The sequence below is a fragment of the Corvus cornix genome, chromosome 2, assembly GCF_000738735.6.
Source record: "Corvus cornix cornix isolate S_Up_H32 chromosome 2, ASM73873v5, whole genome shotgun sequence".
Taxonomy (NCBI): Eukaryota; Metazoa; Chordata; class Aves; order Passeriformes; family Corvidae; genus Corvus; species Corvus cornix.
Genome location: NC_046333.1, coordinates 140,198,470 through 140,270,558, shown reverse-complemented (window position 1 = coordinate 140,270,558; position 72,089 = coordinate 140,198,470). Strand labels below are relative to the sequence as shown.

The 72,089-nt window shown below is 40.7% G+C and overlaps 1 protein-coding gene across 1 annotated transcript; it reads right to left on the bottom strand.

The window, feature by feature from the left end:
- Window positions 1-35,311: 35,311 nt before the first annotated feature.
- On the bottom strand, window positions 35,312-54,998 carry SLC30A8 (solute carrier family 30 member 8). The gene is made up of 8 exons (XM_039549939.1): window positions 54,919-54,998; window positions 47,760-47,968; window positions 43,759-43,905; window positions 39,972-40,125; window positions 39,267-39,456; window positions 38,764-38,869; window positions 36,474-36,608; window positions 35,312-35,457 (listed from the first exon to the last, which is right to left on the bottom strand). Exons 1-8 carry the CDS (start codon window positions 54,996-54,998, stop codon window positions 35,312-35,314), a joined length of 1,167 nt encoding a protein of 388 aa, XP_039405873.1.
- Between the last annotated feature and the right edge of the window lie 17,091 nt (window positions 54,999-72,089).

Sequence of the window (72,089 nt, the reverse complement as noted above, 5' to 3'; positions counted from 1 at the left end):
GTTGTGTACTGAATACTGGGTGAAGGCAGAGAGTATAAAACTTTAGACTATCAACAGGATTCATCCAGCTAAAATACATGCCTTGCCTACAACCATATAAAAATAGCACTGTAAAAAGCATCAACAGTGGTGACATAGCTAGAGCAGTGACAGAAAAACTGAAACTCTCTGCTTTAACATTTGGTGTCAGAAAAAATTACAGGCTGTTTATTCGTTCTTCATCTGGGGCTGAAATCCACTGAAGATGGGTTTAAATATTTTGACTGGAAGGAAGAACAACCACGAACCACACATCTGAACTGTCATTGTGTCTTTGTCCTGCATAGGACAGATCTGCTGGCGTGGCTGGGCCACCATTGGCAAAAGAGCAAGAGTGGCAAGAGTATGAGCCCCTGGCAGGGTCTGAGGTTCCTGGCTGGAATGGAGGAACTGGCAGGTGGCTTGGCTCTCTGGTGTCATCTTGATGCAGGAGGTGTAATTTCAAATTGTCAACGGGTATTACCAGTTTTAGGCTTGCCTGAGATTTCAGAATGTTTACACCTTTAGTCCTTTTTCCTTTTGAGAAGAGAGCTGAAAACTCTCAAGGGAACACTTTTGAGCTTTGGCATCCAAAATGCGAGTTTAAGGTTTACCTTCAGCCCCCATCCCTCATGCATGTGATGACTTTGCTCCATTCTTGATGCAGATGAAGTCTCATACTCAAGGCTGGCTCAGATCCTAGGTTTTGGGTTGCTCTCTGGTTTTGCTCCCAGACCAAGCAGAAATGTCAAGTGTTCTATTTCAGAGCTTTGCTCTAACATCAGTAGGATAAAACCCAAAACCCCAACAGTAACACCTATTGTTCTCTCTGTTGATTTAAAGAGAGTAAGTAATACTATTTGTGAACAGACCTGGCAAAGTATTTAGTGGTCAGCTGGGAACAAGAAGGGTCTCAGATTTAGTGAGGACAACTGATCCCTATCTACTGCTCCTTAGAAGCCACTGTTTCACACTAGATGATATGGTTAATGTCTTTCTGATTCTTGAATGCCTGCCCAGTTTCTCTGTGTGATCCTATCACTAACATTGATAAATAGGTCTGCCTAAAGCAATAAGATCACAACATATTTGCCTCTTTGAGCTAGAGTAATTCTGCTGCCAAACCAGTGCTCCCAGCCTTTCAAGGTTCAGCTGGCAGTTACATGTATATTGACATTTCTTATTACCCCAGGCCAGATGAGGGAGAAACAGTTTCTTACTTTGTAAAGCACTTTTCTTCCCACTGTGTGACAGCTTTTAATACTACATTTTGAAAGGAGAGTGAAGGTGGTTTCCACAGAGAGAGAGAGATCTTCAAACTTTTCTGTTCCCAAAGAGGAAAGACATACTTCATTTAAATGAAAAGGACCTGAAACACTTTTAAACTTACCTTTCCAATAACCTACAGTGCCTTTCCTTTGAAAGTTGTCCTCTGAAATTAATCAAGATGCTTCCCAGCCTGTGTGCAGATTACCCATGCTGTAGAGAAGCTTTCCTTAATGCATTGCTTTGGTATACATTACTTTTTTGTATCAGATCATCCAAGAGGCTTTGAGAAGGACTTACAAAAAAAAGGTAAATATGTGTGTCATGTCACAGGAAGAAACTGCAGTCCATTCCATCATCTGCTGTTCAGAGGATTTAGTTGTAATGCTGCAGACAAAGGTTTATGTGTTATGAAAGATTACACTTCTACATTTCTCAGCAAGTTTAATTCTGTTTTATGCAACTTTATGTGGAAGGAAATCTAAGGCAGGCTTCTTTCTCAGAAGAGTAAATTCTCTGTAAGAGCCTGAATCTGATGTCTGCCTAAACCAGAAGTTTTATTTTATAGTGATGCCTTTTCCTGGTCTTAAAATTAAGAGTCAAACACGGTTGGAAGGGGAAAAGGGATTTTACCTTGGTATTTATTTTAAGGATCTGTAGGTGCACTATGTCCAGGTCGAATGCACCAAAATGAACACTTCAATGCACACCCCACGCAAGATCTAGTATAACATTATAGGTCTTACTAATTAGCATATCTATCAAAAGTCCCCAATGAGAGGCTTGAATGAGCCCCCCTGCCCAAGGAGCCTTCCCCTGGATGGTTCTGTCTTAGTTTACAGAATGTGTTCTGGAGAGGACCTTGGGGTCTGGGGCACACTAACCCCTACCTATGAAGCTTCTAAAATATTTAGTCTCCTAGCTGAACAAACAAGTCCAAGAATGTAGGCAAAAAGCACTAGGAATACAGAAGTTGTAAAAAGGTATAACAGGGGTATAAAAGAAAAGGCAAAAAATCTTCGTGGCATCAATAGTTTAAAATAGACACCTATATGCCTATGAATTTGGTTCTTGGTGACAATTTGTGTGATGTGCTATATTCCCTATTCTTCTGCAGAGCCAATTTCAAGTACATTTATCTACTAAAGATCTGAGGTTTGTCTGGCTCCCTCCCCTTACTCTCAGAAAGGCAGTGTCGTGGCATCTCTTCACCTTTTCTTAACTCACCAGAAATTTCAGGATCTTATTTTTTCTTTTTGTGTGTTTTTATTGAAATGTTTAGGAAGTAGGAATTTAAGCATTAGGAATTTCAATCAGAAGGTGAAAAAACAAGCATAACTTGTTTTAGAACTATGGGGTCTCTTCATATAAACTTGTTCACTATTTCTATATTAATGTTATCATATCTGAATTAATTTGACCTCTTGAGTTTAATGCCAAGGCAGAGGCAAGCAGAGTGGAGTCCACAGTGTGGTCCTTTCCAGGCTCTGTCAAAAAAGGTCTGTGTCAGAGGTGTGCTAATTTCACTTTATTTTAATCTCCTAGTTACAACATAGCAGTAGTTGGAGATGGAACAGATCTACCAGGTTTGCTTCTGATTTATACCCATGGACCACAAGGTGTTTATCATACATCTCATTATTCTTGTCCTCTCAAATTTTAAATATAGCTTGATTGTTGGCTAAGTGTTGCCACGTGTTACATTTTTAAAGTTGTTACAGCAACAGCAATTACATGGAGGAACTGCAATTTAGAAACCTGGTGGAAATGCTTCTGTTTTGGGCTCTAATAGATTTTCTCTGCTAGAGGGGGTAGACAAGGTTGGCAGTATGGAAGAACAGTTGTAAAGTTGGAAGGTGTTGGAAAATCCAGATTTGTTCTTATAAAACCTGTCATTTCAAGAGATTGATGTTTTCTTTCAAAACAAGCTCCATGAAGCTGTGCGTAGTCTCTCTCTTACAGCATACCCACGTGCTCTTGAGAAAGAAAGAGAACTAGTGAACCACAGAATATAGTTAAAGACTTGTATACACTCCAACACCATGGCATGGTTTATACAGTCCATTCCTCTACTTAAAGGGAAGAGCTCAAAACTGAGGCAATTGATCTAAAAGAGTAGACTTTGTACATGGTACTTTAAAGGATAAATTGTGCAATAGCTTTTCTAAGTGAAGACAGTTTCATGGACATGAATGGTACATTATCAAATCTTTAGATGATTTATTTTAATTTATTTTTAAATTATTTTTAAAAATGTGACCACATAATCACACATGTATTTATAGTGCACTGTTTTCTCAGATCTAAAGGCACAAGCACAAATATAGCGGTGATTCTGCAAGGAACCCTGATGCAGGGCTACACATGGGCATTTTAGAAAAGGAGGCCTTGAATGTTCTTGCATATGGGGATCCCCTCATTCTCATGCATTTTGTAGCCAAACCCTGTGAATCCTTGTGTAATCTCATGCCTCTGATGCCATGTGTCACAGTCTCTTTTTGGTTCTAACACAAGTAATCTGACAGCAACATGACTAGTACTCTGTGCTGTGACCACGTTTATCTTCTGATATGAGATAGGTTTCTTGCCCTCTAATCAGTCAGAAGACACCTGGGGCGTATGAGATGGGAGGATGTGCCTGGCTTTTCCCCAGCCCATCAAGATCCCACTAAGGCATGCCCAGGCACGGGAAGACACTTTCATTGCAGCAATGCAGCTGTAGCATCAGTCGCTCATTCCTCTGGGCTCTCCAAGTATGTGCTTGGTTTTAGGGAATAGAGTAGAACTCCCCTTGTCTTAGATTAAGCATATGCTCACGACTGTTGCTGGTGCACAGAGGACTCTGTTCTCCATAGCACCAACACAAAACCCAGTAAAATAGTTTAGCATGTAAGTCCAAAGGACTTCAAGGGACCAATTCATATGATGAAAGGTACCTACATCCTGAAGTGTTTTGCTGAATGAGGGCATTTTTTTCACATGCCTTACACTTGAAAAATCATGAGCAGAGCTGAGAAGGCCAAGAAATAAAAAGAAAAAATCCGGAAGGAAGTGCATAGAGAATTCAGAATTCAAGACATAAAGTATCTGCAGCAACTATTTTATACAGCCATGCCAATTTGTGTGTGTATAAAACGGGGTTTTTATTGTACTTTATGAACTGACTGTAGGCTATGTAATACAAGCAAAACATAAAAGAATAATAAAGAGAACAAGACACAAATAAGCCTCCAAAGAGTTTTTTATGGCCTTTGTCAGAAGAACAACCCCCCACACCTTACTTTGTAACTGCCAGTACCTTCATATAAAGATGCAATATTAGAACAAAATCTGTTCAGAATGTTCTCTCATTCTATACCCACAACAAAAACATTAGAATCTGTCACAACATGAATAAAATGATTCTGATTACAAACAACACAAACTGGCTGTTCATTTTGCTAACTAAAACAGGAAGTTGAAGGGGTGAAAAATTAATTATTTTCCATGCCAAGTATAAATTCCTGCACATCATTAGTATTTTACTGGTATTTTACTTGAATAATCCTGTAATAATGCAAAGATAAATGGTAAGAGCATGCTGGCTGATGAGCATAAAAAGAGCAAATGTTGTGAGAGATAAACAGCTTGGGCATGTGGCATTTGTGTGTAAGTCTATTTGGTGGAAAAAAGCCCATCTTCACCACAAAGCCATTTTAGCTTTGCCAGATACAGGAGCCGTTGAATGATTTGTGTGATATAGTCAGAATGATCTGATAAAAATGAGGTATTGATTCAAGGAGATTTTAATTTAGATTAGTTCACTTAAAATGAATAATAAATTGAAATGAACTCTGCAGAGCTCATGTTCAGAATGAATTCTCTTGCCACTTCACTGAAACCTTAGGTGAGGAGTAGTTCTAGTTAAGACGCTAGCCCAAATCATCAATTTTAAATAAGAATTGTAAAAATAATTTGGACAAGAAAATGACAGATGTGATATCTGATTTGTAAATAAATTTTAGGGAAAGAAAAAAAAGAAAAATTATTTTCCTAAAACAAATCAGAAGGAAAAATGTTAGTAATTTCAATACTATGCTTTAATATTAACAGGTCCTCATGTATCAAATGCTGCATTAATATTTGATAAAAACTTGAATATTGCTACTAGTATTTCTTTCTAATAATACTTTTTTTCTCTCCATCTCGATCTTTCTGGATAGGATTTTTTATGAGTTATTCCTATACAAGCCTTTTACAATAACTGCCTATTCTGTCTGCTAAGATGTCTTGTGCTGATTTAACCTATTTTGCTTTGCATGTTGTTTATCCATGCATGTTTACAGTGGGCATACCCACCACCCACACTCAGCCTGTTAATGTAGGTAAGCATACGTTCACACACTTCAGTATATGATTTTTTCTTGACTCATTTTTGAAGTCTCCAGTCCCCTCTCCAGTTTCTTACTATAATTCTGATTATATTTTTTTCTATATTTGTTTCCCTGTATAGTGCTGAATTTATTTTCTACTTTGTTGAATTGGAAATACAAGGTCTAAAATAGATAACAGAACTGAATGAAAATGGGATGTATTTTACTTCTATTTTTTCTGTAATAATAGCTTGCTCTTTAATCTCCATCTTATTTATTTTATTGGATTTTGTTGTTGCTGCTGGCATTGCTAATAATAAGCTTTGCTCTTATAACTGATGGTCTTTGTCTCACAGTCATGGTTTAAGCCCAGAGGGCAATTAAATACCATGCAGCCTCTTGCCCACTCACCTCACAGTGGGAGGGGGGAGAGAAACAGAAGGGTAAAGTGAAAAATCTCATAGGCTGAGACAAAGACAATTTAATAGATAAAGCAAAAGCAAAACAAGGAATTCGTTCACCACTTCCCATGGGCAGGCAGGTATTCAGCCAACACTATCACTCTGAATGTCCCACCCAGGGGGGATGCGCTCCAGGGATGGGGCACTGACAACTTCTCTCAGCAACCTATTCCAGCGCTTCAGCACCCTCACTGTAAAGAGTTTCTTCCTAACATCTAACCTAAACCTGCCCTCTTTCAGTTTGAAACCATTGCCCCTTGTCCTGTCGCTGTCTGCCCACACAAAAAGTCCCTCTTCTCCTTTTTATAAGCCCCCTTTAGGTACTGTAAGGCTGCAATGAGGTCTCCCCAAAGCCTTCTCTTCTCTGGGCTGAGCACAGCTCCCTCAGCTTGTCTTTGTAGGAGAGGTCCTCACCTTGTCTCCTGGTTTGGGAACCATGTGCTGACTTCTGCATGTGCCTTTCTGTACTTCTTTGGGCCTGATGGTCCTCCGTGTCTCCCCTTCAGCCCACTCTGTGAGTTGTCAGGATTTACTTGCAGTACTATTCCAGCTGGGTGACCTGTGAAGTTGCTCCTTGCTGCATGCTAGGATTGTGATGAGCTGCTGATCTCTGGGTGTCTTCAAAACATGATCAGACATTTCCATACATTCCCCATTCACACCAGTCACAACATTCCTATTACTCTTCTCTACACATTCTGCATGTGTTTTTTATGCACTGAACACTTCCAGTGGTTGTCACATCTAAAAATGTATCAGGATGCCTCTTCTCTTCCCAGGGGAATAAATCAAATGGCGCTAGTGAATTTCAGACAGTTTAATTTAAGAAGAGATATATTTCCAGAAGCGGAGATAAAGGGAAAATTAATAAATTTTCTTCATGTCACAAAATAAATTCAGGTCTAGACTTAGAATGGATTGTATTTGACAACAGAAAAATACCATCTTTACTGTCTGACTCAAAAGCTAACAAGAATTCTGGATGGGGGAAAAAAAAAAGCAAATTGCTCTTTGACAGCAGTTTCTGTGTTGCTGTAAACCGGCAGTATTACAAAGAAAGCCATTTAGAAATGGGCATCCACTTTCAACAAGATATTTAGTTTGGATCCAGTACAAGTAGGTCCTTTCTGTCATTCTCATGTGTCTGTAGCTTCTGCAATGAGTGAGAGGATCCTAAACTTGCTTTATGCTATCAATTGGAGTTATCATTTGTGTTATTTCTAGAGAATGTCACGTTTCCCTGAGGAGTCTGTGACCACACAGGTAAAGTAAATATGTTCAGGATTATTCTCCACTACTGAGGCTAACTGCTATGCTGTCACCTGCACTTGTCAGTCCCAGGACAGGTTAGCCATGTGCAGATTGCCCATGGGAAGTCTGCTTGGCCGTGCTAACTTTTGCATTTTGCCTGGGAAATATTAAGAAGGCAGCTAACTGGGTTTGGGAAAAATCATGCCAGAGATTTGTTTTAAGAGTTTACCACTATAAATGAATGAGTTATCATTCCCAGGACCTTTGGCACAGCCTCATTTGTCAGTATAGACATCAGCAGTGTGGACTCAGTTCTTTAAAAAAGTAAACATATCTTAGCATTTAGTGTCAGAGAAGGGGGAAGATGTTCACTGCACTGTGTCCAGGCATATTGTGGGTAGAGGGTTTTTCTTTTTTTCCTTCTCCATGTCTGCTTTAGTCATATTATCTCCAGAGTGGATATGACACTATTTAATCTTCCTTCTAACTTTCTTCCAGGAGATTACATTATTATTATTTAGGTAATAATTAGATTTTCTCTAACATTAGATCAAATCCAATATTAGTAGATATAACATTGATTTTAATGAGAAAGTATTTCTATTTCATATATAGAATGAGCTAATTAGTAGATAAGATCATAAAGTCAATACCCTTGAGCCCATTCCTCAGATTTGATTGAATACTAATTGTAGAACTGCCATTTGCACATGAAAATTAATAGCAGGTTTAACCTTGCATGTTTCATAAAACATAAAGCTTTTCTTAATTTTTTCCTGCTTCTTTTCCTTCCAGCCTGATTCCTAGCTGCAGGCAGTTAATCTCTATTCTACAGCCTTCATCATTTAGAAGAGAAACAAGTGGATCTGAGATTTTTCAGACCTGTACTTGACAAATAATTCTTTCTCCCAGTGATAGCATGAAAAGTGTTTTGAGAGTGATTTGGAGACAGGTGATGCTTTGCCTGGTATTGGGGGGGGGGGGGGGGGGGAAAGCTTTTCTTTCCTTTTTCCTCCTTTCATTCATTTGGTCTTTTTAAACTTCCACTCCTACTGAATCACAAACTGGGAGCATTACTGTACTTATTCATCCTCTTCTCCCAGTGCCTCGAACAGATGGATGTGTTTCTTAACAGAGAAAATCCTTGTTTCATGGTAGTTTTCCTCCAAAACTCAGAGCACCAGCAACAAGGAATAAAGTCCTTGCAATTGCTAGGTTCAATGATGGGAGCAACAGACGCCACATGTGTGGCAATCAGAATGGTGCTAGAAAATGAGACTGGATATAGAGAGAAAATCGGTGCAATCTCCTCAAGCAGTGTGAGCTGCTAGATATGAAGTAACTAATGCAGTTGCCAAGATACCAGGATCAGGTCATGACTCATACAGCAGAGAGCCATATTAAGAAATACCTTTAAAAATAACTGCAATTTGAAGGCAGATGAAATTTTTAATTTTAATAACAAACCAACTGTTCTGCTTGTTATTTACCCCATATGATTTGCTAAAAGACTTCAGCTTTCTGTCAGAATAAAGCAGAATTAATTATAAAGTTATCTCCTAAGTCAGTTCACAACAGCCATCTGTGAATAGAAGACTGAGATCCCACAAGAAGACTCAGGTGTCTGGATACTTCCAGTGGAATCCAGCACCTTCCTATTGATTCCCAGACATCTGGTAAGATTTTTATACATGCATACAGATATATAACATGATAGACGTTTTTTCTGCAGACCAAGTTCATTTGTACAAGAGGTACAAGAGAAAAATAGCACTTGAATCATGCTGAAATTAAAGATACATCTTGCTGGTCAAGGACTTCTAAATAATATGACAATTCAGTGATCACATACTGGGGAGCAGATCTGCAGCTGCAGCAGAGCTCTGCTCAGCAACTTCTTGTGCTAGCTAGGCATTAACCAGCTCGAGCACCTGCTGTGCTGAGTTCAGGGATTAATGGCCTTTTGGGATGGTTTCTTGTTTTGGATGCAGGATGGATGGTGGGTATGGTGACCATCCTGCAGGCCACGCAGTGGAAGTTCCTGTGGCGCAGCTCTATTGCCTCAGTAGAACGAGTAGCTGCCCTGATTTTGTAAAGCAGCTCCTCAGCTGTGTGGACACTGCCTGGTGAGGAGGTGCCAGGTGTGGGCAAACATCATCACAACTGCCTGCATCATTTACAAATGAGGCTTTCAGGCAGCCATGCTCATCCCATGGCCAGTGGTGAGAGAGAAGCACTGGAGGAGGCTGAGCCGTACCCTGTCTCTTGGGCTGTTTTCATCGGAGGGGAGGGATGAGATGATGCTCCTGGCCTTGGACCCCCCCCAGCCCACTGGCTGTAGGGGAGTGTTGTGGGGAGCTGTTTGTGTACTTTCCACTTGGCATCTTATGCTGAGCAGTTCTGGAGACACAGTAGAGGATTAGGTGGTCTGTTTGCTTCTACTTGCTCTTAGAGTTTCATTTACTTATGAATTGCCTCTGGAATTTCTATCTGTTTCCACTGATTTTATATGGCACTGAAGAGGTTAGCTTAGACTAGATACCTTATTTTTAAAGTCAAATTATTTTAATTCTTACTTAAAATCTTAACATTTCTATTCTGGGAAAAGCAAATATACAAAAGGTTTTCACTCCTTAACCTGCAAGTAAATCTATAACATCACTGGGACTCAACATGCATTTAAAGGTTCATTACTGCCTTAATAACTGAAATGATACTGAACCATTTTGGCAATTATAACACAACCGTGCATGAACAGAATATTTTTCACTGCACTATGGTGTACACTACAGTGCGCTTGCAAAGTAAACCTGCGAATACTTCCTACTTAGCCTTTCTCATCTCTGAAATTTGTAATTAGTTCAATCAGGGTCTTTTCTGTTTACTTGAACTGGCTTTGATTTGAACAGTAGTTAAGATAGCATTATGCAAATTCATGGCAGATGTGCAGAAAATTATTTTTCTGCCGTTAATATATTTGTCCAACCCCTTTCCTACAATTCCTAAAAAAGATCTATTTTCTTTTTCAACATTACTTTCCCCTTCCCAGCCCCATAAATACATTTGAAAAGAGGGAGAAAATTCACTTGTAGCTAGGGAAATAATTTCCTCTTCCCTACCCTTCAAAACACCTGAAATACCAGCCTGCCAACTCCCTTTAAGAGTTCCCTGAGATGGAACCCTACTGCTCAAAGCTGTACACAGAAGAGTGGAAACTCCTGCAATCTGGTTTTCAGGGACCTGTTTCTGAAGTTACAGCAGGAATGTTGCATCATGAAAAGAAATGTCATGTCCTCTTGAGAGGTAGAACAAAATGCCTAAATACTGAGTTAGCACTCAAAAAGAGTACGTTGGAAACTTCTTCATATGATGAGTTTAGGGAGATGGTCTTCATGGATTTATATTCAGTTCATACTTCTACTACTTAGAAAAAATTTCTAATGCTGATTTGGAAGGGACCCTCAAGAATCATCCTGGCCCTGCACAGCACCATCCCAAAGAGTCACATCACACACCTGGGAGTGTTGTCCAAATGCTTCTTTAGCTCTGTCAGGTGTGGTCCTGTGATGCCTTCCCTGGGGAGCCTGTTCCAGTGCCCAAACACCCTCTGGATGAAGAACTTTTTTTTAATACCCAACATAAACCTCCCCTGACACAACTTCAAGCCATTTCCTCGGGTCCTGTCACTGGTCACCATAGAGAAGAGATCAGTGCCTGCCCCTCCTCTTCCCCTCATGAGGAGCTTGTGGTCTGCAATGAGGTCTGTTCTCAGTCTCCTCTTCTCCAGGCTGAACAGACCAAGTGACCTCAGCTGCTCCTCGTACAGCTTCCCCTCAAGGCCCTTCACCATCCTCATTACCCTCCAACACTCTCTAGTAGCTTTATGCCTTTCGTATGTTGTGGCACCCAAAACTGTACCCATGACTTGAGGTGAGGCCACCCCAGTGCAGAGCAGAGAGGGACAATCCCCCTCTCTTGCCCAGCTGGTGATGCTGTGCCTGATGCCCCCCAGGACAGGGTTGGCCCTCCTGGCTGCCAGGGCACTGCTGACTCATGTTCAACTCACCATTGACCAGGACCCCCAGGTCCCTTTCCATGGCACTGCTCCAGCCTCTCATTCCCCAGTCTGTCTGTACATCCAGGGTTGCCAGTCAATGGGAATTAATGATCAACTATTGCTATTAATTGGATGGTTTAATTCTTTAGCCATTTTTTACATTAATTCCCATATGTCTGGGTAATGAAATGCCATTCTGCCAAGCAAAGCAGTTGTTATACTGCAATGCAGTGGAGGAAAAATACAATGTGCTGGTGTAAGGAAAATTTGTCTGGCTTCACCTTTCTCTTCACTCAAAGTTCTGAAAATATTGTATGACGGCTCCAATAAAGCTCCATTATTATAATGCAGATACAATACCTCCAGAGGTGTTCTCATTCTGGTGTTATAAGTATTAATACATGTGTAATAGTTGGAAATCTTGGAAAAAGAAAAATAATTGAACTTGGATGTCAGCATAATTTCCTTCTGTTGCATTTCTCCTCTATGCAAATGTGTGTGTTTACACAAGCTGTTCCTTGTGCACTACAGAAAATGCGTCTGCAAGATAATATTTTCCTCTGGTCTATTTTTGCAAGAGTCCTGAGCAGATTCTTTCTGATGTCTCCTTTTTTTTTTAGAAAAATAGCTTTCTAGTGCAAGAGAAACATTCATGGAAAACATCTGCTTTCCCTCAAAGCCTGTTTTTTTGTCAGGAAATGAAATCCACACTCGAAACCCTTTAATCCAGAACTCCAAACTTCATCTGATTTATGCTGGCATATATTTACACAAAGTTGGTGTGCGTAGGTTTAAGACACTGCATAAGCACTCAATATTAACACGTTCCATGGAACTACAAGCCTCATTTCTGTTTATTCATGAAGTATGGGAATGAGGCATCTTTGCAGTTTCTGTCATTATAACCCTCAATTGTTGCTTTCTGCCATACCTTCTTGCTATTTTCTTGCTGTCATCTGTAGTCAACAGTCCATCCATCACAGTTGCTTTGATGATTGCCAGAGCCCTTGCACCAAGACCACACTGTCAGTTTGACATCCTGTGTGCGGAATAACCTTCCCACTGCAGTAGGGATTTCTAGCAGCTCAAGTGCCAATGAGACAGGCTATTCTTTGCCGATAATAAGCATGCAGATGAAAAACACCTCCTGTCTTTCCTGGGTTTACTTTTGTTTGTTTGTTTGTTTGTTTGTTTTATTACTGTCTGCTTTGATTTGTGGTTTTGGTCATTCTGAGTTCTCTCCTGCTGAGTTGCTGCTGTGACACAACCTTTTATCCAGGAATATCTTTTGGAAGAAGTGAAAACGATTTTATTTGCGCTGGTAAGCAAATAAAACCACAGTTAGCAGGAATGCATTGTGCTGTCTGTATTAGGTCTGATTTCTCAGTAAATACCAGTGAAATGGTGCTTTGAATGCTAACTCTCCTCAATTTTCTTTGTTTTGCATCAAAGCAGTTTTAAATAGCATGTTTAAACAATATGTTTGCTTTCATCTTTTTGCATGTAACCCCCACACATACACACACACCTGTATGTATAAAAGTATTAAATTATATTCATAAAGCAGGATAAAGCAAGTCAGATTCAAGGCATGAACAGACCTGACACAGAGGTAACCATGCTATATCCCTTGGCATGGTTTAGCTTTGGAAGTGGCTGTGTGTCCTTCCCTTGCATTGCTGGGAATTCCTCAGTGAAGGAATGCTATGAACACCATCTCTCTACCATGTCTGTACAGCTTGGCAAGCAGACTCTGAAGGTTTCCATTTTAATTACTCACAATTAGTACACTTATGTCTTTCATTACATTCTTTTATTTAAAATTAAACAAAAAAACCCAAGCCACAAAAACAAACCACAGAGAAATTTTAAGAAGTTTTATTTTGGTATAAAATGTGTTCCTTTTTAAATTTACCTCAATGCATATTTGTGCTTTTGAAAGTCTTATCTTAAACAGCTTTTTTTTGGTACTCAGAGCCTTCTACTATTAAATTGATTAATTGGTCAGTCCCACAGCATGGGAATAAAACTTCCTAGAACACAGGATCTTGCAAAAGATCTGTTTGAAGAGCATCTTCCCATGTTGCATATTTGTTGTATTTTTCACCGATGTAATACAAGATTTCTCAGGCAACAAAACACTCCTGTTTTGATGTTAGGGGAATGATGTTGCCAGAAAGGATTTGAATATTCCCCACTGGAGCAGAGGTTTTCCTGATGCAGTCAGCATGATGCACACACACCAACAAGGAAATTTACCATTTTTCTTTCTTCAGAGGAATCAGCTAATGCGTGTAAAAAGTGAGGAAGCTTGAACATGTGCTCAGAGATGATAAAAATAAAAGTTATACTGGGATAAGGCTTTGCTTTCTACATTCTGTTATCAAAAATTATAAGTAATCAGGAGACAGACACTCTTCTTGTAGTTATAATATTGGCCTGCATCATCACTAGTAGAGCAAATACCTGCTCAGCTTATAGTTTTCCAGGTATACCTGCAAATGGAAAGGCAAGCCCTCCAATAATAGAAAGTGTTAAGGAAACTAATAAGCAGCTTCCATACAATCTTGTAGACAGTATTTGACACAGCAGAAAGATGAAATAGTCTCCAGAATTGGAGAAAAAGTATTTTGGAAAGGAGATTCAATTCAAATGTTGAAAGACGCTGGGTTGTACAAAGTGCTAATGAATACAATTTGATGCAACTATCAGAAAGGAAAATTACATTCAATATCTCCATGGCAGAAAGTGCACCAGAAATAGAGGGAAAACTGCAATTCATTACTGGAAAAAATGAGCAGGCTTTTATTCCTGAAGGTGTTTGATTCCTGACCTGCCAGTACATGGTCTGCCTGTGCCCATGGCACCCATGCCTGTCAGAAATTTATCCATTCCTCTCAGTAAGTTTATGACTAATTCTGCCATTACCTGGCCAGGTAAATTCCAATTTTGGTAAATATGTGTCATTCAAGTTTGTGAAACTGACCAAAAAAAAAAAAAGGCAGCAATAAATTTAAACATGAATATCCAGAATCATAGCTGTCAGTTTGCAGTAAACATAAATGTCAGTCTCTTCCAGTCCTCATTTTAATCTGGTGTGTCCAATATTAGCTAAATCATCAGTTGTTTTGTGAGGAAGATTTAAAGGCATGCAAAACACTCCCAAAAGGGAAGTGTTACACTGCCCTGGAGCAAAGACCTGTACAGGTGAAAAGGGTAGGAGCAGGGACAGAAGTAATGAGATGAGGACAACCTTCCCCACCACAGCAGAACAACCACTCATCCTGATCTGGCTTTGTGTGTAAGCAGCACTGCCTGACTACCAGAAGAAGGAAACTGCAAGAAGAGAGAAGAAATCAATTCAGAAGAAGGAAAATGGGTATCTCTTATGCAATTGCTAGATTCTTTTTAATATAGCTTTTGCATTAGATGCCCCATGGGCCAAGGATACACTGCCAGCTTGGAAGAGGAATTGCCCTGAGAAGAACCAAAAGGACAGAAGGGCTACACCTTTTGTCAAAGAAGACAAGGAGACTTTATTATTGCCTATCCCCAAAGTCATGCTGAAGCTACAAATACTGAGATTGAGCTCACATGACTGAATGAAAGGTTAGATTTACTATATTTACCATCTGATTTCTGGGCCTGTAGTAAAAAGGCATTTTTGTTACACTCTCAGATTTTCTGATGACCATTAGGGTTGGACCTTGTGGCTGCCTTTTTTTCTTTCAAAAAACTTGCCTGAGATTGGCACTGAGTCACCCATTTCCAGAGATAAATCATAAACTATTGCAAAAATCAATGAGATGCTGACAGTTGTCAGCATCAGGTATGCTAAAAAGTGGCAGTAATCTGACTTTGGCTCTGCAGAAATAATTTAAAGTGCAATTTCAAAGCAAATTTGACTGGGACCATGCTAAGATTCTGTCAGATTCATGTTCTCATTTTCCTATGGGCCTCTCCCTCTTCCCAGCTGGCTGCATTTCTTTTCTACTGGTCACAGGATTTTTAGAATAGTTTGAAGAAGAATATTTTCTTTTATCAGTGAGATTTCTTGCCAAGTGTTTTTTGCTGAGGAATTTTTGCAATCTAAAGGTTTCTCTGTGTCTACAGAAGTTATCTTGCAAAGGAAGATATTTTATTTCATGCAAACACTACCATAGGCTTTGGAGTTTAGACTTAATTTGATATCTAGTAATCCAGTAATAAAGACATTGCATGTCATCTAGAGCAGAAGGCTGCCCCAACAGAGGAATACTTTTTCCCAGTCTCATTATTTGCCAGATAAGGGCCAGTGTCTATTTTCAGTGATGTTTTTCTAACCCCAAACCAGTTTCTCTGAAGTGAAATGCAGTGGTGTGCTGAAGGGAAGGAAAGCATTTCAACTCACTTCACATTCATCTATTAATCTCTTATTTATACATTTATTTGCTTTATTCTTATTGAATGCTGGTCAGCATGGCTGTGGCCCTTGCAGAGCCCCGAGGATGTGCTGCAGCAGGAGTTTCAGCTGAGCCCCAAGGTCCAGCTCTGCTCTGACAGCGACACTGGCTGAGCTCCTGTCCCTGGCTGCTGCACAGGGGTCAGTCAAAGGGCACAGCAGAGACAAAAGGTTTATTAAAGTTTAAACAACATGCTTGCTGTGAAGATATCTTTAATTTGTTCTGACATCTCCATTGTCAGCTGGAGTGACAAAGTGTTCATCACTCACCTCCTTTCTGTAGAGCTGAGGGACGTGGAACTCTGAAAGGGTTTAGCTGGGGCATCCGGTCAAAAAGAGATGCTGAGTTTGATGATATTACAGCAAATGTTAACAAACAGGCAGGGCAAGTGTTGCCAAGAGAAAATTTAAAGGACACCAAGACAGCTTCTCTACTGATGTCCTCAAGGTGCCCTTCTCAGGGAAACTTTGTGGCATGTGGTGAGAGACTCCAAGCAAGAATATGTTTTGGACCTGCCAGGCTCTCAAAAGGCAACCAGGTTCCTAATATTCACTGAAACCTGTGGCTCCAAGGATCGCAAACTGAATTCTCAGCACTAGGAAAATAGTCAACTGACTGCAGTTGTGACAACATAAAACAATTTCGTTTTTTTCCTGTCCTTTTTATGCTTCCTCAAATTCTGAGTTACCTTTGTGTGACCTCATTCTCATCCAGCTCCTTAACAAGAGGTTTCCTGAGGCATTCAAACATATTCATTAAGCTTTCTGAGGAAGAAATATAAAACTGAATGTCGTCAGCATGCCCTTTAGGCCATACCTCCTCTGAACTGAAATGAGCATTTGTAAAAGAAAAATTAATCTGCCTCCTCATTCAAGCTCAGGGGCTAAAGAGGAATTTTCCTACTTTACCCTCGAGGCTTTCTCTTTTCCAGGCTTTGCAAGTTAGTACCACACCAATCCTAGCCCCAAAGTTTTTGCTACATCAATGCAAAGACATCTAAGGACTAACAGGAGTTTCCTTGTCTCTAGCAAAAGGTGTTTCTTGCTCTCAGTCATACAAAGCAGCTGGCAAAAATGTGTATCTTCAGTAGATGGCCATCCAAATGCAGATGTCAGAGACTGGGACTTTTAAGGCAGAGATCTTCGTTATGGGCTTCTCTCCTGTTTCTTGCTAAGTGCCAGCAGTGAAACTACAGCCTTAAATTGATTGATATTTTGCCATCACCTTGAGGAAAATAAAGATTTCACCTGCAGAATTTGAGACTTTTCTTCTCTGCTAATGTGTGCAGAGAGGGCAGGGGAGACTTCCTGGGGAACCAAAGTGAAGAAAGGTTTTTCTTTAAAAAAACCCCCACTTTGGTTTATAGAGCTAATTTAATCTTCTGTTTGATACCCTTGCCATGGAAAGGACAAAGCAGTGACTACTCTCTGTTTGATATTGCTAGGTTAGAACTGAAATATTTTTTTATTAGAAGTAAGTGACTTTAGGGAAGGATTTTTATAGTGATAACAAGGCATATGCCAGTTCTTTGGGATGTCTTACAAGTAGATCAGACAAATAGGATAATCTTGGACCTTGACCCTTGTAATTTGGTATTTTAAGAGTTAAAGACTTTAATACTTATTCTGTTATAATAAATAACTAATATTTTGTATCACATCACAGTTACTGTATGAGTATTTTAAATGACCGTTTATTTCTGTTCATTAAGACACTGGGCATATTTGACTGTAACTTATTGAGGTCAATAAATGCTTAATGTGTTAACTTCTCAGTCTAATTTTATGTGACACCTTACTGAGTCAGCAAAAGGAATAGAGGACAGATTGGGAAGTGCAATGATATCTGAGAGATATTTATATACAACAGCTATGGATTTGTGGCATGTTTGCCAGGGTTATTAAACTATTTTCACATTGCTAAGTCCTCTAAACACCTATCCATAAAATGAAGAAAGGGTCATTTTGCAATTCAAACACAGATTTCTATAGATCAGGATTTATTTTCTATCCATACTATAGATTTTAACTGTGACTGGGCAAATCACTTGTTCTCCCTGCCTCTCATTTCTCTGTATTCTGAAGTAGGGATAATAACTCCTTAAAGGTGAGAATGAATATGTCAGTGTTCATGTGGCACTCACACTGTTTTTCAGCTCAGGTTCCTACCTCTGCCTTCAGCTAAGACAGAGTTGATCAAATTGTATTTTGCCCATATTTTGTTTGAAAGTGAATTTCTTGCTCTTATAATTTTTACACAGTCATAGATGGTGATTGGCCTGAGACTGTTCACAAAATGCTCAGTCTGTAGCCCAACAGACTTGAAGACCTTTGTTCAACTTGCCTGTGGTGTGGAGTCTCTTTTTTCCCAAATAATTAAGGCAGATTCTATTGCATTTCAGAAGCTGAAGACTTTCTGGGTTCTCAGCATTGCCACATAGTCACAAGTAGGACTTCATGTCATCAGTGTAAAAGGCACAGTTGTAAAGAAAACAAGACCCTGGATTTGTTGTTTTTTCTTCAATGTAAATTATACATTGGTAATGACTTACATAATTCAGCCTGGCCAACAGCATGTCAGGGCATGGGTATCTGCTTATCTGCACAGCAGTTAGCCAAGGTAGTCAGCAAACATGACACAGCTATGCTTTGTTATCAATGAAGACTGAGTCATCTTCCTGAGCATTCCAAATGCCCAAAATTTTGCCATTGAAAAGATTATCAGAAAGCCTTTTTATAATTGTGGTGTGTTATATATCAACCACTGGTGAGCACATGCTGTGGTTCTCTGCTACGGCCATTGTGGGCTCATCTGTTTCCCCTTTACACAGTCATCTTCATGATCTTATGCATCTGGCACAGGAGTTGTTTAGTGCCACTACATCACGGGCTGTGGAAGAGATCAAAGAAGGTCATACCTGTGACCTTCTCTCCTTTTCTTTTTCCATACTTGATAAATGGCTCCTATAGATTGCTTCTTTTTCCTTCTCCAATGCACAGGTTCCAAAAGGCATTTGGGTAAGATCAGCAAAATTTCTCCATGGTGCCAAGGTCACAAACCCCCACCACATGATAACTACATAATTTTGCCCCAGCAAACCCATAGATTTTCCACATGCCATTGCATATCAGTGATTAGATGCAGTGATAAAGTAAATAATATTTTGTTAAGTGCTCTGTTTTTAAAATCACGGAAAGCATCCAAGGCAGAGGAAACATGCTACTCTGATCCTGCAAACAAAGTAATTTATGTTTTCTCTCCATCACAGATGCCAAGCCACTCTGGTTACTCATGGAGTCAGCCCTCATGCTACCTGAGGTATTAGCAGTTAAAATCTCTACACTCTGAACTGAAGGGATTTCTCTTAATGCTAGGAAAAAGAAAAGCTCCAAAATAGCAAAAGTCATACTGAATCCATCAGCCTGCCTTTGAATACAAGTACACAGAAAATTCCCAATAGATGTGGGATCAGTGCAGAGAGCAGCACTGGAATTATGGAATATAGCTGGCAAATTATTAAAAAATGAAAACTTGGAACCATTTCTGACTGCTTTATTGCAGATGAAACTATCTTTTCTATTGGAGAAACAAACTATCTTAAAATAAAAATGAAGATTAAAAAAAGAAATTTTGGGCAAGAAATGGGTACAATTCTTTTTGGTCATGTCAATAATACTTCATCCTGAAATGGGAACCATGATTGATAACTGTTTGTTACTGGTGGCTTAAATTTTTTAATTAGAATAAAAATCCCTTTTTTTTTCCATAAAGGGAAACAGAGACCTTACAGCTGTCCTGGGGCGCTTCTGTGGTATAGAGTGGCTCAGGGGAAGTCTTTAAAAGTGCCCTTGAAAATTAAAGAAAAAAAGTATTTTCGTAGACAGGGTTTTTTACATCAAAGGGGACAAAGGACATGTTGAAACTCTCCAGATTTACAGAATGCAGTGTAAAAGAAACAGTTGTGAAAACCAAATATGAACTAACAAGCACAGTTTACCAAGGGTGAACCAGATGTTTGGTCAGTTCCAGCTTGTGCCAAGACTCTAAAAGAGGTGATCCCTGCATTCTTTTGGGTTTCAAAAGCAATAAAAGGAGGGCTAAGGATCATCTCTATCCTTTATTATGTGAGGGGAAACATGGTGACAAAGGATGAGTAAAAGGCTGAGTTATTTAATGCCTTCTTTGCTTCAGTCTTTAACATTAAGACCGGTTGTTCTCCAGGTGAACAGACCCCTGAGCTGGAAGACAGAGAAGATGTCATAATGCAAGGTGAAATGGCCAGTGACCTGCTGCACCACTTAGACACACACAGGTTCATGGGGCTGGATGGGATTCACCTGAGGGTACTGAAGGAGGTGGCAGAAGAGCTTGCAAAGCCCTCTCCATCATTTATCATCAGTCCTGGCTAACTGGGGAAGTCACAGTTGACTGGAAATTAGCAAATGTGACACCCATCTACAAAAAGGGTTAGAAGGAGGATCCAGGGAACTACAGGCTGTCTGATCTTGACACTGGGAAAGGTTGTGGAGCAAATTGTCTTGAGTGCCATCACACAGCACATGCAGGACAACCAGAGGATCAGGCCCAGTCAGCATGGGTTTGGAAAGGCAGGTCCTGTTTGTCCAACCTGATCTCCTTCTGTAACAAGGTGACTCTCCTGGTGAATCAGGGAAAAGCTGTGGATGTGTTTACCTGGACTTCAGTAAAGCCTTTGATACCATTTCCCACAACATTATCTTGGAGAAACTGCCTGCTCATGGCTTGGACAGGTGAACAGTTTGCTGGGTAAAAAACTGGCTGGATGGCTGGCCCCAGACCGTGGTCGGGAATGGAGTTAAATTCAGTTGGCAGCTGCACCCTGAATGTTCCCAGGGCTCAGTACCGGGACCAGTTCTGTTCCATACTTTTATCAATGATATGAGCAAGGGCATGAAGTGCCACTTCAGAAAGTTTGCAGCCAACACCAAGTTTGGTGGAGTGTTGAAATCTGCCAGAGAGTGGGAAGGTCTACAAAGGGACAGGCTGGATCAACGGGACAAGGCCAATGGTATGAGGTTCAACAAGGCCTAGTGCTGGGTCCTGAACTTGTACCACAACAACCCCATGCAGTGCTACAGGCTGGGGAGCAGTGGCTGGGAAGGTGCCATTGGAAAAGGACCTGGGGGTGCTGGTCGACAGTGACTGAGCATGAGCCAGTGTGTGCCCAGGTGGCCAAGAAGACTGGTAGTGTCCTGGCTTGTATCAGAAAGAGTGTGGCCAGCAGGTTTCCTCCCTGTATTCAGCACTGATGAGGCCACACCTCAAATCCTTGGTTCAATTTTAGACCCTTTACTACAAGAAGGCCATTGAGGGGCTGGAGCGTGTCCAGAGAAGGGCAACGGAGATGGTGAAGGGTCTGGAGCACAAGTTTGATGAGGAGCAGCTGAGGGAGCTGGGGGTGTTTAGCCTGGAAAAAAGGAGGCTCAGGGGAGACCTTATCACTCTCTACAACTCCTGGAAAGGAGGCTGTAGCCAGCAGGGTCAGGCTCTTCTGCCAGGTAACAAGGGACAGGAAAGGAGGATATTACCTTAAGCTGCACCTGGGAAGGTTTAGATTGGATATTAGGAAAAATTTCTTCATGGAAAGGCTTATCAAACATTGGAACAATTACCATCCCTGGAGGTATTTAAAAGATGTGCAGATGTAGCACTTAGGAACAAGGTTTAGTGGTGGACTAGGCAGTGACAGGCTAAGGGTTGGACCCAAGGATCTTAAAGGTCTTTTCCAACCAATTCTATGATTCTGAAGCTGTAACATATAACAGTGACCTTGCTACTTGCACGTAAGCTGCATGTTGATGAAATTGCTAACAGTAATAGTGAGAGAAGTCAAAACAGCTTCTTCTGAACAAGTACCCTTCAAAATCAGCCTTTGCCTTACAAAAACCTTCTCAACTTCACCAGGTCTCCTCTAGTCTTTTCAGTAAATTTGTGACTGGAAAAGGCTCTGCCTTCATCTGTGAAGAGTTTGCTTCAGTTAAGCTTGGAAGAATAAAGATAATGAAGCACTTTGTGTGTGTTATGTCCCCTGAGGGAGAAGGGCTGATGCACATAAGAGGATTAGAGAAACAACTTCAGTGAATTGATGTAGATTGCATTCATCTTTATATTAAACTTTATATGAAGGCCTCAATTTCAGCTTCCAATGAGAATTCATGGGTAAGGTTGGTGCTTCTTGTAAGTCTGTACTCCAGACTGACTCATCTTAACCTGTTAAGATCTTAGTGCTAAGATAGGCATGTCCTGATATAAGACTAAGGAAAGATTTGATACAGGTTCCCAAAGTTCCTACTGAGATTTCATTATTCTTTTACGGATGATTCCTTTGATCAAAGTCTTGTTTGTGATTATGATTTCTGACTCCTCAGTACAAGAAAGGCATTTACAGACTGGAGCAAGTCAGTGAACAGGACACCAACATGGTCAGGGGCTCAAGCAAATGACTAGGAGAAAAGGCAGAGGACTGGATTTTTTTCAGCCTGGAGAAGAGATAGTTCAGGGAGATCTTACTGCTACCTGAAACTGCTAATGGGAGGATGCAGAGAAGACACAGACTCTTCTCAGAGCTGTGTGCAGAGACAGGATCAGAGGGCAACAGACTCAATATGAAATTTGGGAAATTCCTCTTTGATAGAAGGAAAACTTTTATCGTGACAGTGATCAAATACTGGAATAAGTGGCCATGAGAGGAGTGGAATATCTATCCTTAGAGAGATCTAAAACTCAGCTGGAGATGAGCAGCCTACTCTAATTAGGCCTGCATTGAACTGTATGTTGAACGGGGTGACCTCCACAAGTCCCCTCCAACTAGATTTATTATTCTGGGTGTTTAAGAGTCAGGAAAACAGGGTGTTTTCACTGGCTGATTCAAAGGCTTTTGATTTCCGTACTTGGAGATTCTCTCTTTCTGAAGTGCTGGCAGAGTGAAAACCCAATGGGAAGGTGATACACCTTGCTGCCAGCTTCTGTTACAGTGGGTAGTAGCATGACCTGCTTGGATCTTCACAGTCCTGAGCAATAACCAGACCACCTTCAGGCAGAAGGAAGGGACTGAATGACAGCACCATGGGTGACAGCTAAATTCACACTTGGAGCATAAAAGCTTTGTTCATTTTGCGTGCTATGCCCCTTAAGGGTTTTTATTCCAGTGGAAGGACAAGGTCTTTGGAAATCTTGTAAAATGTTAACATGTTTCAGCTGCAACTGATGGTTCAGACTCTTAGGAGGACAAGAGTAAGCGATTAAGGCCATATGGTATAACTATAATAAAATAAAAAGATATAAAACTCTGCTGTGATGAAGCCTACTTCTTCTGAAGTCTGAGGAAAGAAAGTCAAATGAGGTAAATGGAAGTAGATTAGAACTGAGAGCATTTCACCTTGATTTTCCCTAAGAACTAAGCATTACTCTGTTTTTCAGATTAATCTTGGTCCTTTATCTCACTCCACACTGGCATGCTTGCAGCTCAAGGAAATATTTATATAGTAGAATAATTCGCAGTACACTTTTCCCTCCTTTATGAACCTACGTCTTCTTTTTCCTTTTCTCCACATTCCCCATACACATTCACCAACCCAAACTGTGCTTGTTACATAAGCTGTCAAGTTATCTATATAATGTTGTGTTAGGGATTTAGCTAGAGAAACAAATTCCCTTGGTGTGTGAGTAAGATTAGAACATCATATGTATGTGATGGATTTGTGGACTGAAAACTCATTTAATTTAGGTTGATTATGAGGGCAAGGTTAAATATGAACGATATTAGCAGAAGTATAAGCATGACTCTTCCACACCCCATGAACTTCAAAATCTCTGCAAATCTGTGTTTGGTGCAGCAACATCACATTAAAATTGGCATGTCCTTCCTCATTAGTTTCTATTTCTTCCCTTAAGCAACTAAAATTTCTAAATACTTCAGCAATCAGCTTTCTAGCCCTACTTACTTTTCTCAAAACCAAATCTTCTGGACACCCTCACAAGAAGAGTTAATGTGCACTTTTTGAAAGACTAGCGAGAGCAAGACAAAAGCCCTCACTGATGTTGCAGCTTGGTGTCAGTGATACCATTGCCACAGAGACACATTGAAACTTTCCCCTGAGTGTCCCAAGCTCTGCTGTCTAGGCTGGAAATGGCAAAAACAAATGCCCATGCAAGTGGCTATGAAGCAGCAGTGAGTCTGAAGCTCACTGAAAATGCTCTCAAGTCCCTGTCTACTCTTTCTGCCTTTGGAGCAATCAGAAAACTTAAGCCAAGGACAGGCTTAATGTCATGTATCTGCCATGAAATTTATTGCCCACAGCCATCCCCAGCCCAAAGGTGTCCTGAGCATCAAGAGGCCACTTGTGTTAGCTGTGAATGGGGCATGTATGACTGGGTGAAACACACTTCCCATCCAAATGTTAGGTCTATATAGGAGAGAAGTGTAATTGAGGCTGCCACGCTGTATTTCATGGTGTTTTCAGATGCAGAAACAGGTCAGTTGGGGTGGTCTCCTAAGCCCAAATTCCCCATAAGTCTGCTGATGAACTGACTAAACTTAGAGAAAAGTCTGGATTTAATTTCACTGTAAAAAGAAGGTTTGGATAGTAATTTAAAATAGATACTTCTACATAACCAGAATCAATCCACTCTGGTGATTGTTGCTACTTCTGACTTTCTGCAGATATTTACTTCTAAATAGCAAGATACATTTCTCTGTTAGAGAGCAACATGACCACTGACATGGACTTCAAATCTCTTCCATATTCCACTACAAGAAAAGTGAGTAAATAAATCAGTGCTTATGACCTGCGGTTGCCCATTGCCTTTCTTGTGTGTGCTCTTGTTAACGATCGACAGAATGATTGAAAAACATGTAGCAAGCAAACTGAGACTTGAAGTCTTCTCTTTGCAAATCTTCTTCTCCAGGTTTCTGTGGGAGCTAGACTGCATTGTGCTGTTTAGCTGTTGGAATAAAAGCCTTTCAACCTAAAAGCCTTTGCACTTTCAACCCCACCATTCAGAGGAGTCAACAAAGTTGACAAGACTACAGTTTTACATCTGTTATAACTCTTTTTATCTTCTGCTTTTGTGGTACAAGGATGTCCTTGGTTGCACTGTATTCTATTACCATCCTCATGAGCTGTTGAAACCAGGTGGGGCAGTGCCTCCTCCCCCCAGACTATCTTTCTGTTAATGGCCCATCAATGCCACGCCACATGACTCAGAGATAACTCCCTCCTGACCATCCTCTGTTAATGAGCCCATCAATGCCTGGCCTCATGACTCATTACCCCATTGTGAGATGCTCCACCCAGAGGACAGAACCAAGCATCCCATCCTGGATATAATCTGAGATTCTGAACGCCAGAAACAACCTTTCCACTGGTTTCCTAGAGGACAGGAGCTACATAGCCACCACTGGACCTTCTGAGGAAGAGCAAACCTCTCTACAGGATCACTGCTTCAACAGAACCACATCCACCACTTCAGGAGGACTGCAGCCACCATTTTATCGGACTGCTACCACCACCCTGACTAACAGGGTGTCAGGTTGTATCCTGACTCTGTCAGTTTGAACCAGTGTTTTCTGCCTTTATTTTTTTTCAATTTCCCTATTAAATTGTTATTCTGACTTGGTGCCTCCCACTGGTTTGTTTTCAAAGTACTACAAAGGAATTGTTTGCAAACTAGAGTTGAACACTGGCAGCCCCCAAAATTTCTAGCCCCAATATGCTAACTGCTTTGTTTCATTATCTGTGTTCTGTGATGGCAGAGATTTCAATCTCTGTTACTTGTCAGAAAGTTTGGTCACCTGCAAAGGGGGGAAATACATGGTGCCTACTTCAGTGTGGATTTACTGTTATTTCATGTCACAAAGTGCTGTGTTTTGAAATATGACCTGTTGGTCCTGGCTTAAAGGCCAGATTCACATGCATTTATGCTACAGATTATGTCTAGGTAAAGCAGCTTTTTTTAAGTAGAGAACAAATAATTGGTGACTACTATAGCTAGTAAGTGGGGCAAGTGTTAAGCTTCAACGGAGCAAAGACTGCACTGAAACAACGGCCTGTCTTCTGGCATCAGTAGGTGCAAGTGATGGAAGTTCCTTCAAGTTCTGCTGCACACCTGGGAGACGCTAAAGGCAAGAGAAAGCTCTGCCTGACATCTCAGGTAATGGCAATTGCAAGACAAGATTTTCCAGGCTGCTTCTGCCTGAACACTAACAGGTAGCTTGACACATAACTTGAAACTTCAGCATCATCAAAAATGAAGCTACAAAAACATGACTGAGCAACCAAAGACCTAGAATCCAATGCTCCTCGTCAGTATGTTTTCTCCATGTTACTAGCAGTGCTGGTTCCTGCTGTGAACTGGTCAAAGCCTTAAAAAATATTGAAATCTCAACAGCTACGCAAGATATTAGCATATAAATCATAGCACATGGGCCATGACATTTTGAGGTTTTTCTGGTCAGCCTTATATTCCAGTAGGAGTATGAGAAATCAAGGACTTATGAGCAGAGCCTTTTGACAGCAACCATTGTTGAATATCCATGATTTTGAGTATTACAACAAAATTTAGAGACACAGCCTTTTTCGGGGGGGGGGGGTGCGGGGTGGTGTTCGTTTGGGGGGGGGTGGGTTTTTGTTTGTTTGTTGTTTTTGTTTAAGAAATAAGAGAAATATTAGGTTGGGATTTCTCAGTTTATCAAAGGGTTTCTAAACCCCAGAGAATTAAAGGCAGAGGTGTTGCTGAAATGCAAATTTTTTTCCTTATAATTTGTTTTCATATAACAAAACAAAGCTACAATTTGAGCTAAAGTTGCAGGTAAAAATTATCCCTACTTTATTTAACCAAAGCTGTCTCCTCTGGTACCAGCAACATTATAATCCTGTTTATTCTCCAGTGACTTTGGTTTGCGAATATAACACCGAGGGAAAATTCCACATTTTTATTCCTTAAACAAAGAAGATAAAACCCCAGACTTCTTCACTTTTGCAAATCTTCTTTGAAATAGCTCAATGAATTCAAATCGTTTAATGGTTCAAACTGAGAACAAACACATACCCAGTTACTCTGTTGAACAAACATGAAAAACACAGAGCTACAGTGATAAGGTAAGGTTTCTGAGGCACTTTGTACTTACCAGAGCTTTAGCCTCTCTTACCTGATGGACTCCTAACCAGCTTTGACTTTTCATTGACTTTCCTCACCTTTAATTTAAGACTGCATTGACTTTTCCTGTCACCTTAATCCATTTCTCACATTAAATTGCTGCACAGCTAGCTATAATGCTCCTCTGTATTGATTATATTCTTTCCTCTCAATAATGTTTTGTTACATACATTGAAAAATAATCCAAGAAGGTTCCTAGTGCTTTGCTAGTTTTTAGTAGTTAATAATCCACTTTTTTTTCAATTTTTTTTTTTTTCAGTGTTTCATTGCTCACTTAACCCAGGTCAGTGTTTCAGAGAAGGGAAAGCTGTAAACAAGGTGTGGTGCAGTGTCTATACAGAATGCATTTGATCCCTGGGGTTGGCCATAAATGACAGCTGCTTAAGAACAAATCTTTACCAGGTCCCAGCAGTGGCTTTCCAAGACACCAAAATCTTCTTCCCATGGCTGATGCACAAATGATGTCCAAGCTGGGTCACCACAGAAGGAGTGGGTGACCAGGAAGAGTGAAAGCTGTCTCAGCCTTGGGACTTCCCAAATATATAACCTACCAACAGGGAAACACAACACCCCTGGGGATTTGAAGTTCATGCTTAAGACACTCAGAGGACCCTCCACTACTGAGCAGCTACAGATGAGCTCCTCAGGGATGCAGTAGTGCTAGAGAAGTGAGACCTGCCCTTGTGTCAGGTTTGCACAGACCGTGCCTGCAAAGCCAGGACTAATTTCTTCCATGTCCTTGCCCTAAAATGGTGGCAATATTTCCTTTTCATGCATGGGTTTTTTCATATAGGTTTTTAAACCAAAGTAGGACATTACCTTCATTACAATAACCCAAGCCTGATTAATAGGCATTTATTTCTTATGAAAGAACTGGAATTACAGAAGTGAAAAGGTGAAACAAAATATAGTATTCTGCAGGCAACTACCAAATGGAATAACACTGTGTTAGCTGAGGCTTAAAATGCTCTCTGGAAACTTAAATTTGCCTGAAGAATTACACAAGGAAAGATAAAATCTTTTTTTCCAGCCCCAGGATTTAAGCCTGAATTTATTGTTCCATGACAGGGTGTCTCCTCTCACCATTTAGTGGATCATAAAAATAAAACTTAATTTTTCTAGTAAAGAAAGTGACTCATGCTTTCAACCCAGGCTCAGTGATGTGCCTGGCTGGGTAGGTCTTCAATGCTTTTTTTGGTAGAGAAAGGATGGGACATATCCATGATAAATATAAAATGGTTTTTATATTTTTTGCAGGAAGAAAAGTACTGTGTTCATTGCTGTCTGTATCCTTGACTGTGTTGTCACTATTCAGGCTCATTCCCTTTCTTGGACATTATGGAGGGGATGTAACATAGGGCTCATGGAGAACAAATCTCTCCTCCTGTAAATCTGCAGACTCTCCCAGGGCAAAAAGGCACACCCTTGGTTGTCCTCAAAGTCAGCCTGCTTAGGTGGACACATTGCTAAAAAATAAAATACAAAGTAATATGATGTGATGTGTTCCAATACACCTTCCTTGGCACCTTTAAAAGAAGCTTTTGGTTTGTTGGTTTTTTTCCTCCTTGGGTCTTGTGTTTGGTATCCCTTTTTTTGTTAATGATGTTAAGTCCTCTCTGACTTTCCTTTCTTCTTTCCCATAATATTAAAGTATGTAGCTGTCTAATGCAACCCAGTCCATACAGGTAAGTGCTGACTTATGTGTCTGTTCCTGGGCAGCATGCTCAGAGAAAGCTGGTTTGTATAACAGCTTCCACCACAGACCCTGGATATGACCTCACAAAAATCACTCAGATTTCCCTCATCATGTTCCCTGTCCTGTCCCTGGTCTCTCCAGCCCTGGTAGAGCAGAGCCCATCTCTGACCACAAAAACCTGAGCTGTGCCTGCTACACACTCTGCACGCTAGGAGAATACAAATTAATGACATTAAACTACTATTGAAAAGCCTTATTGACTCACGTCTTTTGTACAATATTGAAGTCTATATGGCTCTTAAGCCTCTCTGTCACAGTTAATACCAGCTTTCAGTCACATCTTTGCAATTGAAACTCAGCAGGGGACTAATGGATGACCAGCTATTTTCTGCTAATACACCATAGAAATGAGTGTGCCTGATCAATTCTTGAAAACACTCACAGTGCAGAAAGTACTCAGAGAAACTCGAAACTATTCTTCTTAAGAGAACATTTTTTGTGCTCCCTGGTTCTGCATTTAATTCTCTAAGTGTAGTTGAAAGGGCAGAGGCAGTTGTTAAATTTCATTTCACATTCACACTCTTCTCCTGTCGGTACTCCTGTGGAATTGTTGCTGCTGCTCATGCATATTGAGGGACAATGTGCCCCTTTGCAGGCAGAGTACATCTCTGCAGCTCATTCCCAGCCATTTCCCAAGTGCTTGGTACCGTGACAGCATTGCAGCCCATGGGGTTTCCCATTTATACCCTTATAACTATTTTTTTCCATCCTACAAAGGATCTGCTTTTGCAAAAATCATCTGTATGGTAGAGAAGGGCTGGATGCAATGTCCTTATAAGCTCATCAGCTGTTTATGCTGCTCCTTCAAAGTGCACCACATCCTTCAAAGCACAGCATGTCTTTCAAAGCACTGCTAATGCTTGCCTGTCAGCAAATGAGAAAGCAAGGCAGGAGCCAAAAGTTAAAGACCCAGGTTGCAGGTTGCTGCTGGGAAGCACACTGTTTCCAAGCATTTTAATTTCAGAACTACTGCCTAGACCAGGAGCTAGCCCAGAGTGCCTTGTACCTCTTTGTGGATTAGCAGGTTGTGCCATGATTAATGAATTCCTGCTCTTTCTTATTTAGACAGAAGGTACATGAACTGTTCCAGTCAGCTTCAGTTTCCAAGAAAAAAATTAGTACAGAATATAATGACACAGTAGGAAAAAAGAAGTCAGTGCTTCACCAAAGCCTGGATGATGGTTCTGCCCTTGCAATTCATGAGGAGTCCCTGTAGGTGAGAAGCTCGTAGCCATAGCATGCGAGGAGTCACATGGCATGTGTCCCAGCAGGACACCTTTCATTGTATGCCATGGCAGCTTCTGTGCTGTGCGTTAGGAGAGACAGCACAGCTGGCAGAGCATGCGGCGGTGCAGTTTGGGAGGCAAAGCTACAGAGCCCTGCTGTTAGACTGCAAGCTGTAGGGGAAAATGTCTCTGCTGCCACCAGGAACATTTCACAATACAACCCTTCTAGCTTCCGTTCATTCATTTCTTTCCATCCTTTTTTTCAAAAATCGAAAGTCAAACCCTGAGACTGTAGTGAAAAGCAGACATGTCTCTCATCGACATAACACCTGGGATGGAAAATTCTGAATGTGCACCAGTAACCATGTTAAAAACCCTCTGTTGTGCTTCCGTTCCAGACACTGTTCTCACCGGGCTGCTATCCAAAACTTCCTTTGCTGCAGTGCACTCTTGCTAGACACTGACTGTCTGACACAAAGTCCAAACAGAGAGAAGTCAAAGGAGGCAGTTAAACAACTGGAAGTCTGTAATTTCTTTCTTGCTTAAACTGTGTGTACTCAAGTGAGAAAGGATTTTATTTTTCTTAGCTGAAAGAGATTATCAGAAAGCTCAGGAACATGAAAGAGTACCTTAAGCTGGAGACAGTTCTGATAATTTTCTGGCTATGAAAGTTCTAAACTGTAGTACAAAGTAAATATATAGCAGTGCTGGACATGAGTTAATATGTGATGTCTGGAATGGCTGTTGGTCTTTGTTTTTATTAAGTTCCTGTTATGAAAAAAGATGGGTCATTATGCCACATTTTCAACAAACACGGAGCAAAAGGCAGTTTCTTTCTGAGTAGCTTTTATCTAACCACAGGTTGAAGAGGAATGGGAAGAGCTGCAAGCAGAAAGGATATGTTGGCATTGAAATTTGAATAGGTGGGCAATAGAGGCATCGATGAAAAAAGACAAATGGGGAAAAATAGAAGAGCAAAGAAGAAGGGAACAATAGCCAAAAGGAATGAAAAAGGAAGGAGAACACATCTGCTGTGGCTGGGGTGAAGGTACTGGGGAATGTGTGTTGGGGCATGCTAGCTTTTAAAGCAGAGGAGAAAACGCTCCGAGACAAAATTGATAAAACCTCTTGACAATGGAAAGAGACATATTGCAGACCTGCACAGTTCTTGTTCCTTAGCCCACCACTGGCTGCCATGGGCAGGGATATCTGTTTGCCTTCCTCTGGAGATGATGAATTACTTTTGTGATTTCTCACACTAAGTGGGAAATATAATCCTTGATTTCATATGCAGTTCTCATAATAACATCTCAGGAGATCACAGAACTATGTCTATGACTTTAGTTACAGTAAGAGACTATTCTATTGGTGTTAATAACAGATTTGTGTCTTAACTGTTCCCAGCTGGAATAATTATAAATACTTCTGTCGGTGCTTGGTGGTCATCTCAGCACATTATTGGCACTTAAGCTCTTTGTCAATTAATTTGCTGAATGAGGAAAGTTTAGCTTTGCATTTGCCTATTTCATGATTTCTACTCCAAAAAGTCTTGAGTTTCTACAAACTCCTTATCCTTGTGGAAAGTGAAAAAGAGACACTGCTTTTAGGGGACTAGAGAAATACATAATTTACAAGCTGCATAATATCTACTTCAAAATTTAGAGGAAAATGAGTACATACATGTTCACAGAATTTCAGCATGGGTTATCCAGTAAAGTCTGTACTTGCCCACATGAACTGAACTCCATCAAAAAACAATCAGGCATGGAAAACAGACCACTTACATGAGAAATACTTTTCCTTTTCACAGTGGTTCCAAGACTAAATTAGAGTTAGCAATTTTTGGTCAGTTTTATTGTAGTTATTCTTCTGACAATCAAAAGGATGTAAAGTTAATAAAAGCAGACAAGTCTAGAAATTGTCTCTGACCTCTGCATATCGCAATAGCATTTCTGCAGAAATCCTGCCCAGTCAGTCAGACAGTACTCTGAAGACAACCTTATAACAAGATAATATCCCTGAGGATCAGACTTAGACAGGAATGAAGAACAAACATATATTTTACATTCATATGCATAGCTCCTTATAGCAATATTTATAACTACAAGTAAATATTTTCTCTAAATTCATCTTCAATCTATCATATTTAGGTTAAATTGCCTTAGGTCTCTAGCTTTCGCTAAAGATATGTGGTTAAATTCTTTTTGCTTGAAATACATTTGCTGCTGCTAACAAACCCAGACTTCTCCTCTGCCTCCCTGATCCTGCCCTGACCTTTACTACTCACATACCCAGGTTACATTACTGTGGATGGAAGCTGCTGCCTCAACTCCTTCTTAAAACATTTTTACAACTTGCCCCTCTCTCCTTTTCATTGCCGATCATTATTTTGGATTAACTCCTTCTTTCCTCACATTTTTATATGTCACTGCTCCTCTTTTCAAATAATAATGACAACTAATGATAACTAGTTATCAAATAATGATAATTTCCAAACATAATGAAACACTTTCCCACTTTCAATTAATTTGCATGATAGCCTTAGCAGTCCTGGTACTGACTTCTGAATATTTTTTTTCCAGTCCCTCTTCTGCTGCTTCCATCCAGCTTTTTCACAGCTCTACTATTGAACATAACTTTCTTAGTAGACCATATCGCCTGTTTAAATTCTTTCCAAAATCTACTCTTGCTCTTAAAATTCTGGTCTTTTTCCCTACCTCAACCTTAATCTCAGAACTGAATTTGTGTCCTATATGGATGTTTCTGTCACCCGTGCACTATCTTTTACATTGTCCTTGACCATAAAACTCTTCAGAATTCCCTATTATATTCAGGTCTGTGTCCTCATTTTGTTCCAAACACTTGGAAAGACATTTTCTTTCATATAATGGCCACACTATTAACTTGTCCTCTCTAAGTAATGAAAAGAATACTCAGGTTGCCTGACAAGCACAGCTGAGTTGCCTTTGGTAGGAGGCAACTAGGCTAAATTATACCAGCAGAGAAACTGGCTGAAATACAAGTTAACTTCTTCATTTAGAATTTCTTACTGTGCTTTGATTTATTTGTGTCTTATCTTCTGGAGTTTCAGCTGTGAAGGGCAAGAATTGTCTTTATTGCTGTACTGAATATCACTGCTATGGCCTCAGCTCTTTCAAGCTGGTAAGTAATGAGATACTCATGAAATTCCTAGCGTGTGTTTTGTTTTAATACCTCATCTGATTTCAGTGGGAGGTTTACCTGACTAAGATCTTCCACTAAGCAGAATAATTTCTTGTTCCCCCTACCAGGTAACAAATGCCAGCTTAATACATCAATCCATCATCACATAATTATGTATTATCTGTAGTCAAAAGCCCCAATAAAAAATTCTAATCTCCTTAGAATGATAAAGGAGAAAACTAATGTGAACCTATTGCTAATAAAACTGAATTCCCTAAAAAGCAAGGTCTATTTATACCTTAATAACACAATGGTCCTTCCATTACTGTTTCTGGAAACTCAGTACCACTTGGTATCATATAATTTATTTTGTTCTAACAAACTTGTTAGTAAAGTGAGCCCCAAAGCTGTTGGAGAGAGAATTGTGGAGTGGGAAAACATTACGCCTAGTTCTGCATGGTAAGCACTGTTACAACCAGGGGCGGAATTGAAGTTCTTTGGAGCAATGGAGCATGCATTTTGAAGTGCAAGCCCTGCTTTTGCTAACAGGCGAGAGTTTAATTCAGTTGGTTGGACAAAAATAGAGGGATTGCAGCAAGACCTGACTCTTTGTTGTCAGTTCTGCTGTAAGCATTGCCAAGTTTGTAAAAGAGGAAGATTTAACACATTGTCCTAGTTCTGGCCATGACAGAGTTAATTTTTTGCAGTAGCCAGGATGGGGCATGGCCAAGACCTGGAGGTTATTCTATACCACCTCCTGTCATTTCCCAGGGATGGGGAAAGGGTCCCTTTGGGGTCATGTAGTGTGGCAGCACAGTGGGGTACTGCCACAGGTGAGCACTCATGTGAATTGTTCATCTCTTGTACACTCTGTCATTGGTACTGCTGCTGCTCCTGTTCATTCTCTTATTTCATTGCTGTTTCCAGTAAATTGTTCTTATCCCAACCTATAATCTTTACCTTTTGTGCCTCTGCTTCTCCTCTCCAGGGGAAGCGGAGGGGGAATGTGGGAGTGAGCAAGCAGCATGTGGTTTGGAGTGGTTTTGTGGGAACACTCGGGGAAACCATGACTCAGATCTTGTTAGGAAACATGGGAATTAGTTACCTGAAGGAGAAGCATGTCACTTCCCTTTAAAGTGAATGGCTGTGTGATATGCCAAAGGCTTTTTCCAATTACCTGATATAACTTCAGGGAAGTAGTGTCACTAGGTAACACCCCACAGGCGTGAACTCTGAGCTATGACATCAGACAGGATGTTCACAATGGGTCCCAGTCTTTCCTTGCCCTGATTATTTTTTCATTTTCTAAGAGCACCTGGACTATTTTATTGCCATGACTCAGTGGTACCTTGTGATATGGACACACAGAAATCCACCTCAAATCTTCTCTTGTAACTTATCATGGTGCAGCACTATTCGAGTTATGGGTTGTCTTAATAGTACAGAATACTGCCCATGCCTGGCAAGAAAGAGTTTGCCTGAAGGCTGGCTGAAAAATAAATAGGGTTAGCTAAAACAAAGAGCTATTTGCCAAATATGAACGGAATGAATTCTCTTGTGATCCATGCAGAAGAATATGGTACATATCTGATACTTCCCTTAATAGGCAGGAAGAAGAGTGTCTGCCAAAAGGCAGGGAAAGCACATGCTACCATCACTTTCCTTCCCAGATTTCTTCAACTCTTTGGTAATTTAAATTTTCTCTTTCATCCTGAGTGTTGAGCTTTAATAACACCAAACTCACATTTCATTATACCTGTGATAATTTGTCTGTTGGTAATTTGAAGGTTGATTGGTTTTTGTTACCTGCAATTACAGACAGGCACTCTAAATGTTGCTTTACTGCCGATCTTCTGGTCTAGTCAAGAATAATTTAGATATTCCTCTTGTAATTGAAAGAAACTGCTGATGGACAGGCAATCTGGCTGATGGCTGGATCTACTACATGTTCTCTCATGGTAGATGATACCAACAAAGAAAGGCCCGTGCTCTGCCTGCAATGGCAGGGCTTGTTATTTCAGTTAATTACCATTTGTTGTTAATCAATTACATTCAACCAGCACTTATAGTCTCCATTGACCTGTAAGAGGGGATAAATTTATTTGGCATAGCACACCGCTCCCTTTAATCCCTGGGCTCTTGGCAGAAGACACAGTCTGTTTTCTGATCCTGTCCTGATTCAATCTGAATGGTGATGGAGTGGAAGCTGTGGTGCTCAAACAAGACTTGGGTAATATCTCTCAAAATCTTCTGGCTGTCTGTTGTGTCTGCTACAGATAGTAAGCAGAAAATAATCAAAACACATACATTTTGACAATACTTTAAAGAAGTATTGTATACTTCTAATATAGACATTGATATCAAATATAGATATTGTATACTTCTAGGATAGACAGAAACTTGGAACAGGAAGTTTGTTTGAAAAGTGTTTCTTGTCCTTTTTATCCTCCTTTCAGGAACCTCCATGTCAGCAAAATTTGTTCATTCAAATGTAGTTGGAATATGCAATTTTGGCAAGAGTTAAGTTAAAAGTAATCACCATAGAAATTCAGTTTGGCTGAAGACTGGAGGAAAGCAGAAATACTTAATAAAGATTAGTTCATCCAGTCAGGGAGTAGCAGCAGTGCCAAGTGATTTGGGTGGCTGATAGACCCTCTGTTTTTGGAAAGTAGGGACTCCATGGAGGACTTCACCTCTAGCCCTGTCCTTGGTCAAACACAGGTGGCTTTTTTTTTTTTCTTAATACATAAAAAGCAGACAGACAAGTAAGAAAATTGAGCTGGGTAGTGGACTGTTTGTCAACTGGGATAAGAACAACAATTTAAAATAATATTTTAAAAGATGAACTGGAGCTACTTCTAAACTCCATCTATTTTAAAAGATTGTTTTACTGTGGGAGATACATCAGGAATGCAGATTTGCCCTGTAAGTTTTTCTTGTAGAGACCAACAGTTTTCAAGTTTGACAAAATTGTGAGAAAAATCCAGTTTGAGTCTAATTCTTTTAATTTATTAAAAATAGCTTGCCATTTATTTCCTTGCCCCACAGCCTCTGCAGCTTTCAAGTTTTGGGCTAAGGAGAGGTCCTTGTTGTTTAGTCAAGGTTTCTGGGAGGAGGATCTGAGAGCTTTATTTGTTATTATTGTTGGTTTTATTTTCCCAACAAAATGATGACAATTTTTTTGACAAGTAACAGATACATGGTCAGTTTAATCTGAATCAAGAAAGACTGACCTTTACTAGACAACAGCTGGATAGTTACTCCCTGCTTATAGAAATTTACTGACCTGTGGCAATGTGAGCAGAGAGAGCAGTTTGATTCATTGTCAGAGACCAAAGATGAAGGTTGTGAACGGACTCCACTTTTTCAACTGCTAAAATTCTTGCTTTTATGGCATCATAAGCAAATCCTTTTGATGTTCCTGAAAAGGAGAAATTGATGGGTGTCCTGGCTTGCAGGGTATTCCATTACCATCCTCATGAGCTGTTGAAACCAGGTGGGGCAGTGTTTTCCTTGCCTCCTCCCCCCAGACTACCTTTCTGTTAATTGCCCATCATTGTCCTGCCACATGACTCAGACATAACTCCCTCGGACTATCTTCTGTTAATGAGCCTAATCAACACTTTGCCTCATGACTCGTTACCCCATTGTGAGATGCTCCACCCAGAGGGAGGAACCAAGCATTCCATCGTGGATATAATCTGAGACTCTGAACACCAGAGACAATCCTTTCCACTGGATTTCCAGAGGACAGGAGCTACATAGCCACCACTGGACTTTCTGAGGAAGAGCAGACCCCTTTACTACAGGATCACTGCTTCAGAGGACTGCAGCCACCATTCTACCAGACTGCTACCACCACCCTGCCTAACAGGGACTCAGGTTGTATCTTGACTCCGTCAGTTTGAACCAGTGTTTTCTTTTACTTTTTTTCCTTTTCTTTAATTTCCATTAAATTGTTATTCTGACTTGGTGCCTCCCACTGGTTTGTTTTCAAACTAGTACAATGGGAAAACAATATTTTTAAGGGATAAGAATGATGATCCATAGAGGAAAATGAATCGTGAACCTTTATTCACTTAGATGTATCATTTTTATAAAAGTATTCGATGCTTTGGAAAGCCCATCTATTTCAGAGTTCACTGTACTATTGAATCCTATTCCTTGTTTTAAACTTCTCCATGGAAGGTTGAGACTCAAGCATGTTTTAGGGAACAATCTGGGTGTCCAGTTTACATACGGTAGTGAGCTATTTAGCCAGATCATGTCCTGGCCTTGAACCGACATCTTTCATAAGTGTATCTCTATGCCTATGTGAACAGCTATACTCATCATAATCCACTTGGATCAGTAAACTGAAACAGCAGCTCCAGCTTCCAATCCCTTTTCAGAAAATTCTGGGCAGAATATGCTACTTAGGAGATAGGAAAATCCCCAGAGAGCTGCTCAGGAGGACAGTGGGCTTGTTGCAGAGGGGAACAGAGCACTGATGACTTTGGCATGTCAGCACTGTTTACAGAAGCTGGGAGTTACTGCTTTGACAAAGAAACTCCTGAGTGTCAAGGGTTGCTCCCCCTTCCTGGTAGTTTGATTTTTTTTTTTTTTCCAGTAATCAAGAGATCTGATATTTTGGCAACCAAAATACAGTTAGTTGCCACACTCTTGTCTAGGTATACTTCTACATGGAAGTATCTCTATCTCACAATCACTGAAGGCAAAAAAACCCTAGAATGAGACTATTGTAACAATATTGGATATTTTATTTATTGAAACAGCAGTAGGTGCAAGTGAAAGAGAGAAGAAGTAGCCACTCAGGCAGTCACACTGAGTAGCCATTCAAAACCTGCACTGTTAGAGCTACTTTCCCCTTTAATCCTCATGTCTTCATAGCTGAGAAAGAGTTTGCATTATATTATTCAATGTGAGGAAGGCAAAAACATGCATCTGTGACTGTTCAAGTCATTTGGCCTTGCAAAACAAATATTCAGGCCCACATCTGACAGGACTAAATATTGCTAAGCCTGGCTCTTCTTGCTGCTGCTGTGCTGAGAATTCTCTATTCCCATGCACTTGAACACAACTGGAAAGCTCCAATAGCTTGTTTTTCTGGACTGGTGCAACTGAAAATCCTGTAAACTTCTGTTTCTTGCACTCAGCCTATTTCACAGACACAGTTCATAGCACAGTCAAAGCACTTTTTCTTGGCAAAGACATGTATTTCACATGGGTAAAGGAAATACACAATGAACAATGTGAGTAGGCATCTCATATGCCAAAGGGGTGATAGAAAGAAATGCTACACGTATGATAAACAAAGAAACTCAGAGCTCATTAGCAAAACACTAGTACACTGATTTTTACAAAAACTGGCATATGTGTAAACCTAATGTAATGGTAGAAAACTGTTTTGATTAAAATTGAAAGTCGGTTTAAAGTACGATCAGAGTCGTGAGAATATCAGAAACTGATTCAGAAATGTGCTATTATACTTTTTTTTTAGCATATATAATCATTATGGAGAAAGAAACAGAAAAAAATCATAATGTAAGTGTATTGATTCTGGAATCAGGTCTTACCTTCCATTAAGACAGTCAAGATATCCCTTAAAATCGGGACGGTAGTTGCCAAAACAAAGATGGAAAACACAAATGTGCAGATTGGGTCGGCTATTCTGTACTGTGGCTAGAAAAATATGAAAACACCACTTCGTTAATTTCATTATTTGTGGTTATTGTCATTTTTAATTAGTTAACATTAAAGAATAATATATCCCATTCAACTAGTACAGAATGAATGCTGGCCTCCTTTGCCAGTTAGAGAGCCTCAGTACAGGGAATGAAGGTGCTACAGATGAAGAAAGGGAGAGACACCAAAGCATCCAGTTGAAACACCAAGAAGCAAGGGTTACACTCTCAACAGTTATTTCAGTTCCCAAGAAAAAGAATAATTCTCTTTGACACAATTACAATGTGTATGATTAAGACAGAGGAAATATTTACATAGTACCTAGTGTCACAATGCTGTGAAAATAGCACTTATCCTTGATTGCAGGGAAGGCACATGAACTAATAAAACCAACCTTAAAGAAGATTATAAGTGCACTAATTAGCACACTAATACTCTGGAATAGATCTCCAATGGCATGCACAAAGGCTGCCCGCAGGCTGGCATTGCTCAGAGCTGGCTTTTCCAGAGGCGCTGACACACATTCCCTGGCTTGTGCCCCATGGCTGTGCCTGTGGCCAGTCTGGTGCAGAATCAGGCTTAGTCTGCAAGACAGGTAAAGTTGCAAATATCAGTGGATATATTGCATCCTTGAAAGCAGTGAGGTCATACACATCATCACCCCTCTCACTTCTGAATGCTGAACAGTAAAATCTGACACACTAGTAGAGATGCAGAGCGGCTGAGCAGATAATTCCTAGGTTTTCAGTGGTTTGCATAATCAAGAAAGACTGTGAATGGGGTAATTAATGAGGCCACATTTTTTATAGAGTTCTTGAATATTCTGACATCTAATAAAAAGTGAGATGGAGAATAATCTTTTCCTGGGGTTTGTACATTCATAAATTGCCTTTCCAGGGTGGCAGCTAACAGAAAGGAGGAGAGCAGCTGCAACTTTCAATGAGAAGCAGGACCTCTCGTTTTGACCCTTTTCCATATCCTCATGGAACTTATAAACACTTAATATTTTTGAGGCTGTTATCTCTTTGTAGTTTTTTTATTGAATTACAGCAGCAGGTTCAAGGTTCAAATGTCATGAGAGGAGAACAAAATAACTTACAGGATGTTGGCGAGCACGGCACAAGCAGAGGTAATGAGCATCACTGTAGCATCAATATCGTAATCCAGGTGTAGCAGCCTCATGCAAGCCAAATATATCAGCACACCCGTCACCATCCAAACAATTATCATAGACATCAAAGCTCCCAGAATTTCTAGGAATTAAAACAATCTGATTTTGAGTCAGAATAGGAATGCAAGAAATTTTAAGAGGTTGATGATAATGGTTCCAGGTTTGTGAGCTTTATAGCGAGGAGAGCTGCTTCTTGTATGCTGGCAGACTTGATGCTCACAAAGAATGGGTCAACCTCCTTTCTGATCATAGCAAATCCAGTGGCTATCCAGGGTAGCCTTATGCATGGGGTGGCCTAACCCTGTTCTACCTGCTCCTACTGTTGTGCCCTTTCCATTGCTGAGTTCATGCAACATTCTAAGAAACTGGAGAGATGTAAAAGATCATTTGGGGAGTTCTGGGAGGAGCAAAAGGAGTTTGCCTGGCCCTGACAGTGTGGTGTGAAACCCCCAAAGACCAGCCCTCCTCCCCCAACAAGGTTATCTTCATCACAGTGATGCCTTAGGTTTCAGGCATCAACAGGAGCAGAGGTCTGAAGGAAGGAGAAAGGCACAGCTCACCCAAACCCACTGTCAGCCATAATCCCCCTCCATTAGCCTCCCCCGTTTCTGCACACCTCTCACCACCTCACACTTCAGAAAGACAGTAGCAGCCTCCAGCGAGGTCCTGTCAGCAAAACTTATCCTGGAACTCATCCTGCCACTGCCACAAAATCATTTTGCGCCACTAGCTGTGATGAGAACAAAAGAAGTTATTTTTTCCCTGGGGTAGCAAAATTTAATTTTGTCTCTATTGGCTTTGAGTTGGGCTCAAATAAATCCAGTCCCCAAGGCCACCTTTTATTGCACTGTTATAGGAGAGGTCCAGGGAAGTGCATATGAACGTGCAGCATGCTTTTAATAGGATGTGGGACTAGTAATTGCCATGTGACTTGAATGGGTAAATGAGCACAACCGAGACAATACCAAAGAAAATGCAAGCTCACAGCAAAGTGAAAGGCAGTAGACAACCAGAAAGCATTTGCACAGACCTCCACTGACAATCCATTAAAACAGCTTATGATTTTTAACATAATTTTATGAGGATCACCCCTTCTGCAGGCTGGAAATGCTTATCAAATAATTGTTTTGCCTAAAACTGGCAAGTAATAAATGAAAGTGCACCAACAGGGGAATCTAGTTTTGCTTAAAAGTAGATAGAAGTAAACATAAATAATACAATTTTTTTCTGCAAGTTATAGGCTGAACCTGCAAACTTGGCCCAGCTGAAGGTGTTGATGGCTGTGCTATCATTGACATGAAAGCAGCCAAGAGCTCTTGTGAACACAGGCATTCACCTGTGTGGATTTAGGTATATCTTCCACAACAGAACATTAGCAGTCATCTTTACATATTACTTTTCAATGGAGTATCTTAGCAGAAGTTTAGTTAAGCTTACAGACCAGTTCAGCAGCACTAAATACTTCACTTGAGATGTTCTCAGTTACTTTTTTTCAGACCTACTAGCACTAACAGAGCACAGCAAACAATAGTGTAGGATTGTGTGGGAATCTCTGAGTCACAGCTGAGGGAAATTAAGGTGCAAGAGAGTTTTTGTACTTGGAAATAGTTTGGCTCACACTATCAGTCTTATTCAATATTGTGTTTCTGTGTTGCTGAAAGTAGCTGCACTGCTTTGGCATGGAGGGCAGGAGGCATTCAGATGGCTTCTGCTAAACCTCAGCACTGCCATACAGAGTCTTTTCGTGACAATATCTATCAGTCGGAGGGAAGCAGTGAAGAAACAGCTTCCAGTGACATGGAGGGCTGCACCTGCAAGACCTTGGTAGTCAGTGAATAGTGACTTTGCCACCTGACTGCCCTCGGCTACTCTATTAAGGTACACACCTGCATATTAAACTGAAAATATAGCCAGGAAACTAAGCAAGAAACAGGATACCAATCATGGAATGCAATTAAGTAGCTTCTAACATTTGATGCAAGGCTCTCTTTGCTACCAGGATAAAAAGGCAATAAAGGATTGGTTTTGAAGTTCTGCATTGCAATGACAAAATAAAAATAATCTAGTTCCAACAGAGGATGAAGTTACATGAAGTGGCTGAACCTGCCTACATTAGCAAGAGAGGTGTCTCACTTTTTTCCCCCCAGGCTAAGAGGTCATAAACATAAAAAGTAATGGTGGCTCAACTGATGTTAAGTAGTAGTTTACTAAGTCTGCAAAATTCAGCTGTGTGTTGTCTACACAATGCCAGCCATGCTTGAGCCATACTGAACCTCCCACTCACCCAGCAGCCTGTTTCCTGCAGAGCTGGTAGATTACACTCAGGAAGCTACAGAAAGACAGGATGACTATGGCATATGTCTTCCCTGGTACTTTCTGCAGCTCCAACAAACCTTGGCCTACAGACATCTGAGTCAGAAGCTCTGTCTGGACCCTCCTACTGAACATCCTTGAAGCATTTATCTTCTGAGTCCTTGGTTCAGGTGCACAGGCGTCCAGAGTCATTTGAGATACACTAACACCTCCATGTATGGCTTGACACAAGGTGTATAATTGACTCATAGAGTTCCAGAGTGGCAACTGGATTTCAAACATCACAAATCATTTACATATAAGCGACAAAACTGAGCCCTGAGACATCCAGCATGAGATTCAGACAGAGACAACTAAATTGTCTTCCTGGAGGCATTAGCTAAGTGTCTAAGCTTGCCCTGTGGACAATGGACATCAAATTAATGGTGATTGACACAGTTCCCTGCTCCATTGACTGACTGGGAAAAAATACTGGTTTCTTAACTGTGAGTGTCTGGTCACATTTGACATGCCCTGGTCTTGTGCTTGGCACCCTGTGCAGTCTGCTATGGGTCTTGTGCAATAGCTGTCATTACCATGCATAAACCTCAAACATTCTAGAGATGTGACACTGGACTTCCATGTTTAGGAGGCTGAATGGAGTCAAGATTTCTGTTGAATGTATCAGAGACCTGGACCCCATGCTTAAAGGTGCTCATGTACATGGAGGCATTGATATTTACGTGTCTAAATCTTGAACAGACTCATACTCCCAGAAAATGATTCTCATGGTTAATATTTTGCTAGTGTCTTGTTTTTATAAAAACACTTGTGTTTGATTGTCAGGCTTTTGGTATTAGGTATCATCTGTAAAATCATTGTTTTAGGTTGAGGACAGAGTGCTTAAAAAACCTGCCTGTGTTTGCATCTGATAAAAACCAACAGTGATAAAGAGATATGAAAGAAGAGAATCTAGAAAAGGGTAAATGTTAAAGGATCTCACTTTTCTATGAATGTAACATTGCTGACTTTTTAAAATAATTTAATCATTTGCTTTAGAAATGGAGCAAACCCTCATTTTTATTGTTGCTTTTATAGAAACTTGTGTTTCATAACAGATTGAGAGCTCAGTCCTCCACACATTCAAGTCACTGAAAGAAGTTACTGTTATTTCAACCAAAGTTAGCACCAGCCCAAAACTATGGTAAATAATGAACTGAAAGACGTGCTTTTAACTAAGAGATGACTCTTCTTTGAAAATCACTGTCTTTCTTGGTTTTGTGTCTTGAGACCTGTCGGAGCATTAGTGCACTGTCTCTCAATGCCTGCAGACCTATGTTGGACATCAGCATGTTCTCCAGCCCCTGGCTGTGATAACTTCTCTTTCCCATTCCACATATTCATACTGTGACATGTTTCCTACCTGCTCGATGCCACCCAAAAGTTAACTGTTTGGTAGGAGGTTTGGAGGTGAGCCACAGCGAGAAGAGGCTGATCATGAAGCTTGTCAGGTCCACCAGGATGTGTGCCGCATCGGTGACCACCGCCAGGCTCCCGGCGATCTGCCCACCTGTGTGAAACACGTGTCCACATCATGGCTCTGGTCAGAAGGTTGAGCCAACCACATCAAACTCAAGACCTGTTTTGCTGAGAATCAAAGGGAACACTCAATTTTCAGTCATCATACACAAGACCCAAACATCTTCAAAGATAATTTAATTTTGTACCTCATTCAAGCAATGAAAGGTATGAACTAATGGAAATACATAAGCCAGATTTCTTTGTTAGAGAGAGACCTAAGAACAATAAGAGTTGTGATACATTAGTTCTGTAGTTATATTACTATTGGACTGTTGACTATTTTAATATCTGATTTTTTGTGAAAAGCCATATTAGGAATCACATTTCCAGTATCCTCCCACTATCTTTTCACAGAACACTGATATTTTTATGTATGTACAGCAGTTCAGAGACCTAGCTTATGGGACTCATTTCCTATTTGTCATAGGAAAATATGAATGTTCTTCCTGCTGCCTGACTCTATTTGTCACAGGCAACACTAAAACAGGAATACATGGAAAGGTCCCCGTAGGAGAACTGTGATAAGCAATCAATCATTTTAGTGAGGGCATAGAGAAAAATGTTCTGTTCTCAGCACAAATCTACCATTTTGAATCCATAATGCACAACTTAATTTTCCTGCCAGAGCTCAAAAAATGTGGCTGAATATAATTTTACTCTGTGGGGGTTTAGATTTATGTGGATTCTGAAGAAAAAACCCCACCAAATTCAAAACATTTTGGGTTATTTTAATTCTTTATTTCTTTTACTCAATAAGCTAAATATCATTATTTTGCCAAATTCTTCTAACCATGTCTCAGGGCTAAAGGCAAATCCAATAAACTAAAAGTTTGCTTTAAACTGCCCCAGCTGCTGGTGGCTGCAGGAGAAGACAAGGATCCCACTGTCCTTCCAACTCATTACAACAGGGAAGTCTTTTCATCAGAAATGTGAAATAATAGAGCCAAAACACCTAGTTTCTGCATTTGGCAATCATTTTCATTCTTCAGTCATTTAATTAATTTCAGCTCACTAATTTCTCCTGACCACAACCCATATGAGAATCAATGAAGCCTATAAAACATCATAAAATGTTACAGTGCAGATACTGCAACACGATGTATATTTGTTACAGTGCGGATACTGAAACAATAAAATGCCTTGTTCAAATCTTTGGCAACATACCACTGCCAAAAGGACATGTAGATATATCTCTTGTTTCCTTATAGTTGGAGCATTTTCGTGCCAGCAGGATGGACTGTCTATTTAATTTCCTCCTCTATGCATATTTTAGATTAGAATACCTAACAACCTAAGTTTTTTCAGCACAGAATTTTGCCCAAAGTTACTTCCCAAAAGAGAGAAATCATGTCTGCGGAATTTGGGGGCATCTCATTCCTTACAGTAAAATGAAAAATTCATCAGAATAAGTATTGCCCAGCACATGCTCAAGTATAAATGCACAGATACTTTTTGGTCATGGCACATCTCTTAGACTTTCACTGTTTGCAGAGTAGCTGTATCTCAAGAGGGAGGCAGTTGTGCATAGCAGGGGGAAGAAGGCTTGTCTGGCAGTGCCCAGATGTTAATAAGACAGGCATTGGGTATCTTTCAGCAAACAGATATGTTGATCACAAGCTGTGGGCAAAACCCTTTTATATACTCTATTGCCGTGTTCTGTGGGACAGCATCTCAAAAGTTTACTTCTAGCCTGCTGTCTTGGAAAAATGTTTGCAAAATTTTATTTTATGTATTGATGGCATAACTAATGCCTCGGGTGAGTTTCAGAGATCTCAGTCTGCTTAACTTAGCAACTTGTCTCACTGATCAAGTTTTTATGTTCTGCTCTGACATGAGGCCACATGCAGGGTTTGTCTTTCTTTCTACTGCCCAAGTGGAAGTGAAGTACTTTGAAATCCACATTTGGTCCTTAACCACCAAAAACCATTGGAAAGCACTTTCATATCTCGGCTCCACACAGTATGGTATTGGTCTGACTGATATCTCCAAGTCTATGCAAATTGTGATGGATCTGCCTTAGAAGAACAGAAGATAATTGTCTTTCAAAGGGAGTTGGTGGTGTATCAGGCTCAACCAGCAGTGCCCTGTTTGGGAAACCAGTAATGGCCAGCACAGATGGTTTGTGAAAAAGTATCAGGAAAGATCTAGGCATTCAAAGAAGCACAACTTCTCAGCCTCCCTGAGAGTGATGCAGCTTTGTTTCTTCTGTTTAGCATAATAATGCCCACGGAAGCTGTTTGCCCTTAGAGGGCAAGGAGGGGATGGGAAGACATTCTTTATCTTCAGGAGCAAAACGTGTGTAATAGTTACAGGCTTTTACAGCTTTTTATCAATACTCCCAACAAGTGGCCTTTAAGACTTACCGTTCCCTACAATGGATGCTTATAGCTTTATAGACCACAAGCAGTAGAAATTGTCAGTCACTCAGTGGTCAATCATCAGGCACAGCAGTCTTGCCTAATGATTAAAAAAATTAAATGTATGGTTCATAATTACAAAAATCTCCACAGAGAGCTGTCTGTAACTGCAGTTAATAACTGGTTTGTCAAAGTTTAATGGTCTGAAGCAAAACGATCTTCAAGCCTGTTACTTAAGCTGTCACTGCAAAAAAGCTGCATGATTCATTAAGCAAAACGAAACATTTAGTTAACATATCATCTGTCCTTCCAATTATCCTCCAGCATAGCTGCATTCACCAAACTTAAGCCTACAGATTATATGGTTTTGTTAATAATGCATTACTTCTGGCACGGGAAATTGCTGCATGGGGATTAGCAGCATGCACCGGTTTTCATGGGGGAAATGCACGTCACCTACAAACAATGGGGCTTCGTGCAGAGGGAGTACATGGGAGGGAAGAGTTGGAGAAGTCCCTGCTGGGTTTGGCAGCCAGGGGAGAATGCAGAAATGTAGCAACTCTGTCAGTGCCTCCACTTCTCACCTGTGGGGAAGACAAAGCCTTTCTGTTTCGTTTTCATGGGGCTCCAGAGATGTCTGAGCTGGGAAAATATGGGTTTCAGAGGCCTTCCTGGCTGATTTTTGTTACATCGACTGGAACACATATGGCAAAAGACTGTGGGATTCCTCATGCCTTCCCTTACCTCAGCTCACTGCAGAGAAGGGCAAATTAAAGAGCCAGGAACTATCAGGTGGATATAAATATCACAGAATCCATGGAGAGAGCCTATCAGTGAGACAAAATGAAAGCTGATGCTCTATGAGCAAGCCAAATACCTATACTGGGTATTGTAGGGTGGGTTCAGAAGTGAAAGCTAATTAGGTAGGGGAATAATCTTCCATTGATCCAGAGACACACCAGCAGGCCAATTTAAAAGATAAACGTGCCCTGATATAAATACACTGACTTAACTGTAGAAAAACAGATGGCTAATCTGGCCCTGGATTTCCCTGGATTTTGTAAAGACTCTTGCATTTATTTTCAGATCCTGCTGCTAGCAGCCTCCATCAGTGCTGAGGTCTCATTCGCCTGGATAAATATGTAAAATCTTTTAATCTTTTAAAAAGAATGTAACCCAATTTATTAGAAACCTTTTGTGACATGATGCTAAGACATGCTAGTCACTTCTAGTCAAGCTTAAGACCTGGAAGAACAGTTCAGACCATTTCAGATCTTTGTATTCCTACCCAGATGCAATCCTTGAATGAATATATGAAAATATTTTGATAATTTCACTTAAACCCTTTCCCCCTCCCAATTCTTTTAAAGGACAAAGGAGAGTTATTTAATGCCAGGTGGGTTCACTCCTGTCACCATGGTCCCTGTAGTCTGAGTGAAGGGAAGAATGTGGCTGTGCTGGGCACCTGACTGGACTCTTTTTGAACACACATACTCCCCTGTTATCTCAGCAATCATGAAGAAGGTGCAAATTACTGATGCTACACAGAGCTTCCTCCTGGCTTGATGCTGCTCCCTCTTTCTGTTCTCATAGGTCTGTGAGTAGCTGTGACAGTGATATGCAGCATTAGCTACTGTGACTTCTGCTTCCTGCTGCTGCCTCTCTTCATTTGAATTCTTCTGAAGCCAGCTCATCCTTTGGGATAGAAAGAAACAGAAGGTTAGAAAAGAAAAACCGTGGTTATTCAGGCGTCGAGCCCTACAGCACCAGAAACTATGTAATTAATGCTTTCAAAGGATAAAAGCAGCATTGGGAACAGCAGAGCAGGTCATAGAAGAGGCTTGTTCGCACAAGCAAGGCTCTGGGACGGAGCTGCACATGAAATGAGTGCTCTGGCCGTGTTTCCCAGCTCTTTGGGCGCTCCTACATCATTTAGCAGTTTATGAAGCGCAGGGTCGCTTTCTTAACCTGTGTGTCTCATGCACACCACATGACTTTGAAAAAGTTGTACCTCATGCAAATAGCTACCAAATTCAGCATAACATGGAGAAAATTCTACTAAAAAAGTCAGGATTTTATTCCAAACAACTTTGTCAGGAAGACTAGTCAAAAAACCACCCCAAACTTCTTTTTCTTAAATAAAATCAGCTAAAGATATTTCTCTCATCTCTTTGCACACAGAACTATTTTATCTCAAATTTCCACATATGTACAAAATCTACCAATATTCCAGCAGAGCCTCAGCATAGAAAATATTAGCCAAAAAATCTCAAAGGTATTTAAAAAATCAAATAAATCAATTCTCCATAGTATGTTGAATCCTTTGCACCACTGATTTTGTGGAACGGTGAGAAGTCCAGCAGAAGTGGCTCTTTGAGCATTGCTCCATCACAAGGGGATTTCTCAGCCAAGTCTGCTCTGCCACAAAACCTCAGTGTTGTCCCTCTCAGGATTCCTGCACAGGAAATACAGGGTGGGGGTAGAGAGCTCCTGGGCCAAGCACATTGCACTGCAACTGTGGAAGCTCCTGGATGACCACAACATCTGGTGCTCTCAGTAGAGCAACTCAGAGAATCTCCCAAGGTGGTTTGGTGAGCAAGGATGTTCCCTTCTCATTATCTCTCAATAGAAAAGGAGCCCAAATGGCAAAAAGCCCCCTCTAAACCTTGTCCCAGGAGGCTCGACTTAAAACCATTCTGTGTCTCCCAATACAACCCTTGTTGCCAGAGCTACTCCTGATGTGATCACAGTGTACTGAGACTGTGGCACCAGAGGATGAATTCTGCCAAGATGCACATACACAACGTCCATATAACCACATGTTGCAGCTATTTGAGGTCTGTGTGTGCAGGGGCTACCCAGAAACACAGCAAACTCCACCGCTTTTTTTTCAAGTCTGAAATCAGCCTGGGTGGGGCTAAGCTTAGCTGCCCCAGTGGCTTTTCCCCCTTTTGACTTCAGACTTTTCTCTGGGACCAGGAAGAATTGTTTCTTCAGCTGAGTGAAGGAAACCTGGGCTCCAGGAAGTAACAAGAGTCCTGGTGACTTTCTGTAGTGTTTCTGCATGGTTTATAGAAGTGCCAAGATGCCTAAAATCTCACTGGAAAGAAATCAGCTGGTGGCTGCCAACCTGCAGTAGTCAATGTCAAGAAAAAACTGTACTGAAATCACAAGCTTTTTCCAGCTGCTTTTTTTGGGCAGCCTGAGGGGGCTGCAGCTGCTCAGCATGTCTGAAGTCCTGCCAGATGCCCCACACTGATGGGCAAGAGGCAAAGGCACCTGCAGAGCTGTGAATGCCTTGGCCTTTTATGTTCATCAACACCACAGAGGTATTGGAGAAAGAAGACCCACCTAGGCAGCCAAGCTCTGCAACTGTAGATAATCAATGTGGATTTGGTTCTGTAAATATTATTGAGATGTTCCAAGGGTGCGGTGTTCCCCTGAGTCAGCCTCTTTCCCAGCCAGGTTAGCATGTGGTCTCTGTTTGCTCAGCAGAGATGGCTGATTCCCCTTGTACATATGTGTGAAAGAGCAACTGGTCAGATTTAATGCATAATGTTTGGAGACAGTGAGTCTTCTTAGTCATTTTGTCAGCATTTTCCTTTATTTTCCCCACAACAACAAATAAATGGGAGCTGGACTGCTTGGGGAATGGGCTGCCCATCTGGCAGCTGGGGTCCCCACCAGCCAGTCCTTCTCCAGTCCTTTAGTTTTACATTTATCAGGTTCTTAATGTGCACTGTGTCATTTTTGTACAGTATTTTCCTGATGAATTAGACACAGAAGGTACCACAAATTAATTCCTTCCAGATGGCTGAATAAAATGCTGTAGTTCTCTCACTCTCCCCTGGAGATCCAGGCAGGCAAGATTTTCTTTCTCATGATCTCTCTCTGGAGTTAACTTCCAATGCTTTTATATGGTTTGCATGTAAAATTAATTTCCCCTTACCTCAATTTTCATCAGCTGGCATTGAACATTAAAATCATCTTAATGACATGAGTCATGATCAGCTCACCAACCTCTCAGGCAGGAGTGCCAAAATTACTGCTGCAGATTCTGAGCCTCCAAGTCCTTTCCTTGCTGTTAGCAAAATAGGTCACTCTGTGATCTCACTCTCTTTTGTTTTTTGTCTTCCAGTCTCTCTGTCAACTAACAAAGCCTCGGGGCATCACTGAGGGGCAGGAAAGCACTGCCCCTCAGATCTTGCTGGACAGATGCAAAAGCAAACAGAGACAGCATAAACCCACAAATGTCACATTTTTCTGTCTAAAGGGTACCTAAATAAAAGTGCCCCAGTTGCCAGAGGTGGGAAGCATTCACTGCTCCCTTTGAACTTGCAGAACAGCATCTGGCCTAATGAGTTGGGAAAACTCCTGCCAGCTCCTGTACGTAACCATTATTTTTCTCTTTCAAAAGCTGCCTGCCACTAATTAAAAGAATCTAAGGATCTAAGAGGCAGTTTTATAAAAGTGTGAATCAAAAGCTTAAAGTGCAAAGATCAGCTGTGTTAGACCAGAAACCCCTTCATAGTGTTTTAGAGCAAGATACAGCCTTTGAGCATCAGATCTCTGTGCAAAGTCACAGATTAAAACATAATCTTTTCTCCAGTTTGAATTCTCTTTCCTTTGTAAAAAAGATAGTCAGGGGAATGTCACTGAAGGGCTCCAACTGAGTCATGCCCGGAAGGGGGAAGCAGAAAATATTAATACATATTGCAGATTCCACACAAATCATTAGCAATAGCTTTTTATTACAACTTCCTTTCTGTTTATTTTCACTTGATCTGCTGGGTGCCTTGATCTGCAGGCTTATGGGAATAATTGCTATCCTCCTAGACCATTATGAGTTCCCCAGTCAAAAGAGGAAAATGTGGAATCACTGCACTTTCCACAGGAGATCATCTTCTTCATGAGGGAAAACAGTAATTTTCTGGTGCCTGAAAGGATAATGAAACTGCCTTCAGAGAAAAATTCATCAAAGCCATAGTCACATCCCTTATGCTGGCACCATTCCGATTTCAATTGATGTACCAATCTTGAATATTTCCAAGGTATTTAAGACCCTGTTAATAGCCTGTCTGTCCAGTTTCTCATTTTCCTTACTGAGGGCACAAAATAAAGGCAAATATTTATATATTTGCATACATTTAGTTTTCCAGTAGATAGGAATTCATGCCTTATTTTATTTGGCCTCATTTTGAGGGCCTGGCCCTATATGGGTAAAAGCATTGTCAATAATTTTCCTTCTCCATAACACTATAACAATAGCTGCCTGGAGACAGACCAGAGGTGCATGGAGCCAAGTATCCAAATTCTGTCATAAGCGTGAAGGAATACATAATGTCAAAGTACTAAAGAGGAACATTCCCAGAGAGTTACTGCTCCCCAGTTCTGAACCAGAGCTCCTGTCCAACCCCTTTTTACACATCTTTATTCCACAAAACCAGCTGACTTGAAAGTATTGAGTTCCACAATTTAATTATGATGTGTGTAAAAACAATGTGTCTTTTGTCACTCTGAAGATGTCTGCCTGCTATTTTAATTAGTTCTTATACTGTTAGAAATAATGAATGACTATTCCCTGTTTACCTGCCTCACATCATTCATGATTTTGTGTATCATTGTTATACCTCTGAACCATCAATTTTCTGAGCTGATGCCCTAGTTATTTAATTTCTACTTCATATCAGTTACTACCTTGGTTCTAATTTTCTTTCTCAGAGAAAGTGGCCAAAGCTGAAGTGGGCGTACTGGAGATGGCATATGGCCAGTACTGGGCAGACACAGTCCTTTCTGCAGGGTCCTTATGTCCCCTGCAGGAGGGCAAAGGCAATGGGATTGGGTTTGCCGAGTCTGCTAAAGTACTGTGTGCTACTAGGACCAGCTGGCAAGCCAGTACAAAGGAGACATAACCACAGGGCCCTCAGCTAAAACAGTCCAGAAATCACAAGAAACACCTATAACCCTCCTGAGCATTGATTCTGTAAAGGATAAGGAGTGGTGGAAAGCCTTTATTTGATGATGAGTCTTTGATCTCATAAGAGTTTTCATATTGCCTGCAGGAAGGGAGAAAAAGAAAATATTCCTTATGTTCTTGCTATAGAAAATCACTCTTCACCTGAAGAAATAATCTCCCAGGTTCACTTCAAACTTTTTACCTGCTGGTATGAGCCTGGCACACAGGAACCAATTATGAGTCTAAGGCCTATAGATAGGAATATCTACAGGTCATGTTAATGCCCTCTGTTAAAAACTTTTGCATGAAGACAAACCCCAACATTTCCACATGACTTTCCTGCTTTCAGCATTGCCCACCGCTGGGTTTTTCCCCTGCTTTTTGTCTTGTCTCAGAGACAAAATAGAACATAAATGATTAATCATTAGAAGAACTTAATTCTCTCTTAATACCACCACTGACTACGAAAAGACCAAACAAAACTACCTCAGACACCTAGTTTAGATCTAATTTAAAGATAGATGGTATATGACTTACAGACAACACTTTTGCATGAAGCAGGAGGATCTGAGTGCTCAGCTTCAGACCCTGCAGCCATAATAGTTCATAACCTTCCTCAAGTCTGGTGGGAAGTCGTGTCCTGTCCTGAGACCCATCCTGTGTAATGCCTTCCTCTGGAGGGGGAGGTGCAGTGCACCCTGATTACATTGGCAGATGATGCCAACCTTGGAGGTGCAGCTGATGGATTGGAGGGCAAGGCTGCCATAAGGAGTCTGGAGGAAGAGCTCAACAGGAGCCATCTGTAATTTCACAAGAACAAATGTAAAGTCCTGCACCTGGGACAGACAGATTTGTGAGACCACATCTACAACAGATAAGCCTATTACTACTCTTAGCTTAGTACACCTGTAGCTGTGCAGGCAGCTGCTCTGTGACCCCAGGCCCAGAAGGCTGCATCTCCTGATGGGCTGGCTGTGGCTCACGGGCTGGCACCCTGGGTCACCGGGCTGGCACCCCAAGCTGCTGGGTGCAACAGGGAGCAGGGCAAGGGCTTCCCCTGTGCTACCAGCTCTTTCCAACAGGAGGGAGACTCTGGCTCTCAGCCCCCATTTTTGGTTATTTCTGGAATAGAGTAATTAGATTGTGCGGTTAATCAAATTTCATCTGGCAGAAAAAGCAAAATGGAGATGCAGCACAAAAGTCACATGGCTAGACGACAAGTTGTCTTCATTTTGGAGAGCTGTGTTACCACCTCCATCACTCAGCCACCTCGGGACCACCACTGCAGAGCCCTCCATCTCAGGGGCTATTGCATGTAGCGGCAGCATCAGCCCAACAATCACAATTGCTTCAGCAATTCACCTCAACTAATTTCAATCCTAAATTAAGAAATAATTATTAGAAAAAATTTGACTCCTTCAGAACATGAGTCAGCTCTCAGATGGGAGGATCAACTGCCAGGGATACTTGTCCCTGGTGTGCATTTTACCTCTCATCTTACCAGGGATATTCCCCATTACTGGTGATCCAGGGAAAAAATTGCTTCCTCACAAGGCAGCCTAACAACTGTCCCTGTCTCAGGGGACGATATAATGGGTTTGCCCTGAGCTGTCCTTTGTGTCCAGAGGTTGCAAGGGGCCAAAGGACCTCAAGTACTGAAGCTGTGCCCACAAAACTTCAAACTTTCAAAAAGCACTGAGTGTCTTCAAAAACTAAAATGAACTGCAGAATCATACGGGATCTTTCTGAAATATAAATATTACCACAGAAGTCATTTTGGACAGTGCCATCTATATTTATGGAGCCATGTAATAATACTTAAATAATAACCCAGATGTTCAATTGACTAAAATACGATGGCACTGACCCCAGTATAAGAACATGAAGAGACAGAGACAGATTTCTATTTGAACTGACAGTGTTTACACCAAGTTTCTGTCCCACATGTTTTAAGAGAGCCAAGCAATAAATAACCTGAAAACCAATGAGATAATGGAAATGTCAAGAGGTGCTAAGCTGTAACTGAGCAGCTATTTTCTTTTAAAAATACTTGCTAGTCTGAGTCAAGACGAAGAATGAAAATAAGTTAAACTGCAAAACTATTTCATGATAGACATTTATAGTCATTTTTTAACCCAATCTACAGTATATCATATGTTTTCAGAGGATCTTTCCCCACTCTAGCAAGCTTTTACTCACAGGACCTCTGGCACACAAGAGGTACATTAACTCTAAGTCCAATAGATTATCCACAAGAATATAGCATCATCTTTCTTTCAAACCAAGTGGATAATTTAGACATTCAAGCATGAAGGAGCCTTGAGTCAAACATGGTGTCAATCACACAATTATAATTCAGCCTAAAATTGTAGCATAATCGATGAGGTTTTGCATCCTACAATAAATCTACTAAGCTTATAAAATACATAGCAGGAGACACTTGCTTCAACAGTAGATTGGTTCAATCCATCACAGACACAGACACATCAGACTGCTGTCTAGTAAAGGTTTCAAATATCTAATAAGAAAGTTTGGGAAGGAAAAAACTGAACAAAACATTTTGAAAGTAGTAAAATGTATGCATGGTGATACTCTTCAGACTTCAACTCCTGCAGCTGGTTGGCAGATCGGTGATCTCATATTGCTCTGATGCAGAAATGGCAGTGAAGGAAACAAAGAGTTGTGTTACCTGTCTAAGGCCAAGGAGTACTTCTTGGTGTCCCTCTCGCTCACAAGACAAGCTCTTTCAAGACTCTTTTTAGCAGCCATGAGGAAAGTCGATGGGGTTTTGCTTGTTTTTTCCCTTTAAACTCTCTTTTCTCTGTCTGAAGCGATATGGGCAGAAATGTCCTCTTGATTTATACAGAAGTCTCTACCAAATATTTTTAAATTAAAATGTTTTAATAATCTTCCCAATAAACCTGAGACAAACTGTGAGAGAAAGCTGCTTTCCTAGTGCCAGTGGCATCACTCCATGCCAACCAGTAACTCCCTGAGCGTGTCAGATTGGAGGTTTCGGGCCTCCCTCCCTGTTTTTCTTTTTTTCCCACCCATGTTTGGTGCTGAATCTGCTCTTTGGTCACGCGGGGAGTGCGTGCTGTCCCAGTCACGGGCCCAGGGTCCAGCACAGGAGAGCACACACCGATGTGCACAAAGGAGCTCAAGTGAATGCACTGAAAAAGAGAAGGAGGGTGATTAAAACAGGCTGCTTTGCCTGGAAACAGTCAGCCCCCTGTTTGCCTTTCTGCTTGCTTGGATTGGGAGGAAAGTCAACCTCCCTCACTCCAGCTTTGCACAATCCTTTTAATCTAAGCAATCACTCTAAGTAACGACTGATTTCTACCCCTGGCATGTTCTATCCTAATGGTTCGAAACAGAAGAGGCTGCTTATTATTGCCATTTGCAGCACAGGTTATTGAAATCTTCATTTCAGCAGGAAGGACTGCAGGTTGTTATTTCTGCTTTATTCAGATTGTTAGTTCTATTGACAGCTGCGGTCCCTGGAGGGGAGGAGAAGTCCTCCAGCCTCACTCCTCTCACAGCCTGACCTCAGACATTTGCTTCAGCACTAATGGGAAGCATTGCACCAGTGCTGTCTGTTTTACCATATTATTGGCAGAAGTAAACTGTGATTGAGAACCCTACCTGTACACTGCTTTCATGGGACAGATTAGAACAAGGCAGTGAGCAAATGTTGTGGGCCGCTCTTAGTTCTCCAGTCTTTTTTACCATGGGTGCTCTAATATGAATACGATGAAATGGGATCACCCCTTCCTTCCCTCAGCTCACAGAACACATACTGTGTCTGAAATTCATGGGGAAAGGTAGCACATTTGTACATATAAATGCAAATAATTGAGCTTATGCCATCAGAGATCCACATGTTGCCTCCCACATGTCAGCTGTGCAAACATTTCTCTGGAACCTGTGAGCCAAGGAGCTGACTGTGTCTCAGGCACTTTTCTGAACAGCCACAGCAGAAATGCATGTTTTTTCTCAGATGTGCTGTCACCTTTGCCTCTCTAATGCCCTTTTCTTGAGAGCCTTTTCCCAGGTTCTTATAGCCACCTATACACCCTTATTAGGTGGAAGCAATCAACTTTATGACTCATTCCGGAGCTTCCTGTCTTCTTCTGAACTATAAAAGGTTGCTCTTTAATGTTTTTTAAAGTTGATGCCACTTAGTGGACCTGACAATGTGGTTGTCTGGCAAGGTTGGTTTGCGAATAGACTCAGGTCCAAGGATGCATAGTATGGACCCAGGGCATTTGCAGCAATCTTACAAAACAGAAGTACCACATTTCTTGTCACCCCAGAAACACCATTGAGAAGCAGCTTTATTCTGCTGCCAGGAGGGAGTAAGGGAGGAAAATGAACGTGGCCTTTCCAGCAGAGCACCCTGGAACCTGACACAGGCTTATAATTCATTCCCAGTGAGAGATTCTGCTGGCTCCCCATCTCATAAATGTCACCATTATTGCAGTGTATCTGTGAGCATCTCGACAAATCTTTCCTTTAGAAATCACCAAATAGCAACATCCTGTTGCAGACTCGTGATGTCAGAAAAATAAACCTGACCTGGAACCTGATTTACAGTGGATCTCAGCTTTTCTAGGGTGCTAAGCCAAAGTATCAGGTCTAAGCACCTTCAATTCAGGGAAGGTTTAAAATCCACTTTAGAAGATTACAGATAAAGCCAGTTTCTCTTTGAAATCACTGTAGGCACGTAACTTGTGTTAGTGAGATAGATGAGTTTCCATCGTTTTGCAAAAGGGTCTTGAGCCTCAGGTGCATACCAGCAAAACGAAGCCATAGATCATTCACAGCATTTAATCTAGACTTCTGTTTTGTGTTTATTATTGTCAGTGCTGATGGTTGTGCTTCTCAGGAGACAGGCTGTGAGGCAGGATAGAAAGAAATCTCTTCTGAGCTTTCCACAAAGATGTGGGTTTCCTCTTTATACAGACTCTGAAACTCATTAAGAGAGAGACAGCAGCTGTCTGTGGAATTTCTGTTTCAGAAAAATTATTCATACCATCTCAATAAATTCATCTCAGGCTTTCAATAATAATGCAGTTTGTTTCTGAGCCTACATTAAAAATGCCACAAATCCAATCATACCAGTTTTAATGACCCTAGTCAAGGACACTTCTCAAGATTTGCCTCCAATCCAGACATGTGAGGCATCACACTGGCTTTTGCAATTGAAAGCTTCTTGTCATTATTATCCAAAATCTCCATTAGTAAAAAAGCATATCCTTTATCCCATTTCAACTTTAATCAGCTACACTTTAAATATGAAAAAAAATCCAATCCCTCTCATCCTGTCATTATGGGAGTAGGTACTGATAGCTTAAATGTACAGAGGAAAAATCAGTGCATCTATTAATTGAAAATGCCACTGAAGTCGATCATTTTCATGAGCCATGAGACATCTTAAAGATCATCTGCAAAGTTCTTCTGTCTACCTTTCTCTGGCATCAGCTTTAGTAGCTCTGCACTGCATCACCCTCAACCTAGGGATCCAGGCATTTGTGTTTTCTGGGACTTGGTTATTACAGTTTTTACATTTGTAGTGAGAATATGCTCTTTCACCCAGTGAAGCTCCAGTGCCTTCCAGCCATCTGCAATTTTGGGATCCAAGGCTGGAGGCAAGACAAATTGAAAGAAAACTCACTTGCCTCTTCTTGTGAACCTATCAATGCAAACACCCTTTATAAGTGAGTGTCAAAAGGAAAATATCTACCCTGATCCAATTTAAAAATCATTAAAAGGACGTTAATGTTCAGTATTTTAAAATACTAAATTTTTAACATCAATATTTTTATCTTGGGTTTGCTGCCAATTTTTCAAAAGAATGGAGACTTTTGACGGTAACTGACTAGGGGTAGAAGTCACCTGCAATGTTTTAGATGGGTATTTTAAATTGCACAATGTCATTGGGGAGAAAAAGACTTTTGAGGCCCTTGTCAAAGAAATTCAAGCTTTCATTGGGAGTGAGGATCTAGAAGGAACATGGTACTAATTTGGGGTGTACACCTTTACTTCCAACAGTAAAAGTATATGCTGCTACCAAATCAAGTAGAAATCCTTCTACAAAGCCTGGAGCCTCAGGTCAGGACATCTACTCCTCAAGTGAGCAGACTTTCCACAGTGTCCAAAGTTTTGCCTGGTGAAGCCAAGGGTATGAGACAGCCCCTCCCAAGACAGGTATCTCTGGAGGACCTCAAGGCCTTGCCGTGGATGGGGAGAGAGCCCAGGGTGCTCAGGCTGGGCAGGGAGCACACTGGCAAATGGATGAGGAGATAGGGATGAATCTAGACCCTAGCATGGGAATCCTGAAGGACACCACAAACATGAGCCTTGCACAGCTACAAACTCCCATGGACCATGCAAGGCTTCTTGAAGGTTTTCTTTCTCCAAGCTGCGATACGAATATGGGTCTAATTGGTATGGTGGGGGGAAAAAAAGAGCAAGGTTTAGCATTTTTTTGTGCTTTTTATTTTATTTATTCAAACTTTTATCCTGATCTCATTTTTTTAGTGCCAACATTTCAGAGGTGCTCTCAATTAGCTTCCCAGTGTCTCAGGTCTCATGGTTGAACCCACAATGTACAAATAACCCAGTTGTCATTAAGTTCCTTGGAGGGACCAGACCTTCACAAGTAAACAGTGCCAAGAAATGTTATTTTGATACAAAGCTACTTTGCTTTTCTGAGAGTCTGGCAAGCTACTTTGGTGTCTGAGTGTCCCAAAAGTCCTGTCCAGGAGTAGCAGTCTAACCTTAGAAGAAGTTTTTCATTCTAGGCTGTAGCTTAAAAGAAAAAGACAATGCATTTGAAAAACTAATGCTAATGTAATCTCAAATGTTATTGTCAAAGACTGTGTCAGCTTTTTTTTTAAAAAGATATCATCTTTCTCTGAGCACTTAGTGGTTTTCTGTCTCTTTTCCATTGCAATTGCAAAGGGCTTCTGCATGGTTTTGTTTTTATGATGTCTGAAGTTGGTTGGGGAATTAAGCCTGTAATTGCATTGCTAACAAGTATTTCTTAGATACATTTATTTTTCCTTGGGGAAGAGAGTGTTAGGAAGAGAGTACACATATTTTGGCAGCAAAAGAGACAGCTATGACATTTGGCTTCTAAGTTACTACCTGGATATAATTTTAATTGTTTTCTTCTACTAATAAAATATAGTAACTTTACTGAATTAGTTCCTTTATTACACTTCCTACATACATTTCATTGTCATGCTCTTCCTAAGTATATTTGGGTCATGAAGATAGATTACAATATATATTGAGAGCCAGTTTGTTAAAAACACAAGGAGTTCTGCATTATTTCTCACCTGGTGCAAAACTAATTGGTTTTTCTCAGCTACTGTATATATATTTATTTTCCATTTTATCATCTCTATAATTGAAGTTTGAATTAGGAAAAGGACAGAGCGACCTGGTAAAAGCATTTGCAGGGACAATTTGTGTTTTGTTTCCCAGCAACAAGGATTTCTCAAGCCTGTAAAATTGCAGTGGGTGTTGAAACAGTGCTCACATCCTTCTTGCCTGGGCCATACTGGTCATTGCTCAAGCACTTCTTCTTTCTTCCATGACTTCTAAAATTTTCTTTGTAATAATGTGTATTACTGTGAGGGAGGAAACCAGGGCTCACAATTCAAATGTTCAAGAACACTGAAACTTTGAAGAAGCGAGATGGTTTTTTGCTTACTCCCTTCCTAGTTTCTGAATATGTACAATGCACTCAGGCACCAGGACCAAGGCAGCCCAGCTGCAGTGTGAGGGCTCCCAGCCACACCTCTTCCATAGCACAGGGATGGCATGCCTGAAAATTCCTGGTGGGAGGCAGCCCTCATTGCTCTGTCTCCTGGAAATTGCCACTGGGTAAGATTTTCTTTGCAGTCACATATTTTCTCTCTCTTTTCTGCTAAAGAAAAACTGAGAAGTCCAGTATAGAAAAACTGAAAAGTCCAGGGCTGGGACTTCAAAGACTGCCACACTTGCACTGCATTATAGCCTGCAGCAATGTACCATGATGTAAGGGAACCAAATGGGACACACTGGCTGTGTTGCAAGGCAAAAAACACATGGGCATCTCAGAGGATCCGGCATCTCAGAGGTGCAGCACATATGTGACCCCCAGGTAGTGCCCACCTGGACTCCCAGACAAGTTGAAGGGACATCAACCTTGCAGCCTGAAGCTAAACCTGAGGAAGTAGTTGAAACTCTTCTAGTTTTGGGAAGCAAAGCACACTAGATAAGCTATAATTTTAATGGCATTTTCCACACATGCATACCTTTGAGCTGCCTACCATAAGTCTGTTTCCTGCCCGGATTCTCCGGATGCCTTTTATATGGTGCATGTGAAGCATCTGGAAATTAAATGAAGAGTTAAATAATGGCTCTCTTGTGTACGGAGCACGGTAAAAATTACGCAGAGAGTTTTTATAACTTTTTTAATATAATAAAGAGACTGAATGCTGGTTTTATGATATGAGATTTCCAGATTGCTCCCAAGTCAGCAACAAGCTATTCATAGTCTTTTATTATAGCATTGTCATGATGACTGTAATCAAGTCCCTGAGCTACCTGATGATACTAGGGGTAGCATCAAGCTGGTGAATACGGATAAGTTTGCATTTAATATGACATTTAAAGACTCTGGCTCTTGCTTTTTTCTAATATTAAAACTCTGTGGATAAATTTGGATCTAGTTTTCTCTTTAAAAGTATTTGGCTTTTGTAGATATCTGTAGGATACCAACATATGAGCTGATTCAGTAAAATAGAAGTTTGTGTTCCTACCAGAAACAAACTTCTTCACCAGCCTCTCTTCACTGTCCCCCACTGTCTGGGGTTTTCAGACACCAATAAAAATTTGATCTAAGCAAAATCTGTTAGGAAGGCATCTAAGTAAGAGCATGCTGATTATTACAAAGGTTGGTAGCACTCACCTGCTAGGCTTTGTCTGGCATATCAATACTAGAACATTGCAGCATCAGCTGGACCCCAATTCCTGCAGAGTATCTGGGCTGACCTCATACCAAGAACTGAATCAGAGGATTTTTTTTTATGCCCTGTTCCATGTATTTTAACATTTTGAGGTGGATCTGTAAAAACAGGCCTTCTGTTGGGGTTTGTGCACATCCATAAATTAAGTAATTGTTCCAGGTCATCTTGTGCTAGCATTATACAGACAGCAGTGTGTTACAGCCATGAGATTTGCATTTGGAAAATCTTCTCCTCATGCTAGCACCCAAATCAGAGCAGGTCTTCCCCCTTTTCAGCCCCATGGCAGGGCTGCCTATTCCTATACAGCTTACACAGCCCCCTCTTTAAGCCTCCAATGATGGATATTCCTCATGCAGTCTATTTCTGTGCTTAATTACTTTTGTTATTAGAAAGCTTTTCCAAATGCCTAACTTAAACCTCACTGTAATTTAAGCCATTATTTCATAATGGAGAATTAATTCCTTCCCTCTCTACAGCTACACTTTATGTGTTACGAGCCGCAGTCGTGCCTCTCTCTTTTCCTTTAGCAAACAGTTCCAGTTCCTTCAGGCTGTTCTTTTGGACCATTCTCCCCTGGACACTCACCAGAGGCTTCATTGCTTCTGAGCATCAACAGCTGGGCACATGTTCCAGCTGGGGCCATGCCAGTGCTGAAAGAAGAAAGATTTCCACCACGTGTCACGTAGACAAAATCTTACTTATATATCTCATGGCTGTGGATACTTCTCTGAAAACAGTATAATATTACTTACCTTGTTTCATCTTGTGATTTAATAAGTGCCCTCTCCCCCCAGCCAGATCTTCTCCTCTTACCGGTGCTTACCCCACTTTTGCTATTGCATATTTGAGTAGGCAATTCCCACTATCTGTGTATAAGTACTTTTCACTGGATCTATTTGCATCTTCTTTTATTTTTTTTTGTTTTCACAATTTATTCAATTTGTCAAAAGTATTCTGAATTCCAATTCTATTTTTCAGTCCTTCAGGTAACCCTTTCCAGACTGGGGTCATCTGAAAAATTAATAAACACATCCTCTATGCCTCTGTTCATAGCAATAATGAAAATACTGAATAATGGCGGTGAAGGACAGACCACAATGAACTTAATGAATTAAAGTGCATGTGTACACAATTTGCAATTGATTTAGCATGGAACTCACAGATGTGGAAGCCTACCTGTGGTCGCTATGGTGGTGCTGTAATGTACGGCTGCAAGTCCAACAGAAGCAATGATAGCACAGTGAAAAACTTTGGACTTTATCCTTATTTTCTAACAGGAGTATAAATGCTTTCTTGGAACCATGTTTTGACCAGGGTAATAGATGATGTCCTGGAAAAACACCTCAGGACTTAATTTTTAACACCTGTGCACAAGATCATGGGGGAATATTGGTTTGTATCTGTTATTTTTCTGAGACTTTGCCCTTCACATTTTCTACATGGAAAGACTCAGGTCAAGGCCTTGAGAATGGATTAATTGTGGAGATTTGGTGGCTGAAGTTCCACACCAGTAACGTGCTGGGTGGTGAGCACATGTTCCTGCTTGTGTGGCTCTGCAGGATCCCTCTTTATATCAGGCTTCCTTCTGCCCTGAAACTCACAGGGCTCTTCACCTTATCTACAGGGTCTGCAAAGAAGTTGATTTGTTGCAAAAGAATTATACTTTAGACTGAGATTAAGAATCCTTTATTTATTTTTATATATCATGAATTAGGAAAAATGAAGGAAAAAAATATCTCCTATGCATTCAAGAACTTTTTCTGTTGAAAGAAGTAAAAGAAAACAAATGAAAAATTGCTATGAAAAGGATTGTTTTTCTTTAGAAAAAAAAGTGTTTCAGAAAAAAAGTTCAAGTGTTTCTATGCAATGTCATGTCATCTGCCTCCAAAAGCCCTGTAATGACTTTTGCTGTGGCAGTTCTTGATCAGCAGACAACATATAATGGCTTAATACATAAAGGGCAGCAATATCAAAATCAAAGAACGATCATCTTTGGAAGGCAAAGTGTCACAAGGAAGGCGCCAATGAACAGAAGGGAGTTCAGCCGAGGCCCACTGAGATGCTCAGGGTAGCAGCACTCACCCTGTGAGGATGTGACGACAGGCTGAGGGAAGAGCACTGGTTCATCCTGGGGAAGAGACAACTTGGGGTGTTCCCAAAAGTAGCTCCCGGTGCCCACAAGTTGGTCATCAAGGAGATGGAGCCAGACTTTTCACAGCTGAGTGCCTAGTGGGAGGATGTGAGATAATAAGCATAAAATGAAAGAAAAAGAAAGATAAATTCAGTCTGGATATGAGCAGGAGGATAGGGTAGAGAGCTCCTGAGGTCCCTTCCAGCATGAATTTTCCATCATCCTGTGATTTGTACACTGCCCAGGACACAGCTGTGGTTACAACTTCCACTTTCCTTTAGGTCTGGATCTCATGGAGTCAAATACATTACTTAGTGGTTTTCATGGTGTAAATAATCTGAGCAGCACCCAGTGAGGAAATATTGGTTGTAATGTAAAAGTAAACAACCTGCTTTAAGAGAGAGAAATATATCATGCATTTTGAGGAAACATCTGCAATTAAAATAATCACTGTGCTGAAACGTGGTACTTATTCAGGAAGAGCCATAGGTAGGGAGAAACAATTGTAATATATCATTTTCCTAGCACCCAACCTACAGCAGTTCTACACCACAGATCTGCAGCTTAAAACTTTCAAGTGCAGTGAAAGATGATTTATCTGATCTATATGGTACAGTTCAAATGTCCTGTGATAAAAATGAGCTATTGATCTGAGGAGATTCTAATTTAGATCTGCTCACTTAAAGAGAGTAATAAACCGAAACAGTCTGGAAAGCTTATGTTTCAAATGACTTATCAAGGAGTTAAAAAATTTAGTAACCTGAGCCAGCAATAACTTTAACAGTAGCCAGAGTCCCAGATTTTACTGAGCCAAGTTTTCCTGAATTATTCACAGAAGTATATGGATAACAGTTCTTTCTGTTACACTGATGGGTAGAAAGATGCTCATTTGTAGTAGATCTTATGAAAATAGATGAAAAGTAAAAAACATTCTGGAGAGTTCAAAATATAACTGTAGCAGTGATAACAAGTAATAGCTTTTCAGGCATAAAGTGTTGTTAGTAAAGTGTGAAGAGGTCAGCCCTATTTTCTGATAGATTTTGCATTGCTGAAATTTGAGGTTTTGCCAAGGATTTGGTGAGATTTCTAGAAAAAGCTTGATTAATGTTTTATTGCTGAAAAATCTGACTAAATGGGTACTTTGGCTATCCGGCTCCTCACAACCACACTTTGTTTTTTACTGTCTAGGCTGTATAGCTGTGGTTTTTTAATGAAGTTCTTGAAATGAGTATGAATTTAGTGGAATCAAACACTATAAATATGAATGCAGTAATTGATGTAAGATTGTACTCAATTTTCAGTAACTCACACAGGCTGTATCCTACACAATCAGGTATACCGTGCCCTACCCCCATCAATGACCTGGATAACAGAAAAGCATGGATGTCCTCAAATGTGAAAATAATGAACAAAGGGGAACTGAAAGCATTTGAGATGGTTAGAATTTAAAACACTATATTGGTGAAGTGATCTGAAGTCGGGAAGATGGAGCGTGGCATAGACAAGAGCATAAAAGTGCTACACTTGGGAAGAAAAAAAAAAAGAAAAAGGAAAAATAACTGGGCAGAAACACAGCAGAAAGGATGGCTACAGGGAGTCATATGTAAATGACTGATATCATGCTGTTGCCGAAAGGCACCTTCAAACCTGGAAAATGGACAGCAGTTCTCCTCTCATCAGCACTTCTGAAGCTTGACAAGGAGTGCCATGTCCTGGTTTAGATGTTACATATCTACAGAGATAAAGACTTTCTGCTTGATGTTAAGAAAAGTGGCACTTTGAAAATCTTTTCTGTAGAGCATGACTGACATATAATAGGCTTGACTTAGCTTAGCAGACTGGTACAAATGCAGAAGAAAGGTGATATTGCAGAGGGTGTGCAGAGAACAAGAAGGACAAGCAGCAGATTAGGACAATTTGCAGCAAAAGAGAAAGCTGAGCAAGAAACTCTCTAGTTAGAGGAATAGTTAATCAATGGAACAAGTAACCAAGGGCACAAACCTTCCATCACCAAAAGTTTTGAGAAATGTTTAAGACAGATAGGAATTTCTCCTTCAAAATGCACCCTATAAGTGGAGCCATGAGCTCCTAGCTCTTAAGCAGACTCTCATTAGTAAGTAAGAGGAGTCTCATGCAAGATGGCAGAGGAGATTGCAAGACATCTTACTCAAAGTTACAAAGATAGACTCCTGAGATATGAAGGATCCATGTTTAATTATCCATGATAAGATTTGATTCAATTCTCCCTGTCAGAAGACTGTTTAATCACCACATAATATCTCTAAGATGGCAGAAAATATTTGCTACAGATCCCACTTCCAGTAAAACAATTAAATATGCACTAGCACAAGAGCTGAAGTCCAAAACAGGAGTATCAGGAGTAAGATGGAGGCTATCTTTGCTTTCTATGAGAAAGGACAGGTGCTCAAATAGAGGTGAAATCATGTTTCTCTTTTTTTGTGTTGAGTGTGTTGGGGTCTGCTGTATGCAAGTTGTCTCAGTGCCCCAGGAGCATTGCGCCACTGTTGCATGGACACTCACAGAGTATTTGTTGAAACGAAATAGATTTGAGAGGTTGTTCCCATGGGATAGTGCTCCAGTCCCTCAAACAGCATGGTTGGTTACTGTCCAGGTGGTGACGGGAGTCTCTGTTGTGAGGGTCCTTTCAGCAGCATCTTCAGCTGGACCTGGTGAGGCTCCTCAAACTTCTGCTCAGGGTTTATGATCCATTTGGGCAGTGGTCCTGCATGACCACTCCAGCACATGTATGGTCTGTTTCTACTGAGAGTATTAAATAATGCACAAAATTTGTATCTTGAATGTGTACCAAGTGCTGAGCTATGTGCCTGTTTCTTCATCTGCACAACTTCCACTATTTACAAGTGTCTTCCCTGTGCAGTCTGGTCAGTTCTGTAGCAGAAACTGTCTGGGTGAGTCATTTGGATGGCTGGGTTCCCGGCCAGGTTAATCAACACATCTAACACATAAATATTGCCTGTCAGTCCATCCAGGCACAGCAGAAGCTGCCATGGGGAATCTCCAGGCCAGTCTGACACTTCTGGATGGCTCCTGCAGCTCTTGCCCAACATCTCTGCTGTGCAGGGGCTGGGAATTCAGGCAATCCCTTCCTTACAAGGCAGGGTCTTCTCTTGGGACAATCCCGTTTCATGCATGCAGCAGCTGGCTGAGAGAGCTCTGGAACCAGGAATTAAGGGTGAAGTGTTGCATACCCAGGCCAATCCCTGATCCCCAGCTACACCACACTTACAACTGTAGGACAACTTGAATTTCAAACGTTTGACTAAAGTTCCGTGCTTCTGCCCCACACATAGTCACACAGCAAAGGGTACACGCTGAATTCGAGTGGAGCCCTGTGTCTGCCAAGCATCCCCTGCACCAATTATCACCTCATTAATTCCCATGGCAGTGCTTTTACTTTTTCCCTAAAGAACACATTCTCTATGCTTTCACTACTTGTCATTGTAAAACTGAAGCTCTTTGTTAAAATCTTCACTTGATGGACAAATTTAGAAGCACATAAGCCTGATGAGATATCAAATTAATAATGGCTTGCCTGCATCAGGAAGTAATAGAGATGTTTAGTTTAAATTACTGTTTCGGGGTTGGTAGATAAGACCTTTCATCTCCTGTATGCAAACCATACTTCCTGGCCCAACAATGATGTCTGTCAGCAACAAGCACAAAGCCCTACTTGTATTTAATGCTTGTACACATTTCTCAAACTGGGGAGCTGTACATTTTACTACATCCTTGAAGATTCTTTCCCCATGACTTCTCCTACATATGTAGTGTAGGTAGGACAATGATGGTACAAAATTCAGTTCAAAACATTGCAACTCTCGCTCTGCAACTCTATCAGCCCTGTGAGAGCTTTGATACTTCTCTTAGCATTATCTGTGCAACTAAGTTAAATGAATGTAATTACCTGCATATGAAATGGCTTCACATCATGATTAGTAGTTTCAAAATAAAAGACCACACTCTAGTTTGGTGATCTGGATGGGGAAAAAATAGGAGGAAAGATATTTCAAGATGAGGGGGAGAAGAAATTTGGTATTATGTAACAAAAAACAAAGAAATGTCTACTCTGAGGAGGTAATTATAGGTTTCTGGATCTGTGATCAACGTATTCTCCAGTTCTTAGCTAGACACAGAGTGGAAGCTTTGAAAAAAGGAAAGAGATCCACACTTAGAAAAATTCAGAGAATCAAAGGTCAAGTGCTCTGCTTTGTACATAAAATAAGTCAGCTAATTTCTTCATTCTTTTTTTCCTAGTTAGACAGCAAGCTAAATAGTGGGTATAATTTTCCTGGAATTTACTTTTAATTTACAAACCAGAATACAAGTCCCCTCTACTACAGTGTGAGTATATTAATAGTTTGAGGCCAGATATCACATAAATTATAGAATTGGGGTTGGACGGAGACTTGAAGATCATTTCGTTCCAACCCCCCTTCCACCAGACCAGGTTGCTCAGAGCCACATCTCAACCTGGCCTTGAACACTGCCAGGAATGGAGCATCCACAACATCTCTGGACAACCTGTGCCAGTGTCTCACCACCCTCACAGTACAGAATTTCTTCCTTGATACCTAATCTAAACCTGCCTCTTTCTGTTTGAAGCCATTTCCCCTTGTCCTGTCACTACATGTCTCCTGTTGGCACCCTTTAGGTACTGGGAGATGCTATAAGGCCTTCCCAGAGCCTTCTCTTCTCCAGGCTGAACAATCCCAGTTCTCTCAGCCTGTCCTCATAGGAGAGGTGGTCCATTCCCCTGATCATCTTCATGGCCCTCACCTGCACTCACTTCAACAGGTCAATGTCCTTCCTATACTGGGGACCACAGAGCTGGATGCAGCACCCAGGCCGGGTCTCACGAGAACAGAGCAGAGAGGAGAATCCCCTCCGTTGACCTGCTGGTGACATCACGTCTCCAGAAACATCAGTGACAGCTCTTCAGAACAGCTAATTCCTAACGGAGTTCATTTCGTATTCATCCACTGGGAAGTGCAGTGACACAAGGGTGCATGACTAAGAATTTTTGAACTGAAATATGGTAGGGCCAGGGATAGCTCATGGGGATGAAATTCTGAGGATTTGAGTTTCTCTAGCTGTAAAAGCCAAAAAATGTCACTGGTCTTCTCAGGAAAATATTTTAAGATAAAAACAACCTGATAGCATTGTAGGAGAAAAACCAATTTGGAATCAGGAAATTGCCATACTTCAGTGGATACTCCATCAGCATCCATTGGCTGCTGGAAAGCTGCTTTTAAATAAATGGAAATAACACATTTTTGCAAAAGAATCTCCTTTTTACCAAACAGCCTTACTCTTTATATGAGCCTAGGGGATTTCTACAGCTTTCAGCATCACAGCATCTGAATGAAGGATTATATTTATAATCATAAACACAAAGAACCCCACAAATACCACTCTGCTTCACACTCAGGATTTCACAGAAACAACCAAAAGAGAGCTCCAAAGCCCGTAGGAAATGACTATCTCATTCCAGCTATTTCAGTGGCCTTCAAATTAGACCATAGGGGCATAGGCTGCTTGAGCTGAAGCACATTCCTCTTTTGTCACACCATTGTTTGATCCGTACATTGAATTGACAGTGCTTTATGCCTCACATGATGTTATAAATAAAAAATCTCTGTGTGTAGCGCTATCGTTGCCCTATGTGACTTATAGATGCTGGTAGTTCCAATAAGGGTGGGCAGAAAAAGGGTTAATGACCTGCAGGAAAGCACCTGAAGGTGCCTCCAGCTGCACAGCATCTGCCTTCCAACCCATCAGGGGTAGTCACAGCAGAAAGACTAGGTACTAAACAGACACAGAGACTGAAATGTTAGACTTCTTAAAGCCATATTCATTAGCAGTCACTTCTGTGGATTTTCAGAGTATTTTGAATGCCAGATATAAAAATATAGCAAATTTTCTGCACATGTAAAGCGGCTAGATTTTTTTAAGTGCAAAAATACCCACGTTGATATTTATACAGCAGGAAAAAGCGATGTTGTTTTCCACAAATATTCCATGAAGAGCAACCAAATTTCCAGATTTAAGGAGGATTTTGGCCGCCTTATGCACGAGGGATACATGCAGGAAATCTACACACTCTTGGCTGGGTGTCTAAATCAGCCTGAATTATTGCAAATGATTCCTCGTAGGAATCATAAATACACACCCAAATGCAGTGTAGCAAATGGCATTATTTATTTGAACTGAAGTATGCTGGGTACCTGTCCCATCTCCTGAAGCTCCCACCTGCTTGCACTTGTGAGCTGTATCAACACCACTCTGTCACTTGCTTTGCTGTACTTAGTCAAGTGGCGTTTCGTCTGTGCCTTATTTTCTCATTGTACACCAAATTTTACTCTTACTAACAAAATGCTGCTCACAAGAGTGCAGTAACTCCAGTGCAAGAGGAAACAGGCTGTGTTTGCACTCACTTTGCTGCTGATTATTTAGACCTCATAAGGGAACTTGGGAAATGACCAGGCAGTCCATCAACTCTTAACTTACAGACTATTTCACACTTCATATGCCTTTTCTCTGCTTTCAGAACAGTGTTGCTCAAAAAGGCTTGTCAAATTCTAGTGACTTGCAGCTTGTGCTCAGGCTGCCTGCGTTAGTTCACTGAGTATGGATTTCCAATACCTCTTTTACATTTTCATGGTTTTTACAATTATACATCGCTTCAGTCATCATCTGGAATAGCCAGATGCCAATTTTGTTCTGTCCTAATTGCTGCTAATGACTTATTGATGTAAGCAGTTGCTTTCCATCTCTTACTGCCCTAGAGGTATTTATATATGGCTCTTTAATGCAGTATCAGGAGAAATATTTCTTGGTGAGAGCTAAGGTCTGGCATAGTTTTCTTGATTCTACTTCAGTACAGATTTACTGAATATTTATGGAGATGGTGGAGGTCAAAATACTTAGAATTACAGGTCCATTCCCTAAGTGTGTTGTTGTTCATAATGAGTAAGCATGTCACTACTGAATGTGCTACAAAAATGTTACACAAAAAATATACCCTACCCTACTCCTGTGATGTTCAGTGCTGGGATTCAATATTACTGGCAGCATTATAAATGGGACAAGCACTTCCATGGCCACACATGGCTCCAGCTGTACTGCAAAACTCCATCAACAAACATTACAGAATTTTCCATCAGATCAGATAAGGCAAGGACCGGGTTTGTGGTACCTAAAGCCATTCCTATTCAGGTCCCTAACTTGGGATTCCTAGAAGGCTGTTACCTTTCACAAAAGCAAGTTCCTCAGTGGCAGCTCTACAGAAACTTCCAGAGCTTCTCACTATTTGCCCACAGTCTTGCTGCTGGTGCAACAATCTGTGTGAGAGCTCCTGACTGCAGGATAGTGCCTTGGAAAGCTTCCATCAGACTTCTGGAGGGTCCAGCACATCATCACAGAAAATCTCACTTAGGCTATCTTAGGAAGAGTGAATACAGAAAGTAAAGCAAGAATCTGAGGCACTCAGACTAATTAATGCTTGGCTGGACACATGTACCAGGGAACTTCTGGATTTTTGTTCCAAACTACAGAATAACCTCTAATAATTATCTCAATAAATGCGAAGATGAAAAATCAGATAGAACACAATTTTCTGCTCTTAAAAGGAAGAATATATTTTCTCTTTGCATCATTTTAATACTTAGGAAGGAGCTATTAAGTAATATTTCATGTTACTGGTATGGCACTGTCTTGTAAAACTTTCTAAATAGTTATCTCTGCTTCTAAAGAACAGTGCTAAAAGTAGATATTAAAAAAGTTAAACTCACTGAGTAGTTAAGACAGAAAGTGGGGTTTTGGCACGCACAATTAGCACTTTTGTCAATTTTGTAAACTATTCAATTCTACACGTATTTGTATTAATTTCTGCAATTCAGCATCCCACACAACATACCTTTAATGCAGAATTTTTATTTTAGCAAATTCGAGTTTCATTTTTAATTTCTAGGTAATTATTTTTTACTTTTGTATTTCATTAAATGCAAACTCTTATAACAGGCTTTTTCTTCAAGTTATATTTAACGTTTTAATGCTGATTTAAACAAGGACAGTAGTGGCATCTGTCAGATGATGACAATAAAATTCAGTGCATTTTTTTCAGCAGAGACTATAAAGAACATCTCTGACTATAATGTTATTCAGAAACATGGTTGTAAAAGAGGCTTATATCTTCCTGTTTACTCTCACCTTGAGATTTATCATGATTGAAGTTAGTGTCATAAGAAAATTCAAGGTTGTTTTCTTCCAAGCACCTCCTGTAAATTGCATTGAGTAGCAGGAGAGAATTGTTTTTAATAGTGTAAGAAACAGGAAGGTTAATTTTGGAAGCATTTCAAAAATTCTACCATTGAATATTGTCCCTTTCTGTCAAGCATATGGCAGATACTCCTGACTAAAACAGAAGGGCACAATCAAGTTCAGATTATTTTTAATGCAGTGGTTGGTGCTTAAGCCAATTGTGTTAATAAAAGAACAGGATAATTATTAAAAAACTGTCCCTGTATTTGGCCTACAGCTGATTGCTGATGTAAGTCTTCCATAGAAGAGGCACTGTTTAACCTCAAACAGTGGAAGGTAAAAAGAGAAGGTTGCCCTTTTGTAGTCCCCTTTGTTCTAGACATGGCACCCACTGAAACATTCGGA

Coding starts and splice junctions, on each gene's coding strand:
- SLC30A8 (XM_039549939.1), bottom strand. CDS start 54,998: ATGGCTGCTAAAAAGAGTCTTGAAAGAGCTTGTCTTGTGAGCGAGAGG. Junction 40,126..43,758: donor TTTTGGGTGGCATCGAGCAG/GTAGGAAACATG, acceptor TTTAATTCCTAG/AAATTCTGGGAGCTTTGATG. Junction 38,870..39,266: donor CACTTATAATCTTCTTTAAG/GTTGGTTTTATT, acceptor ATATTTTTCTAG/CCACAGTACAGAATAGCCGA.